We start from the raw sequence: 66,058 nt of genomic DNA on the forward strand, positions 1-66,058 counted from the left end.
AGTGCGGAAACCAAGGGGATTAACATCAAAAGGTATTTATTCTTGCAAACAGTGAGGAACACAGGCAGGATCACACATGTGGACTGAGGGGTTGACGATCTATACCAGACAAAGAACTAGAACAAAACACTCCTTAAAAATAGAACTCAATTAGGGGAAGACAAAACACACCTGGAAACAGAATGAAAACAATAATGGAGCAGGAACAGGAAAATAACCAAATAAGGGCAAGGAAGGCACATGGGAAGGAAAACACACATGATAGAAACAGAGTTTGACATAATGCACCCCTCCGGAAGGCATGTCCTCATGTCACATAACATGGCGTTGCAGGGAGCATGGGGATCCATGGTGGAGCAGGCAAATTAGGAAACCATGGCAGAGTAGGGAGCACGGCTAGCCATGGCAGAGCAGGCAGTTCAGGAGACCATGGCAGAGTAGGGAACTCAGGGTGCCATGGTGGAGCAGAGAGCACGGGGAACCATAGTGGAGGACTACAGATGGACCCATATTACCCCCCCCCCCCCCCCCAAAAAAAGGAGTCCCTTCGAAGGCCTAACTCAGGAACTGTGGCCCTCCCTGGGCTAGATTTGGGGACTGGTGCCCTCCTTGGGCTTGACATGTGAACTGGAGTTCTTTCATGCTACAGTCAGGGTTTGGCACATTCTCTGGGCTATACTCTGTCACTGGAACCTTCACTTGGCTAAACTCATGGACTAGAGCCTTCTCTGGGCTAAACTCAGGGACTGGAGCCTTCTCTGGGCTAAACTCAGGGACCGGAGCCCTCACTGGGCTAAACTCGGGGACCGGAGCCCTCACTGGGCTAAACTCGGGGACCGGAGCCCTCACTGGGCTAAACTCGGAGACAGGAGACCTCACTGCTTACACATAACACACTAATATGCTTTTAATATCTAAATCCCTTTTTTAGGATTTTTAGGCTCCATTAACTATGTAATCCGAAACCAGGAACACTTCCTATAACACTCGATGTACTTGCTACATCGTTAGAAGAATGGCATTTACGCTAATATTTGTCTGTTTCTCTCTTATTCCGAGGTCACCGTAGCCACCAGATCCAGTCTGTATCCAGATCAGAGGGTCACTGCAGTCACCCGGATCCAGTACTTATCCAGCCCAGATGGTGGATCAGCACCTAGAAAGGACCTCTACTGCCCTGAAAGTCAGCACAGACCAGCTCTGGCTCAGGCCCGGACACTCCCCAGATGCTAGGAGGTCAACGGAGAGATAGTAGTTGGCCCCAAACCAGAACAGAGAATTGATGGTGGCATCATCAAATGGCAACGTCTTGGTGAGCCCGCAAAATTCCCATACATACTCGTAGAAAGGGAGATCTTGGCTGGCTATCTCCATTGTTGTGTGGAAAAATGGGAAAACAAAAACTATTCAAAATGTGGAAAACAAATACACCGAAAAAGATGCCACTTTCTGTCTTAGACTGGTATTCTGTCACAGCTCACTCACTTTTGCGGAGACAAGGAGACGAAGGAGCACGGAAACCAAGGGGATTAACATCAAAGGTATTTACTTTTGCAAACAACGAGGAACACAGGCAGGATCACACACGTAGACTGAGGGGTTGATGGTCAATACCTGACAAAGAACTAGAACAAAACACTCCTGAAGAATAGAACTCAATCAGGGGACAAATTAACAAATTAAAAACAAACAGGGAGGAGGAACAGGAAGATAATGGAGATAAAACCAAATAATGGAAAAGGAAGGCACATGGGGAGCAAAACACACACACACACACACACACACACACACACACACGACAGTAAGCAGCATGACTCTGCACTAAAATGCTGTTTTTCTTTATTTCATTCATAGGACTGTGTAATTGTGTTAGAATATATAATGTATATGACATTTATAGAGTTTATGTTCAGTACCCTAATTCCAATCTCATTTATATGGAGTTTTGATGTTAAAAACACCAGTGATTTGGATTTGGAATTATTAAGACTTTTGTAATGTGTTTAATGAAGCCTCTTCTGCTACAAATAGATTTCAAGTCTACAAAAGCTGCATGTATTTGATACATCAAAAACGTAAAAGCTAATATTGAGTCATATGCACGTGCATGTACCCACAGCGATGTCTCTCTTCCGATTAGGTGAGCTCTCAGGAGAGTCATTGGGTACAAAGCGTTAACATCTGGCATCCATTACAGCCCCAGATCAGTTGTGATTTGTCCATATGATGACTCTGGCCTAGCCAGACGCGGGGGGCTCACATCCTCCGCTGCAGACAGACCAGCGCTGCTGTCACACCAGTGCACAGCACACACACTATAATTAGCTCTGCTGGCCTGAGCACACACACGCACACACACACACACACACACACACAATGGTTCACATTGTAGCTCCATGTCATTCCACTTAATGCTGTAATGTTAACTTTGTTATGTGTTCACACCAGTTTATTTGTAATTTGGAGTCTTTTGTTTTGTTCTTTGTTTGTTTTGATTTGATGAGTCTTTTTTTTTCTTGCACTTGTTAACAACAGTGATCCATTACCTAGATCTGAAAAAGAGATTTGATTAGTAGTGAATATTAATACCCTTAAAATGTCCCTAGCTGTTTATTTTTAGTAAAAAATGTAAAAACAGTAATTTACATATAATAGCACATTACTAAAAGTTATTCATTTCCTTTGTGTGTTTCACTGAATGATTCATATTATAATATCCTACTGTATATCATGTATAAACAGTGATTAGAAGTAAAATACATTTACGTATCTTTCTCAATTCATTGTGCATTTGCTTTGACTAGAAAACCATCTGTCGTTTACATTTAAATGGTATTCAAATTCACCTACTGTGACCAATGTCTTCTGGCACATGGCCAGCTTCATTGAGATCGCCAAGCCTCACATTACTCAGGCAGTCCTGAAATAAAGACAAACCTCTGATTCTGCAGTTCACTCTTTCTTTTAAATGTGCCATTAGGTATTTATCCAAAATAGTTGATACCACAATAAGAACATTTAAAGGAAAAAATATATATATATACAAAATGCAAACTGTAAAATATTTTATGAAGAAATATTCCATAATATTTTATCTTACAATTATATACTATCAATCAAAGTTTTTGAAAAATTTGGATTTTTAAATTACTTTACAAGAAAGGTCACTAAGGCTGCATTTATCTGATTAAAAACACAGTATGAATTGTAATATTGTTAAACATCATTTCAGTTTTCAAAATGGTTTATTGTAATATACTTTAATAATGTAGTTTATTCATGTGATGATCAAAGCTTAATTTTCAGCATCATTACTTCAGTGTTACATGATAAACACATCTATATAACTGAACGTACATCGTATTTAATTGTTAACGCACACACACACACACAAATTAACAAGAACTAATATTATGGAAAAGGTATTGCAAATGTTTGCTTCGTAGACGTGTTTGTGGTATTTTGAGTGCAGTGCTTCATTTTACATAAGATGTGAGGCATTTATCATTTTGTGTGTGCACTGTGCAATTCTTGGATTTGTGTGTAAAGTTTGGGGGGGGGGGTAAAGTTTTGAAAATGTATGTAAGCAGTAAAATCCATGGTTTAAAAAAAACACTATAATATTTGTGGTACAGAAATTAATTTTCTGTTGCCATGCTACAGTCCTCCTGCCATAATAGAGTTAAGTGGCAATAGTTCAATAATTCACCACCAGCAGCATCTGAATCATCAAGTTTTCAGGTTCCAGTCCAGATCATGTTATCCCTCTGCATACTATGCAACTGAGCGCACTATAATGAGCACTTACCTAATAATGTACCATCTGCATGCGTGCCACGCGCAGAGCGTTCGTTCAGCCAAACTGTCAGTGTTTCCACCATCCGCGTGCTAACTAGCTTCCCTCTCAGCAGCCGACCAGAGCTGACAGCCAGCCATTTACCAAAAGGCTGAATGATGTGCCCTAATTAGTGTACCCCACTCCCCATTGTGCATGTGATTAAGTAGTAACTGTATCAGTTTTGCTCAATCAGATTTGTTTGAGATAATGCGTCTCAGGAGAGGCGATCCATACGCTGGCCTAATCGCGAATCATCTCGTGTTATTCCACCGCTGGTAGAAACCTGTGCTCAATGCATTCATTTTCATCTCTAAATGTGTCATGACACGTGTTCAATTTTTAGTTGATTTATAAATTCAATCATATCTCATTTTGAGTAAACCTTTGACAGTTGAATATAAGCAGTCCACCATGTCACCATGCACATTTCACTGCTATTACATTTAAGCCAACACTCTCATTGCATGCCATCATTTTGTCGAACAATGTCCCCTACAGTGAGGGGCACTACCATACTTCCCTATGCCAAGACACGAGCTGGCACACACATTACAGCCTACATCTCGCTTTATCTGCATTTTCAGCTTTCTATCAGCTGTGCCACACAGAGTTATTGGTGTGTTCACATCATGTGGGAATTCACATAATTGTGGGTTGCCGGGTGTGCTTTTGGCTAAATTTGTAATTAAAAGTATACAATTCTTAAATAGAAGAAAAAGAAGAATGTTCTTAATGCTCGCACTTACAGTATATTTTAAAACTTCATTTTAATCTCATGTTACCAGATTCCTGGGATTTATGCTGGATTTATATGGCAAATAATGAACGTGACCAGCGGTCGTACAGTTTGTTCCCGGGGTTAGGGTTAGGCTAAAATATAGGGTTAACCCTGGGAACAATGTGAAAGCAGATGTATTGATTTAAATACCACAAGCAGGGTTGAGATGAGGGTTTACGGGTAAGGTTAGTATGGGTGCCTGCGAGTGGAAGCAAAGAAAGACAAAGATACAGACATAAACGTTAAATCCAGATGGCAAAAACAGTGGAGAGGATAGAATGGGTTAATGGTTTTATTACATTTTAAGAAATGTAGGGTTTGGTACAGAAACACAAATAAATAGAAGAGAAGAAACCAGTTTCTCATATACAGCTCTTAATAGTACAAATGAATAAATCCTGATTCACACTTCTTACCAGTTGGTGTTGGTAATGCACCTTATATGCTGTATGCCAACTAAAATTCAGAAGAAGAAGAAAGACCCTGGTAATTCCTGTGTGTATATATATATATATATTGAATTTTGAGTTTGAGTTGGACAGTTGCTCAGAGTTGCACCTTTTTAAAGTACCTACAGCACAACTGTCTGACAAGTTGTACCTGCACATTAAACTGGGATAAGGTAAAGCTCACTTGGGTTCACTCAGACTACTTCATTAAGCCGTTTACACAGTTCCTACTTCCTCTTGAACCTACTGACCCCGTGTGTCCCAGCATCTTACAGAGCATGTTCACTTCGTGCTACATCAGCACGGCAGCTTTCAAGCATGTGTCGCACCACAATTTAAATAAACACACGTCCTTTGATCACATCTGCTCCCAAAAACCCTCCTCTCTCTGACCAGAAGGCCGGGTGGCACGAGGACCTTGCTCGTTGGTGGTTGACAATCAAGGACATTTCGTTTTGGGCAATATCAGGGCAGTAACATTCTCCCTGGGAGTCCCTCATCCATAGGCTACTGGCAGACAGACAAACACTCAGTGACAGCCATTTATGGCCAACTAGTGAACGCCATCTGTCAGACACAGTAGGAGAACATTACGGAGCACAGAACGGAGAGCCTCGCTCTTTTATGTTGTCGTATTTAGAGTAAAAAGGGATGCCAAATGCTGACTTGGATGTTGTAGATTGACTAACACAAAAAGGATCTTCTTCTCTGTCATTCAGCTCCAGGGTTGGTGCTTTCCCGTTTAGTCTGTTTAGCTTGTAATTTGCTTGTGGGCAATGAAGTCCTTCCAGGATGAATGCTGATGAATTATCAATTTAAATGAGCACATTCTGCTTGAAGTTTCTGGTCTGTACATGGAGGAACAACGGCATTGTAAAGGCAGTGATTAAAAAGAGCGAAAGTTTCTCGAAACTAATGAAGCAAGTCAACGCAGACAACATTTCCGCACAGCATTTGAATCATTCCGAGGTATAGCATGAACAAAAGCAAACGTGGACATTACTGCTTTAACTGCACAATTAACATACAAATGAGCGTTGACACTAATGGCTGTTGCAAAATGCTCTTATGATGGAAATATGCTTTCTGTTTTGGCTGTATGGGATAAACATTTGTCTATGAAATCAGCTGATGACAGGCCTTAGGCGTTCCCCGGGGGCCGAGCAAAATGGCTCATGCACCTGCCACCTAATTCAGCCCAGGACATGGACTGAGTAACTGGCAGGCGTAATCAACTGCATTCATCCTGTCAGCAGAGTCAATAACTTATCCCCACAACTGCTTTTGTTCTAGCCCAAGCTCGCGGGTTCCTCCGATGTGCCCCATGCCCTTATTCAACTGAAATTTATTTTCAATTGCAGCCCCCGGTGTTGCCCGGCACAAGACTGGCTTTGACAGGACTCTCTTTAGCCCTGGGCCGGGAGCATTGTTAGCGTCCACGTCCATTGTTCGGGACCTTTAAGCACTTGGATGGTATTAAGGCCACTCTGGAAAGTGTAAAATCTCAAGTGTTTCCAGTAACAGGTGTGTCCACTGACGAGGACTACCCATTTGTCATGTGTGAATAGAGAGGGCTCCACTTAGCGAAGCTGTCTTTTTGACAGCGGCCGCGGGGAAATTACCCGGGAGCATGGGAGTCTCTTCCAACCCCGCTTGACCCCTCCGACTTTTATGGCTGGCAATCTGGTCCTTTTCTAAGCATGCTACATAAACTTAACCTGTATGGCTAAGTCTGGTGCTTTTACATGATGGACCCAGGTGCTCATGTCAAGTCACTTGCTGTGTAAAATAAAGAATAAAGAAAAACGAAATTACACCAGGATAGCCAGTTAAGCTAATGCATTAGATGAGTTTTCAACAAGTCAGGTCATGCAATAAACTTCTAAATGTGCTGCTGAGGTCGGTTTAGTTCACTTTGACAACTATCTCAACTTTGTAAAAGGAAACTGTAAACAAACATGTTATCATAACAATCAGAATGGTTAATGAAGCACCAGCAGGAAAGGAGTTTATTAACCACCAAACTGTAATTAAAGGAAACAAAGGGAGAGGCATGGAGCGAAAAAATACCATGAGGCGTTTAATTTACTTTCGAGCGAGCGTGTGAGAATTGCTTCACGCCGATCTCTCATTGGCTGCATTGCCAGCCGCGCAGATGCTTTTTTGGAAGACATGACACATAAACAGATTCAGACAGATTCTGACTCCAGAAGCGAGCGACAGTATGCCGCATGCTGCTTTCCATTTTGCTGTCCTGCAGCTTAGGCTCTGTTTGGAACACAAAACAATGTAGAAGCAAGAATAGACAGACCATAATATACTGTAGCCTAGTAGAGTATTAAACTTTGCCATGTAAATATTATCATGGGATGCTTGCGCTATGCGTTAATGATGGCTCAAATCATGTGACTCCAAATCAAACTCCTATAGCCACATCTGGAGACCAGAACAGCATAGAGATTTGAGGGTGGGCCAATTTCAACACCATAGCAACCACTGAGTAACACCCTGGCAACCACGTACAAAAACTTAATAATGAAACAGCAAATGTTTTGTGGTTGTGGAGCATCAATTACATTTTATGAACCACTTCATTTGAAGGCAGATTCACGTTAAACTTCTTTTTTGGATAATTTCAGCCTTACTGGGCGTACATGATGCATGTTTCAACTATTAGAAGGTTACAAGAAACCATACAAGATACGACCTAACGAGTTCAGATGGCAATTCATAGCTTTCAGTCATGTGACCAGCATGAAGGCCATTCTTTGTGTTCTTTTTGAAGAATTATTGGAGCTTGATGAAATCGGTAAAAATACATGTTTAATACTGCCAAATATGCTCGATGTTACAGTCACTGCCCTTGCCATCCAGAATAAAAGAGAACATCCCAATCGAGGGAAGGCATTTGTGGAAACTGTTGTTCCTAATGACTGTGATCCAACATTTGCCTCGCATTTCAGGAAGAAAAGACAAACATTTCAGATGAAGGATAATCCACTTCTAATAATCCAGAGGGCTATAGAAAATTTAATGAATTTAAAATTTTATGTTACGTTAATCAGTATTTAGCACACCTTCCTAGGATATGGACCGCAAGACATTGCAATTACTAAATTATATTTAGACAGAGATAAATGATCTATACTTAAGATCTTATTATTTCATTAATAATAATCATTTGCTTTTAATGTAAATAAACATCTGCAAACAATACATTTGCTCTTGTTAATTTATTTTGATGTTAATTACAAATTGTGCGAGCTGTTTCTTTAACACCGCGTGGTTTATAGACATGTAGCTGCTGATTGGGCTGACATGTTTGATACACTCACCAAACAAGAGAAAACGCATCTCAAACCATATATATATAAAACTTAGGCTACAAGTGCCTTAATATATTTAAAACAGTAAAAATAAAATATCAAATTCAGTAATGTCTATATTAATTGTGCATAATTTACATAGCATGCAGATGAGGCCGGTGCATGAACGCAATCCACTTAATGGTTCAGTATTCTCCTTTTAATGGTCCCATGATGGGAAACCATTAAAAGAAGCCTGTACAAAATATACATCATCAATAAGGTGTTTAATGAATGTCGCCTTTTAATATCAGCGTTTTACGAAATCACCACTCAAATATAGGCTATATAACAGGTGGTCATTGGAGAGAAGATTCGTCTTGCCCTCCAGGTGGGCGTTTCTATAAGGGTGTGGCGTCACGTGAAAACTGTAAATTGCGTAACGCTGATTGGTCAACTTCAGATGAAGCACCAAATAATGTACACTAATACATTTAACATTTTAAATGATAATGATAATAAGTTTTTAAATATGTATAGGCGTACTGAAAATTAAATTCCCGTCGACATTCACATTTCAAAATGGAAATGAGAGTGATGTCATTCAGCATCTTCTTTGTATTTGTATATCAAACTGTGATTGGTCTTTGTCATGCATACATAGCATCTATAAAGTAAGATTAGCGCGCTGAGAAAAATTTATAAAATTGACATAGAACCAATTAAAGCCCTCTACAACTAACTTTAACACTTTTAAACGTCTTGCATTGCTAGTTTCATCCTGGAGATGCAAATTTAACGCAAGTCACTGTAAACTGTGTTCATAATGCTTCGCTCTGCGATCGACACAACCCTGTTTGTCACCCAGTTCCTACGACAAATATGAATTCGCTGATTCTGAAAGTCAGTGGATAAAATAACGCTTTGCACAGTAGAACGGATCCAATTACGAAAAAGTCTATTGCCAGTGCGGCGTTTGTGCCGAAGTGAGCTCGCTGCTTTCCGTCCATCTGGCTCGAGCCCTGGCCTGTGTTCACACACTGTTTGTAGTCCCTGAAACAAAGTGTAAAACTAGGGCCCAGGCTCTTCTTGTTTCTTCTCTGAAAAGAGACTCAACGAGATAGTTACAAAGGGCTTTTTAATCCATCGCCTCGTTTACATCCCTCAAGAATAGAGTCGTGAATATCTAATCTTCCTGTAATCCGCGCGCGCTCTCTGATGTGTTCTTCTCTCAGTCCCCTATGAACAATTAACTTGTAATCTCTACAAACATACATTGAGCTGCTGTCTGAGTGATCAGCCTGATCTGTGGAAGGACTCGAGGGACTGTCTTTGTGTTTCTGATGTGTCCAGTGCAGTTTGATCATTTACTTCTCGCTGACACTTGTGGAAATATTATGTTATTTTAGGGATAGCGTTTTAAAGATATCATAATGAATGAGATGATATTTCCTTGAGCAGTTTTCACATAAAAAAGAACCTAATCATCACAGCATTGTATTAGAATAAAAACATAAAAACAGAACGTTTTTATAATTAGTATTATTATTATCGTTGTTGTTGTTGGTGTTATGCTTGTATTATGTTTATTGATTGATTGATGAAAATTTTTCAACATATTTCATGTTTTATTCGTCTTGTTGAATCGATGTTTAATTAGTATCCTAATGAATCTGACTGTCATTCATTTCATTTAGCTGTCTCACAGCTCCCACCATCCCAGAATGACATGTTGATGTGTATAATCACCCTCTAAAACATTTTTTCGTGTTTATTTTATTCTTTTTGACTCTCACATTCATTCGCTTTTATCGGCTCACAATGCAATGTTTTATAGCATGCACCAATTAAATGTTTTTTACGGACATTACAATAGTTTTTCTATTTTTATTGTTTCTTTCTTATTTTTTTATGCATTAATTTAATTATCTCCAAAGAGGATTTATTTTGCCCGGCCAAGGAAACTATTTCTGGCCGTCATGGATTTTGTTTTGGAACATTTTCTTAAGGGTGCAAGATATTTGTAACGAAACTGACTTCATTTTTTGTAACCTTTTTTATATGTATTATTATTATTATTATTAATTATTTTCAATCACAGTAATAACTGCATAAGGCACAATTGATTTAAAATGCACTGCGTGTTACAAAATATACAAAACACAGAGATATTTCGTTTTTTTACAGCAATGTTTTATTGAAATTTCATCCAGGAACACTGGGCAATAATAAATATCTCATTTGTCAACAAGAATGTACAAAAATAAAGACCACGGCAATCTCTCTGGAATAACAAAAAGTATCCGATTAAAACAGATCATGCTTTGTTTGAACAAGATGCCATGCCGAAGAATTTCAAATAAAGATACGACACAGAAATAACACGACTGAAGGTTCAGCTATTACTCAGGCGGACAATGGATGAATAACATAATCGAAGGAGATATAATAACACCACTTTAGTGCGAACTAAATCCAAAGTCGTACAGTTTTCATCCGAAATGCCATTTCACAATCCTTGTTACAAGGAACATGTTGGATTCGTCTTTTCATACCCTTTGCAAAAGATACATGCACACATCTCCCCCACATCACATGATCTTAAGACTCTTGATTCACCGCGAAAGCACCTACAGAAGAAACACGCAACAATGAATAAAGCGTCAGCATCTAAAGGAGATCGCGCTTTAATGAAGGCTCTTACTGTAGAAAACCGGGTTCACTTTTTGTTGATGGCCCGTTTAACACATCCTATCGACTGCAATTAATATTTCTCTAATTCTCAGAGTTTTAGACAGGGTTAGAATAAGTGGATACTTGCAAAGTTACTCTGGCCTATAGTCTGCTGGGACAGCCTCACAATAAAGAGTTAACAGATATTAATCAGGCAGTCGACTTGCACTCGTATGAGAGTTAGCTGACAAGTAAGTGCAAAGCTACTTATTTTCAACAGAATGCTCGAAAGGGACCATCAAAATAAAGTGTTACCAGAAACATTTTTATGGTTACCACGGTGAATTTCTGTAAGGGGAGTGAGTGCTCGCGCTTGGGGACAGTTTCAAACACAGACTCCAGCTCAAATAGAACGATTTACTCTCATTTACAGTCAATGTACAGCGCGTTATGCAGCACGTGCTCCATAACGGTGAAGTAGTTACCTTACAGAGCAATCGGAGTGATCCTTGTTACAAGGACGAAGTGAGAACTCGTAAGGGCTAAAACAAACGAACAGACAGACAGACAGACAGATCATGCAAAGTCCAGTCCGCTCGCTGGTCACTTCATCGCGTCCTTGTTCTCTGTGGAAAGCCTCGTCAGTCCTGTGGAGGTGATGGGCAGGTGGGGAGGCGGGGGCACCTGACAAATCGTGCAGGGGCACGGCAAGCCCGTCCAGTGCTGGAACGAGCCCCCGAGCTGCAGCGGAGGGGCAGGGGTGCTCTTCATCAAAGAGTGCGGCGCCCTGATGGAGGTAAGTCCCGGTAACGTGCTGGAAAACGTCGCGGAGGCCGACGAGGTCAGCGCGCTCCCGAGGAGAGGATGCACCTGGTGATGCACCTGATGCGCGGCCGCACTCGCGCCCCCGTGGCTCGCCGTCCCGCAGTGAAACGCCGAGTGGTGACCGCCGTAGATCTCACCCACCAGCCGCTTCATCTCGTCCAGCGAGCTCGTCAGCATCAGGATGTAGTTTCTGGCCAGCAGGAGCGTGGCGATCTTGGACAGCTTGCGCACCGACGGCCCGTGCGCGTACGGCATGACCTCTCGGAGCCCGTCCATCGCCAGGTTCAGGTCGTGCATGCGCTTGCGCTCTCGGCCGTTGATCTTCAGGCGCAGCTGCTGGACCTCCTGCTCGGTCACCTGCTTCTTCAGCTTGTACTTGCTGCCGGAGGGCGACTTGGCCGCGTGCTCGCCCGTCATCTTCTGGAGCAGCTCGCTCTGCGTGGAGGACACCGAGTTCAGACGTCCGTCCTGGGGATGGAGGTGGTGGTGGTGGTGGTGGTGGTACATCTCATCCATGTCTGGAGAGGAGGCTCTGCTGGAGGAGCTGGAGTCCGAATTCATTTTATGGCTGCGCTTGGGTAGGAGGTTGTCTCTTGCTCTTGGCTTGTTTTTATCTCAAGTCACTCCTGCTTGATCACCTGATTTATCCCACTGGAGCCCCCCTCTCCCTCTCTCTCTCTCTCTCTCTCTCTCTCCCTCTCCCTCTCTCTCTCTCTCTCTCTCTCTCTCTCTCTCTCTCTCTCTCAGAGGCTGTGTCTCCTGTCTGATTTCGCACCTCTTGCTCTGTGAGGAGCATCACAGGGCTCTGTATTTATAGTGCTGCTCGAGAGGGGCCAAACAAAAGGAGCCCCTCTATTCATAACGGTCTTGTTCGGATGACGCCCCCATTATCTCGAGCGCTGTGCTTTGACTGTCAGATTGACCAAAGGAGCATCTATTCATATTCATTGTACTGAGATCATGTGGAGACACTTCAGCCCAGGAGCCTCTGAAAGTTTGCAAACACTTCTCCACGATTAAGAAACGATGGCGGGTCGCTTCATTTCTGCTCACAGATCTGCACTCACAATATCTATACGCAGATTAACTGGGATGCATCACAGAATACTAATGGAGTATTATCACTTTCGTTACAAACAATATTAAAAAAACATTATTACAACTAAAGATTGTAAGCATTAGATATTAATAGAAATATCTGATCTTGGAAACCACAAATTCACATTAAAAGAAGTCTTGTGCAGAGCTGTTTAAGGCCTTTCAAAAATACAGCATAAGCCCCATTAAACTGAAACTGAAAAAAAAAATCTTTAAAGAACAAGGACTAAAGGTCAGTTTTAATTGATATATACAGAATCATGCTTTCATTCATGTCAGGTGATAGAGTAATTATTAATATCCTAATGTTTAGAATAGTTACTCATTTTATTCATTCTTTATCTTGACTTATCACTGCATATCTCTCATTGCATTAAGAACAATGAAAGTGGCATCTGTTACAGATACAGTTTCTTACTTAGAATTAAATTACTAGTTAATAAAACTGATCTCAGTCTAAAACAAGTCTAAAACAAAGATTGATGCATATGTTTTTAATGTTTGAACATTATTATTATTATTTGCAAATAATAAAAATACAAAAATTAGATTAAACTTGTGGATGAAATGTAATGCTGTCAAATGTAATATGTTTTGTTAATTTGTTATAAACAGTTCAGTCAATTTTAAGCATCTTTCAGGCAAAAAAAATTATGTTTATTTATTTTCCAATATGTTACAGAAACAGAGTCAAGGCAAAGAATGAATCAAATGAGTTACTATTCTAAACAGTATAATGCTAATAATGAACATATCTCCTGACATTAATGAAAACTGAATTCTGTATGTATCAATTTAAAATGTACCTCTAGTCAATTATGTGGCAAGATGCTGTAAATTTGTTATGATATAAAAAAGCTGACAAAATTGCTAAATATTTTAACAGCAGTAAAAAAGGATTATAATGATCATTATAAAAAAATATATATCTTTCATTATTACATGAAAAAATGCCTATACTGATTTATGCTTACGTTGAGAAATGTTTAATTCCAAGATCTTTTGATTTGAATTTATCACAAATATAGCAATCACAATTAATATATTGGTTATCTATGAAATATGTTTTTTTTTTTTTTACAAAATCTAAATTGTTATTTTATTGGCTGCTGATGTACAGTTGCCATTTCAGTTGCGATTTGTTAAATTGTTACAGTCTACAATTCTTAAAGGGGTTTGTTAATTTGAAACAAATAAACCAAGAAAAGAAAGATTGTTTGCAAATTTGTTTGCATAAAAAGATGCAGTTTTGCATGATATACTGTCTCGTGATTATGGAAATGATCTAGATTTCTGTGTACAACGTGAAATTTAAATCAGGGTAACATCAGAACATGTGATACAAATTACAGCAAGTATGATGTTAGATGAAAACTGTCCCACAGTATTCTGAAATAAGTAGAAATTCCCAATTTTGTGTATGCAGTGAAAAAAAAAAAGTCTTCCCTCTGGTAGTCTCACTTGTTTTCCACAGCAATACAATCCCCACATAAAAAGAGTGAAAACATGAATTCACCGCAGCACAGAGGAAGCTGAAAGGGAATCGTTTCTCATAAAGGTGCTGCAATGCAAAGAAAAGCTCGGGACTGCTTTACTCTCTCTTGGTGGCATTTGGAAGTGTAAAGCTTTGAATACCAATTGCTTGAACTGGACATATGTGAATCCTTTTTAATCCTACTAATCCTGTCCCCAAGTGTTTCTTTGTCTGCGGAGGCGACCACATAGATCTAAGTGAAAGTGTTCCTAATCCGGCCAATGTGGAAAAATGTCTCAGTGTGTGAGCGGAGGGGAGAGGGAAGAGTCCGGAGGAGAGAAAGGGCTGATGTGGCCGTTACGGGGATGTAGAGTGGTGGGAGGTCCCATTTACTCACTGCTGCTCCGAGAAGGAAACCCAAACAGCAAGACCCCCTTCAAACACAGCCCAACCGTCCCGCGCTCTGCTGACGATCCCAGGACCCGGGCGCTGGACGGAGCCGAGGGCGGTGGTACGTCTCTGTGGGCAGATCTGGAGTGTTCGACTCATTGTTAGGACTCTTGATAACAGCCGTACTGGTGCTGCCCCAAAATACACAGAGGGTTGCAGAAACAATAACAACGGCAAGTGTGCATTGCATGAGGTATGCATAGAAATGTAAAGGTATTTCAAATTCTACAGTGGCTCCAAAAACTATAGAACTACACACTTCCATTGCATTAGATAATGACATTTCCTCCCAAGTAGTATCTGCAAACAAATGAGGCTAGAGGTTTTCTAAGATCTTTTTCTGGGCCATTTTTGCAGACCAACATTGATTCAGACACCTTCAACATCTCTCACGTTATCACAGTTGTATCATAGTAATCAACAATTGATCATCAATACGATTTGAGCCAACAGTAAGTTCACAATTATTTTATTCTTTATTGATTAAAAATTTCAGTTTATTTGCTATAGTTTAGAAAATGGTATTTCAATGTGTTAAACTGCGTCAGAACAAATTCATATGGATAATGTAAAATTACATTGAAAGAAAGGTATGAAATGGATTAAGTTAAAGTACACAATTAGATAATACCAATTTAGCTCAACCAATTACCAAGCGATGCTTAATTTTGTTCAGTCTGTGGTGTAAAAAAGTTGCATTAGTAATGAAAGAAAAACATGTTCATGTCAAAGTCTCTGAATAATAACATGTTCCCTCGATTTACTAATTCATTCACTTGATTTATAAATTGTGCGCATGATTTAGTAAATCGAAGGAAGGCTATAGTAATCGTGTGCATGTTTTAGTACAGTGAGGGAACAAATTAGTAAATCATGGCCACAATTTATTTATTTTTTCTTGCAGCCGAAGAATAATTTTTGATCCCAAATTTTTATCAGTTTTAATTGCAGTCCACTGTATGAAGGAGTGTTGTGTATAATATGTCACACTTCACTTTAATTTCCTATCCTCACTTAAATAAATAAACTATAGAGTCCTGCACCCACTACTAAAAATATCAAAAATTATATCTGATATCTGCATTGAATAATTTTGGTTTGAATGTATAAAGTCAGTTCACCTCAAGGTCACAGAGATGTCCACAGGTGTAGAGAATCACATCAATCAGAAAGTGTCCAAAAACATTTTTGTGCACAATTTTCCCACCAAATCAGTGCAAACACGTCTGTAGTCATGTGAAGTGAAGTCAGCAGTTTAATAAGAGGTATCACAGAAGCCGTGCATGCTAACAGCAGAACTGGCACACGGACAGAACGGCATGGTTTGAGCAAGGGACATCCAGCCCCTGCGAGGGTCCAATGCTCTCAAACAATAGGAGACGTGCTAGGGGCCCGGATTACATCGGCCGCTGTCAGACACCATTTACTGCTCGTCTACGAGAGAATGCTCTGCGTTAACAGCCTGGTTAACCTACGCAAGAAATCACTGCAGATATAAACGTACAGTATGAATCAATTATTGCATCTAAAAAAAAAAAATTTGTTTACACAATATATGTGTGTATATACTGTGTATATTTATTATGACCCATATATAAAAAAAATATGTATTTACTTTTCAAATTCTACCAATGATATGCCATTACGTAGTTCTGTTTTGGTTTGGAACAATAGGTAAATGATGACATAATGTTCATTTTTGGGTGAACTGTCTATTTAGCAGCATTTTTATGAGTCAGGTGAAGTAGAACTATCCTTTTTACTCATCAGAACCAATTTAGACAAATCAAATCAAACTTGTTTTTCATTTTTTCAGAACTGGAAAAAAGTTTTGTTCTTTTTTTGTGACGATGCCATAGGGTTGCTGAAAGAAAGATATCAATGAATCTTTGAATCCCTTGATTCTATATTCTGTTATCTTACAAGTAAACAAACCTTGAAATTTGAGAAATCTAATTATCATTGCGATCAAACGATAAAAGCTCACTAATTAAAGAGATGGTAAGAAGCAGCACAATGAATGTGAGGTTTCTAATTAATATTTTCAGGGTTATTTTCCTCAAAGAGGTCTTTTGCATTCATTAAGCAAAATCAGAGGAATTAACATTTCAGTGCAAAAACAGAGCTTTATGTTTCTCTTTAAATTGAGAAGTGTGGATAACTACTTCTACAACAAGTAGTTTACTTTTTAAAGCTGCCATTCAGTGTCTCAGAAACTTCTTTGAAAGATTGGCCACACTGGTAAAAGATCCAGTAAATACCAAATAAATAACTCTTTGCAGTATGGTTTGGTCTAAAACACTTTATGTTTATTCAGTTAATGCCCTATCAAACAGGCTTGCATAGTGCATGAACAATAAGATAACCCAACAACACTTAAAGATGTGCTATGTTTAAATACACTGTATATGCGACAACCATGCATAAGACATTTGCTATCTTTATTCCCCATGAAAAGTGTCAAGAGTATGACGCTCTCAAACACTGGTCTGTTTGTCTGAACCCCGACCGGACAGACCCAGGAACACGGCCTTAACCAGCGACGCGAGTTTCACGCGGGACAATCAGTTTCTCCGACCAACGGCAGTTCAAGAAACTTGCATTTCCATTTGATCCCTTTAATTTTGAGACTATCAGACGGCTCAAAGGTTTCAAGGAAAGTTGTTTTGAACCACCAAATCAAACTACAAAAAATTGTTACACCTGTTGGTTCTACGATTTCACTTGAATATATCAGGACCTTAACAGTGCTCCACACGAGAGGCTAAAATGTGCCATATGGCCAAAAAGTCGAGCGCTTCAGAATACATCCAGCCCTCGAGCTGACACTGCAAGACTGGCTCACCATCGAGTCCACTGCTGTAACAGCCTCTCGCTGTCTCACTTTAACTGTTCCTTTCAGCGCAGACAATTGTTTGTCTCTTTTCAAGCTCAGTTTCAGCCTGGTAGCCTCCATTCTGCTTTGTGTGTCACTCTGTGTCTGGTTCGCCCCCTTCTAATGGGTGCACATGACCAGAAAATGAAGGCCTGCATGAGGGTGTCGTCAAGATGGGGAACCGCGAGAAGAGATTAATATGTAAGCTTTGCGGCTAAGCTGGATACAAGGGAGGGTGCTTTGTGCCCAGGGAGGGTTACATGTAAGGAGAGAGGGGCAGGCCTTTTCATTCACCAAAACTTGTCCCGAGGAGCGCCCGCTCGCCATTGTGCGAGTCGACATGGGGGCGGTTGTTTCATTAATTACACATTAGCCATTGGGCCGCAAGCTGGGAGGTATGACGGAGAAAATACAGATGTGCTGGCGGCCAGATCGAGGCAGGGCAGAGAACGAGAAAACACATTGATCCCATCCAAAGGATTTTCATCTAAAATGAGGCCATGTGGGCTCGGAAAAGGAGGCTCTTCTTGACTGTCCCGGGCCACCTTATCCCAGTAAACTGCTTGGTGGTCTCGCATTGTCTCCCTCTAAGTCTGTGCTAAGCACTTTTGTGGTTAGCCATTGTCACAGGCACTTCAGAAGAGAAATCACACCAGCTTGATGAGGCGGTGTGCTCCTTCTGCCCACCACCGCCAGGCTCGCACCCTGAGAGGGCTCATCAGGCTTCATCCCATTGTACTCGTTCTCCTCCGGCTCACCATCGCAGCAAACCTCTGCTGCTTTATGACCTATCCTGGATTACAGTCATTCAGCTGGGACGGCCCTCTCCAGCCCCCTGGTAACCCAGTAAAACCAGTGGGAGGGTCACAACTTTATGAGGGCTTGCCTAAATGCGCCCCTGGATTGTTTCCCATTAGAGTGTCCCTCCCACCCATCAACAATGCCCAACAAGATCCCAGAGCCAAAACACGCAAGGGAATGTTTCCTACACCTTGGAGATTTATTGCTGCTACTTACAGGGCCTTGTCCCAAATGGAGAAACTGAAGAGGATCTGCAGTCTTGTGGACTGTACAATCTCAGGAACAAAAAAAACAAAAACAACAAACAAACAAAAAAAGAAAAGATTCAAAAATTTTACTTTTAGGGGTACGACTGCTTTTCACTGAGACAGCACCCAAAAAGACACATCTCTGTACCTTATCTTTGCCTAAAACAGGGGTGTCCAAACCTCCAATAAAGTGTAGCTCCGAGTAAACCCATCTGATCCAGCTAATCAAGTTTTTCAGGATTACTAGAACCAGGTTGAAGCTAAACTCTGCAGGACACTGGCCCAGGAGCAGGATCGGTGACCCTGCACTAAAATATTCATACATGTTACTAAGGGACTATTATGCAAATTCTAGTTTTAGGTACAAAGATGACTCTTTTTTATGTGACCATGGACCACAAAACCAGTCATAAGGGTCAGTTTTGTTGAGGTTTGAAATCTGAAAGCTGAATTAATACGTTTTCCACCGATGTATGGTTTGTTAGAACAGGGCAGTATCTGCCGAGAATCTGGGTGCAAAAAAATCTAAATAGTAAGAAAATCACCTTTAAAATTGTCCCAATTAAGTTCTTAGCAGTGCATATTACTAATTATTTGGCTATTATGTTTTAGCTTGAACATTCATAACTGAAAACATTTGTGTTAAGTTATCATGTTTGTCACAATCTATGATGGCTTCCATTAATGCAGGTCGTTTTGGTATAATGTAAAGCATTAACACTACAGTTCGGTCAGACTGCACGAGTGGACCAACAGAACTCTCTATAGATTTCAGAACTCATTTCCCGTCTATATAAAGACTAGAATTAGAAATGCTGATGTTTGTGGCCAGTCTGATTGAATAGTGATGTAAATCTTTTCAGACTGTGTACACACCTCCCTGTTGAAGCAGAGTTTAAGACAAGCCTGGAGTAAACTCTGAGCGTTGGCAGCCAAGCTTCACCTTTTACCAATGAAAAACCTTGTTTTAATTACACTCATACATGAGACATTCATAGTCCAATGGACTCTTTGATGAAAGAATGCTTAGTACTGAATTGTGTTTTGTGTAAAACTAAAAATGGGCAAATTTTTGAATATTGTGATCATTTTAATGTGCCTCTTACTGGACCATTAAGTTTCCACAAATCATTATCTCTCTCTTTCATGATGCTTCTTTGTCAGGCAACCTGTACGTAGCTTTATTGCCACCTTAAGAGATTTTAGCACCTCATAAACAGTGTTTGATTCATTTCTGTTCATTATTGTAACCTTCTATCAAAGTGAAATAATTGAGTTGTGGATCATCATTCAAAAGTGCTCATGGAAGTTTCCACATTTTTATTACAATAAAATATTTTTATAAATACAGGTTATTGGTTATTGTTGATGTTTATGTCTTATTGGTGCCTATAAATCAAAATGATCCAATATCATTTTGCATTGTGTTCAATACAGGAAAAATGTGAAAAGTCCCTTGCTTTTGAACAAAACCTTTGCCATATCTTTGTAGCAAACATTTTTGATGGCAGAAACAAATACAGAATATTTCAGGTGAAATACATGAAAATAAAAACCTGAAACAATGTAATTTTGCAGACTATATCATAGATCATACATCTAGATGTAATGAATCCTCAAGTGATGTAAGGACCGTGTGTGTCTGCACCTGCAGGCTTGTGTGGCTGTTTTTGGGGCAGTTTTGTCTGTGTTTCTCTCTCTCTCTGTGAACACCTCATTAGTACTCACTAGTCAAGGGCTATTAGCTTTTCAGGTAGTGCAGTTGGGAGCTGAAGGCCAGTGTGAAGTTAAACTAACACTTATCTAATTACTCACGAATGCCAAACAAAAGTGGATTCATTCTGCTTGACTGCTCTAATCTGACAATGTACTTATACACTCACAGAGCACACACACATACGGCTAGATTAAAATCAGCTGAAATACTAATGCTACATAAAGGATACAACTCTTGTCAGCACTACTGTTATTTGTTTTGTCTATTTCACAGATTTTAAGCAAAAAAAAAAAAAAAACAAAAAACAATTTCTGACACTGAGTGGTTATTCATACTCCCTAGCTTCAAAAACGGGACCATAAAAGTATCTTAAAAATAGTCACTATGACTTAATCACGTGTTAGCTTTATGTGAATACATTTGGGTCATTATACACTGAAAATGTTCCTGTCTTCAAAAGCTGTCAAACGCAGTAACACTTCAGTATAGCGACCAATCCTCGTTGCTCGTTAGCATGCCTGTTATTAACATATTGGCTGTTTATTAGCACTTATAAAGCACCTATTCTGCATGACCATATTCCACATCCCTAATCCTACCCAATACCCTAAACTAAACAACTATCTTATTAACTATTAATAAGCAGCAAATTAGGAGTTCACTGAGGCAAAGGTCGAAGTAAATGGTGTGTTAATAACAAAAATAGGACCTAAAATAAAATGTGACCATATATATCTCACTCATATAAACCAATAGTCTTAGACATCAGTAGCATAAAACCTTGTGATAGTTTTATATATATATATATATATATATATTTATATATATATATATATATATATATATAAATAAATGATCAAATTAGGAGAAGGTTTTCAGGGAATAACTTACAATTCATAGGTATGTGGCTTCAAAAGACAATTTTCCCAAAAGATAATTTTTAATGGTTAATTTCTTCTTATTATTATTTATTTATTTATTTATTTTTTTGTAACTTTGCAGTATAACTCCCCCTCCACATTTGTGGTTTGGGAAACAGAAGCACGTTCATTCTGTCTTACGTCATTTTCCTGTGTCATGGAAGAAATAAAATAAAGTTTTAAGAGCTAAAATAATGACAACATATCAATTTAATGGCTGAATGATTAAACTAAAAGATTTAATATTGCATTTTTGGGGATATTGACAGATTTTTTTTTTTAGCAATTGACATATTATTTTGTTATGAAATCAAATTTAAAAATTTGAATCAAACTTGATGTTAAACCTATCAGCAAATTTTACATTACTCGAAATATTTGATGAAGATTTAACAAAAATCAACCGATTATCCACGTTATCAAAGGGTATAATTAGCACCAATGATTTTATTTCTTAGAAAAAAAGTCTTAAAGAAGCAGAGAGTAGTGTTGTAGAGCTTCTGAAAGGGCCATCAAAACCCTAGTGCAATAAATGACACAGTAAAGCAATTTAGAGTTGCAAAAACAGGGCTTTTCTAAGGAGAAACTCAGCAAAGCAGCAACAGGGTGATTTAAAGACCCTCTCCACCCCTCTCATGTGCAGGGGTGTGCACTTAGGGTGTCATTGCGTCCCAGGCCCGGGGTCTGAACGCATGCAGTGCTTTCCTGTGTTTGTCAGCCCATCAGCTAATGGAGGAAGTTAATTGTGTTGGTTGTGAGGCCACCTGTCACGCCAGCCTTATTTCCATAGTAATAGGACAAGGGTGGCATGGACAGCATACACACATACACACACACACACACAAACAAACACACACACACTCACACACACACACACACACACACACATTGTGCAATGAACGCAACATCTACAAATTCTGAGCTTGTCATCTAAAGCCAAAATAGCTGTAATTAAAGCAAACAACACAACAGTCAGAATCAACAAGGATAAACAGAGCACATCTTGCCAAGTAAGCAGAAAACGGAGAATTTAGTCTCTGTCAGATCTTGTTTCCTGTTTCACTAGGAATACAAATACTGACTAGTGACTTGAGCAAAAGTTTGGCCAACAACAGCAGGAGAAGAGAATGGCAGTTTAATACGGCCATCTGTATCGAATAGCAGCCGTTCTTCTCATGGATACAGGACGCCCTCGGACAAGCTGTCTAAACTCAGTCATACAGTTAACAGATATGTCTCTCTTATCCTGCTGTTAGCACAGGGTCACGTCACACACACACACACACACACACACACACACACACACACACTCAATTGTATAATATTCAGTGTCACATGATCTTCAGAAATCAATCTAAGATGATGATTTTCTGCTCAAGGTACATTTCTGATTATTATCAATGCTGAAAACAGTTGTGCTGCTTCATATTTTGCAGAAACCATACATGTAAAAAAGGTTTTGAACAGCACTTGTATTTGACTAAAATTAATCATATTGAGGTATGATGTAAACTCATTTTGAATCAATATATATAATCTCTAAGGTAGTTGACATTTGACTTTTTAAAACATTAATTTTATATGAAAGTGCTAAAACTATTGCAAGTCTAATGCTGGTCTAAATTAGGACAAATTGGGGCCAAAAAAGAAATAAAATAAAATCATTGTGATGTTCCTAATGTAGCTTAATTTTAAATCACCTAAATTAAATACATTTTAAATTTAAATTAATATTTAATGTTATGATTATTTCCTATATTGTATTTGAAAGGTATGATATGTAATCATAAAATATTTTTACCATTTGTAATTATTTATAAATGTTAGACCATCCTGCAGCTGAGATGTAATTTCTTATCTTAGCATTCACTCAAATATTGCATTGTATTTTACTTCTGAACAATCATCTGCAAATTCTCATTGATTCATGATAATGCACACACACACAAAAAAAAAAAAATCCTGGCCTTGGCAAAAAGTGGATGGAAACTGTTCCCACTCTTTTAAAATAACACATATTATTAATCATATAATATGTCCTGTTACAATTGCAAATGTCTAAGAATAACTTCTAATCACTGATGAATCAAGACGTCCAAACTTTCTCAGCTCTTTAATCTAAACACTATATTTATGGCATGTAGCTATGTATTTAATTCACCAACAGTCCAAATAGCTTTTTCCCCCATATTTTTATTTGTTCACATTTAAAATGCTAATGCCCACTTTATTACATGCTCCATCAGATGCAAATGTTTTGTTTTACTGCAGCAAAGTTGGGCTGACAAAGGCATTAGCATATCTTCTGCTCCTCTCCTTAGCATGCGCTGGCGCAGCGAGAGGCGGGAAAACGCTATAAATTACATTAACAGACGCATTAGATAAACAAGCCGAAATGATGTGGCCGTTAAGACCTGCAGTAAGGTTGTTTGGGCAAATGAAGGTGTCTGGCTTTGCTAGCATATGGCACACCAATTTCATCAAATCAACACCGTCTGAACATTAGCTGGAAGTGTCAGGCGAGCCTGGAACAGTCTAATAGTCATCATTTTAATTACAGTTTATGACAATGGATGATTTAGAAACTTCAAGAAGACACGGCTAAGCCTAAAAACTACTTTTAATTGCTAGTTTTGATAGCTGCACCTCTAGCACTGGAATGATATACCAGAATGATTTCTGACACTGAAGACTGAAGTAATGATGCTGATCACCGCAATCTATTACATACATAGAAAACATTTATTTGCCCTGTAGTTTAAGTTCAACATTAAAAAATCTTAATTATTGCAAAAATTACTGGGGAAAAAAAAATATTTTAGAAAAGGTTAAAACAGCTATAACAGAGGCGGTTGTAAGATGCAAGTTATTTAGGCTTGAATTACATGTTGAAATACATGTTACTTTATTAGTTTATTAGTAGTAGTAGTAATAGTATTAAAACGAAGCCCACTGGTACAAAGCAAAACAACACCAACACTGATCTTTAAATCTTTAAATTTTATTTATTCTTAGGTTAAAATTTGAAATAATCATTCGATTATTAGCATGTCAAATATTTAAGTTTAAAATATATCCCGATAGTAAACAGTTATTTTAAACTGTAATTTTATTTTACATTATTATCTGCTGTTTTACTGTATTTTTGATCAAATGAATGCAGCCTTGACGAGCAGAAGAGACTTCATTAAAAATAATATATTAAATACAAACAAATTAATTAAACACTCTTGAGTGATCCTGTGTTCAGTAAGAGATAATATTTTTTGTCTGTTTGTTTGTCTGTTTTTGCTCAACTTGATTTACCTAATAATAATAACATTTTAATATGTTATCATCAGTATCATTAACAGATTTAGCAAAGCGTTTTGATACAAAACAGCAATACAGTCTGACTAACAACACATATTTTGGTGCTTTTTACATTTTAAATAAATATGCAATTGCGAACATGTCAATATATAACTGAATATATTTATCATGTAATATAAAACCTGCTCACAAGCCGTAACGATGTCCCACTTGTGTTTTGAGTTTGGTCAGAGTGACTTCATTATTGAAACTGAATCAGACAATGAAAAGTCATGGAAAGTCACTGGTCAGAAAGAGGATGAGTCAGACGAAGACGCACATGACCCCCCGTACTGTTTAAGAGACATCCATGCATTCTTCACGGAGGCCTGAGCATCCCCAGTCCCACTTCACACCCATCGCGGGCTGTAAGACAGCCTCAGCCCCAAACAGATGGCCAGCAGTCTCTGAGGACACGAGGCTTCACGGACAGCTCTGGCTCTTCTGGAGGGAGGGAGGGAGGGCTGATGCAGAGGCATATGGCTGCAGTCCCGTCCCCTGCTGACTGCACACACACACACACACACGCACACACACGCACACGCCGCTGCTGTAGTGGCTGGCAGATTGCAGCGTAGGACCCCCCTGTACCTCCCCATCTGCACCTAAAGACCCCCATGCCCCGACAATGAGGTGGCCATGTCCCTGCCTGCACACGAGCAGAGGGGCCAAGAGCACAGAGGAGGGGGAAACACATTAACAAGCTATAATCTCAAACGCCTTATCCATAATGCATTGTCTGGGCCAATTTACATGGTGTGGAAACCTTCGGGGAGAAAGGGCCATCCATCACATTACTTTATTAGCTTTCCAGCCCGTCTCGCACAGTCCAGCCTTTCACTTCTCTGTTTTTTTAGGTGCCGTTTTGTCATGCTTGTTGTACCGAGCACAACTGGGCTCATAAAGAACTCTAAACAGCTTAATTGTGAGGTTGTAAAAAGATAAATAAATTGCATGAAGCGAGTGCAACACAAAATATATGTGAACGTAAATGCATCTTCTACTGTAGCTGTGCAAGCTCCATTCGGTTTGCATTTCAAAATGTGTCAAAATGAAGTCAGTGTTAATTTTGACAGCAAATTCGGATTTAGTCTTAGTCTTAGTCTTTTGAATAACACACCATTTAGTTTTAGTCACATTTTAGTCATCTGAAATGTTTTAGTCTTAGTCTAGTTTTAGTCGACTAAATATCATAAGAGTTTTAGTCTTAGTCTAGTCTTAAGTCTTTTAGTCTTAGTCTAGTTTTTTTTTTTTAGTAGAACAAAGTCAACTTAGTTGTAAATGTTTCCATCAGTCTGTTATGGAATGGTATTTATAAAATAAACATAAGGCCTGCTCTCAATGAAAAATATACATGCTCTCTGAAAAAGATATGCATTCGTCCTGAATGATATGCAATGCAAATGACATTCTTTCAAGATGAAGTACAGTATTATTGAAATAGACAACCACCTATATTATATTTGTATTGTATGTTCATTCTATTTCTTTATTTGTGATATTTACACAAAGTTTACATTTTTTAAGTTTGTTTTTGTTCATTTAAAATAGCACTGCATAGTCTCCACTGTAAAATAAAATACACAATCAAACCAAAATGTATTCAGACACCTTCAACGTTTCTTACAATATCACAGTTTATCTGCTGTAGTTTAGAAATTGGTAATAAAATATGACAATAACTCAGGGTTAAACTGTGTCAGAACAACAAATTCATCTTGATAATGTCTGATGCAATGCTTAATTTGGTTCAGTCTGTGGTGTGAAAAGGTTGCATTAGCAATTAAAGAAAGAAACATTTAAGCAAAACATGCTCAGGTCCCTAATCATTTTTTATTTTTATTTTTTTTTATTTTTTAGTCACTAGTAAAACAATATAATCTATTCTATCTGATTTTTGGATTGACTTTGGATAAATTCTTGTTAAAACTACAAAGTAATTTAATCAAGAGCAGTGAGTGATTTACTTTCATTTTCATACATTAAAGACTCTGACAGCAGAGCTAGTAAATTAGGCGCGGTCACTTTAAGAGACAAATGCATCCATTATAAAGATACGCATCCGATTTCTTTCCAACGCTTTACTTTCACTGAAGACATAACTACAGACTTTTTCGAACACACTTTCCAAGACGGGTATTTCGACATATTTAGTAAGTATTTGTTGTCGGTACAAAAGCAAGAAGACTTTGAGACGCGGCTCTGCTTGCTCCCTGAACACCAGAACACCGCGTTGCTGAATTGAGCTCTTTCACTTTTCGCTCTTTTTCTTATGTTTATTTAAAATGCGATTTGTATTTGTTCGTTCAGGTGCAGGAGGACGCAAACGTCCTGAAGGAGAGCTCGGTTCAGTGTTGCGCGAGTAACCATCTGCTCAGTTCAGCGTTCCCGCAGCGCGGGGCTGAAGCCAACTTGATGTGTTGAATGCTTGGAGCACGTTATAAAACGTATTCTTACACATTTCTGTTTTAATAAATGCTCATATTAAAACATAGCATTACACATAAGTAGGTACAAAAATAATCAGTGATACATTTACGACCCCATAAAAATTTGGGTCGCAATGGCATTTCAAAAGGTCGCAGTGTAGTTCCCTGTGTAAACAACTTAACTGTTATGAAAACGTCCTCGAAACTGTGCGAATTTCTGCAAACTCATCTTTGTTCTCTTTTCTGTGTAACTGCTGCTGCGTTTGTTTAGCTGTGGCGCTTGCATTTACCGCGGCTTTTTATAATGGCTCGGCTGCTTCTGCATAGATCAACCTACCCTCAAAGATTCGCTCTGATTGGATCTCTTCTCCATTCGTCCCGCCCATATATTTTCGTCTCATTTTTATTCGTTGACTAAAGTGTCAGTTATATTTCGTCACGTTTTTCGTCATCATATCTGACTTTTTATTTAGTTTTTATTTAGTTTTCGTCCGTGAAAAAGGTTAGTTGACGAATATTTTTCGTCATAGTCTTCGTCAACGAAATTAACACTGAATGAAGTACAGTAAGTTTTATTTTATGCTTGTTCGGCTCACTTTATTTTAAGGTCCTATTCTCACTATTAACTACACATTTTGCCTCCATTAAGTCCTAATTACTGCTTATTAATAGTTAGTAAGCTAATTGTTAAGTTTAGGATTGAGGGCTCTAAAATATTGACAAAATATGTGCTTTATAAGTATTAATAAACACTAGTATTATGCATGCTAATAAGCATAGACAACAGTGAGAATTGGTTCCTAAACTAAAGTGTTACAGTTTTTCTACTGCTAATGTCCTGGGATCGCGAAATTAAGGTTTTAAATCCAGATTTGTGATTATGGTCAACTTGAGCTTTGATTATGAGCGCGCCATATAAATGTACTAATCTGACTCCCTAAACAGTTTCCTTGTGTTAAACATCACATTAAGAACATCTATCATCAATTCATTTCTGTGCATATGCAAACAATAGTAATTGAGTGCTGTGAAACACCAGCTTTTGTGAAAGTTCAGTCTGTTTTCCAGGCTCTGTGTTCGTCGCCGGGCCCCATGAAGAATTCTAAGCAGATGAATTGTAAGGTTCGTTAAAACTAAACAAAAGGGGAGGTGTACAGTAAACCGAATGCTGAGGTTCAAGCCAAATCTTTCTCAACAAGTGCAGCCCAAATGAATTCCCCCATGAATCAATCAAATCAGCACCAATTATGAGTCGGGGTGTCTGGTGGGGTCAATGGAAGGCTTGTCACCGTGAACCCGCGATCATGCTTCGACTACTAAACAGTGCTGTTGTGAGGCTCTGTGACAGATGAGAGCGTCTAATTACCTTCAAGTTCTGTCGCTTCAGTTATTCTGAAAGAGCTACGCAACACTCCCAGAACAAACACTACACGGCAGGACTATTCTGACTGACAATAGATACATGCATTATATATATCTGTTATTTAAATGTGTGTGTGTGTGTGTGTGTGTGTGTGTGTGTGTGTGTGTGTGTGTGTGTGTGTGTGTGTGTGTGTGAGTGTGTGTGTGTGAGAGTGTGTGTGTGCGTGTGTGTGTGTGTGTGTGTGTGTGTGTGTGTGTGTGTGTGTGTGTGTGTGTGTGTGTGAAATTGTATATACTTTACTTCAAAGTGCTTGACTGAGTGGATAATTCAGAGTGAATGATTTGACATTGGCAAAGTTTAACACTATGTTCCAAATATGACATTTAATTGTAAATGTAGCCAATTAAATGCATGATATTAATTAAACCTAAAACTTATTTACATTCGTTCATTTTTTTTTTATTTTTTTTTTGCTATTAAAATATTTTAAGATTTTATTATATTTCAACATTTATAATAATTATGTTATTATGTATAATTACTGCAAATTATTATATTATTATTATAATTTTTATTATAATTATTATCTTAAGAACAAATTTATGCAACATAGTCTTAACCATGTAGACTGTAGTGAAAGATTGGAAACTGCATTTTTATGATTTTATTCCCCCATTAATATGACTTTTCACCCAGAATGCACATTCTGTCATCATTTCCGCACTCTTATGTTGTTCCTAACCTGTGAGACGTTTCTTCTTTGGAACAAAACCAGACGTTGTGCAGATGTCAGTTTCATTTCTCACTACAATGAAAGTAAAGGGGTGAGGTGTGCTTTACATTCTGAATGTTTTTTAAGAAACATTTATTAAAGTCTTTCCCAATGTAAATATTACAAAATATAACCTTTTTTGTAATTGTTTAAATTTTTTGTAAACTATACACTTTCTATAAATGAAAACACACAAAAAAACAATCTTTGTGAAATTGTAATTACGGTCACTTAAAATTTTTATAAATCGTTATTTTTTATATATTATCTAAATAAAGATACTATCTGATGATACTATAAAAATCTTAATGCAAGTACAATAAATGTATCTTTGTATGTATTATTGCATTTGCTTTTTTATTAATACAAGACTATAAATCAATGAATTATAATTCGCTAAATTCAATTCAATTAAATTTAACTTGGATTGAATTTAATTTAATAAATTCACTAAAAAAGTCTGACAACATTTAATCCACAATGAAATAAAAATGTCTTTACTCTGTCCTCATAGAAACTTTACTGACAACAGTTTAAATATGTCTGCATCTTTCACTGTTGATCGGACCATTATGTTTGTCATCTCTCTCTTTTTTTCTTGAATTATATTTCTCCACCTCAAAGGACTTCCGATTATGACAACAGTTTCTTTGAAAAAGTACCACCATTATATTCTGTATGAGACCACCATAATAATCATCATGATTTTTCACAGTGACGGCAAGCAAAAAACAAAGCTGACGTCTGGAGCCGGAGACAGCAGCCCACCATGGGCCTAAACCCACAAAAGTGCCAGTTTGTTTAATTATTGTGCGTGTTTCTCCACCGGCACGCCAAGCATCTCTAAACACCTCACTAACTCATTACCGCCCGCAACCCAGACTTTACCCACAATCCATCTCAGCGGTGAAGACAGCACACATCGTGCCGGCAGCCACTGAGAAAGAGGTTTATAATTGTAATCATATATGTAGAGACGCTGCATTTGTGCCATACTGTACGATTAGTAAGACAAATAAGTAATAATTTGCTAATGACAACATTATGTTGAGTCAGTTTAGGGGCAATTAAAGGGAGTTATATTTACATATGCCTAATGAATCACTGTGCAGTGGCAGCTTCAGGAAGCCTCATGAATATTCATCCATGCATGCGCCAGTTTATAAACTGAATTATGGTTGATTTGCCCTTTTAAAAAATGAACATGGGCGCATCTCCCACAAGGAGCGCGTGAACAATAAAGGCTGATTATAAAAATGTTTTAGTGGTGAACTGCCGGTGAGGAGACCAAAGGCTGATTTTTATAGACTTCCCAGGCTTTTGTGTAAGAAAAAACAGAAGAATAAATAAAAGCCATGCGTTGGAAGCACTGGAGCAATCTGTGGCTCCCCAGCCCCATTCAACTGGTTGGCACCCATTAGTGAGGTCATCTTTATCAGCGAGGGTTCACCAGCAATCAGCTCCAAACACAGCCTTAATCTGTCATTTTTCATCAAACGCCTAGTCTTTCAGCAGGTGCGCTGTTGTTTGAGATCCATACGCTGTTTTTGAGATGCAAAAACAGGCGCGATCACGGAGGGAGGCACCACATTCAGTTGACTGATTTTTAGCCGCAAGTTTTGCATTTGTTAATTGGTGGCTATTAATTGCAAGATGTGCGTTTTGAGCTGGGAAATGCAATTCCCTGGGTAGATTATTAATTGTAAATGCCAACATCTGCCGTCATGAGAGTGATTTGATCCTGCCAACTCTGAACTTTTGACCCTGATCCATATCACAAGTTTCTGTGTTCTTTATGATCAATAGGTATTTCGAAAACGTTTCATGGAATTTAGTGTTTTAGCAATCATATTTTATTTCAAACAAAAGATTATGTGGTGTCTACTAGATGAGAATATTTAATATTTTAAACAATGCTAGTCTTTACCTCTCATGGACAGTCACTGTGATCTTTTAAAGGATTTGGTGCTTTTCAGGGTTTAGACGCAGATAAATTCCCTAAAGTCAGACTTCTCAAGGTGATGGAAACCTGGAAATGGGAAAAGGAAATTTTTACATTGTGGTTCTGGGAAAATCATGGAAATACAATCTCAAATTCAAAATGTCAAGAAAACATTTGATCTAATTTAGATTTTCTTATTATTCAAAGATTTAAGTTGTACATTTGTTTAGTACCAGTCACACACCTTGAACTTATCAATTAAGCTATCTATTTTTCCAAATTGCTGGAAAACTGGGATAGTTACCCCTGTCTTCAAAGCAGGTGATCCACTAAACGTAGCAAATTCTAGGCCAATCTCAATTTTTTCTGCGGTATCTAAAATAACAGAAAAAGTAGTAACTGAGCAAACTGTAATTTTTTTAGACAAACAAAATAACTTATTGTGCCCAATGCAATTTGGGTTTTGTAAACAGCACTCCACAAAAACTACTGTATGTTATTTCATTTAGGAAGTGTGATTAAAATTACATAAGGGGGTTGTGGGTGCGGCGTTTCTCACATTTGACACGTTAAACCATGATATTTTATTGTCTAAATTAACAATTTTTATTTTTCTGTGCAAACAATTAAATGGATTGAGTCTTATCTTACATCAAGGAAACAATGCACCTGGATTAAAACATGTATATCTTCAACAAGACACTGTGCAACAGGGGTACCTCAGGGGTCCATACTAGGACCTCTACCTTTTAGTTTGTACCTGAATGATCTTCCAGATATTTGTTCTGATGCATTTATTCAAATGTAAGCAGACAATACTGTGATTTATATACATGCTAAAACAAATGAAAAGGTATCACAAAAACTATCTGCTGTCATGACCAAAATCTCAGACTGGTTAAATCAGTGTTGTTTATCGTTAAACGTCCATAAAACTGATTGTATGTATTTTAAGATTAGAAAGATGGATGAGACTATACCAGATATATTAGTAAATCATGAAAGATTATAAACTGTATCGGACTTTAAATACCTTGTTGTTATTTTAGACACTCACTTAACATTTGCAAAGCATGTTAAAAAAAGTGTTTGTACAGTTACACCCCAACTTAGAAATGTCAACTTTTAGCAGCAGCTGCAAGAATCTTTCTGCACTCTTTAATCTTTTCTCATTTCTCTTACTGCATTACTTCATGATCCCAAGCAGGAAAATCTACTCTTAGATTTATACCTTTACATAGTTTATACAAATGTGCTATAAAAGTGTTTGATAAGAAACCTGACACACATCATCATTGTCTAATAATTCGAGAACAGAATCTCTTTACTTTTAGAAACTTTGTAATATTTCACAACTGTAGTTTAATGTATAACATTGTGAATGATCTTGCACCTTCACTTTTAAAGATGTTTGTTTCATTGCGCAATGACTGCATAAGACAGACAAGAGCCTCATTAAGAGGCGACTGTGAAGCGCATTTTAGTAAACAGATTTTTGACAATCAGCTTTTTCTGTAAATGCTGTTAATAATTGGAATAGTTTACCAACTGATATTAGACAGTGTACTACCTTTGTGCAGTTTAAATTACATTTAAAAAGATTTTTAAAGACAAGTCAGGTTTGTGATCATTGATTATACAAGGTAATGATTTTTGAATATTTTTTAATCCAGCTTCATGGTACAGGCCCATGGGCTGCTTTTCTGAAAAGCATCATAAGCTTAAGTTCACCATAGACGCATTAAAAACCAGTGGAACTGTGATCAACTTAGGCTTACAATGCTTTTTGGAAACACAGCCAAGGTTATTATGATCAGGTATCATAAACAACACTTACAATGAACTCACATCTGACAAACCAGCATCTTCTCAGCTTTGAGTTTCCAGCTGAGAGCAGTCAGAAAGAGAAATCAGCACATCACATAGAGCATTACTGACACCTGCTGGCTTGAAGCACTGAGCTCGTCCATGTGTTGAGAAGATGTGCAGCCAGGTCTGTCCAAGATAGCCTACAGTATTTGTCCCAAGTGTGTGAAGAAGTCTTCATTACCTGATGGGATAGATACACTTACAATGCCTTACAAATGCATTTACAGGGTTCACTTTTGATTTTCATGTTTTAAGAGCTTTATTTTTATTTCAATACTTTGCATTTTAAAATAAACTTCAAAATAACATTTAAATGTAGTCCATCATTTTAGATTACAAAATGTAGTAGTTGTGGTGCTTCTAATAAACTTATAAAAAAGCAGCTGTTTAAAATAAAATGTGCAAAACGTTATGCTTTACTACCAAACTAAGTAGTGTTATAATATTTAACTTACACTGGAAAGGTTATCGCAAAATCTTGTGAGATCTTGACAAAAAGTCACATGATTTATTTCCTCAACATGATGCATGCTGGAAAACGCTTAGACTTGAATAGCACTCAGCCACTGGGTTTTGGCATTTGTAAGACCTGGGCCATTCTTGCACACTTCCTTCCTTTTGCATATTGCACACAGTCTCAAGTGGTCAAGACTGTAAGTGTGGGAAACTGGACCCAGACATACTTCTGAAGTATCCTCTGTCCTCTGACCTGTGACATACTAACACTCCCAGAAAAGGTAGGCACTGAACTGACACATAATTTGCCCACAGTGAATAACACCCTTGATATATCTTTAAAAGAGCCACACAATGAAGTCAAATTCTATTGCATTGCAGTATCTCTGTGGACCCCAAAGCTTTTTAACATGTTGAAATAAAGTTTACTAAGCAGCATTTTTGAAATTTTACAAAATCTCATTATACATAATACACGTTCTCTCTTTTCTTTTGGCTGCTCCTGTTATGATTCACCACTGGATGGTCCATATGCTGAACATCACTATCTCTGTTTATTTATACTATTATGAGCAGCTAATAAATTGTGTTATCACATGCATGGTATGTTTTGGACAACATTGGAAAAACTCTATCTACATTTTTGCATAACTACAAATCAGACTGCATGAAATGCACTGCAGTTTCCATGTGAAATGAACACTAGAGGCAGTGGAACACCAACAACTTGTTCACACAAATGATCTATTACATATGTTCAGTAGCTCACCTTGTGCAACAATGCACTTGTGATGCAGAACGCTCAGATACGAGTAGAGACAAGCTTAAACAGCAAAGTGTTCTTATCTCACATTTGCTTTTGCTGTTTTGAACGGGCATTACCAATGACGGGGATCAGATTCTGCAGGGTGGTGGAAAGTTTAACAACAACATCACACAATTCTTTGCCATTTTTTATTATATATAAATATATTTTAAAATCCCTTATTTATTGCAAATACAAAACATCTTAACAGAATTGAATCCCTAGTAAAACAGCAGCACGTGTGCAAAGCCCACATTACCAACCGCAGAGAATGAACCTGTTCTTGTTTAGTTTTATGATAGTGTTTGATCCGTAACAATTTTTTTTTTATGTTTGCAATGTATGCAATACGTATAATTGTATACATTAAGTATATCCATTATTAATTATGCACAACAGCTATTTGTGTTATAGTGACTACAATGAAGCTTTTAAATTCCTGAAAATTCCTCTCAGTACAGAAAAGTGACAAATATCCTGGACATTTCCGAAAGCCCGTTGCGAGACATAAAAATGTTTGGGAAGGACATCATTCCGCTGCGGTCCACTTTGGTCTGGACTGTGTATGACTTCGGCTCTGTTTTCCCAGTCAGCACAGAGGTGTGAATGACAGCGATCCGCGCCTCCTCGTGGTACAGGGCGTCCCTGTCCTTGCCGATGATAATGTCATAGCTCTGTCCAGGCTTCCAGAAGGGATAGGTGACCGTCAGGGTCTCCAAGCGCTGCACTGTGAAGTACTCAAACGGGACGGGCTGCTCGGTGGCGGGCTTGCACTGGATCAGCGACAGGTGCCGCACCTCAGAGTTGTTCAGCAGGAGGGCCACGTTAAGAGGCGAGCTGTACCACACCGTCAGACGCTTTTTGTGAACCGGGCTGGGACTCTCGCCCCTGTGCAGGACAGATGATTGATCCTTGCAGTTGCTGAAATCGCTGGAGTTCATGTTCTCACAGAAGGCCAGATCCTGGTCATATGTGCACATGTACAAGCTGCGCTCGGTCACGTAGGCCACCTTGAATTCAGAGCGCAGGAAGGCAGGCGCAGCGAGCCACAGTATGCAGCACAGCACTGCAGAGCTCATCGGACTGAACAGGATCATCTGGATTCCTTTGAGACTTGCGTCTGCAAGAAAGAAGAATAAATTATTGTTCAGCTTCGACCGTGGCTCCATTCCAATACCTGGTCATCTTTCTTGTTTCTGCATAAAGCATCCTAACTGAAGTGACAGGTCTAAGTGATGATGTGCATCGCTCTTCTTGCAGCCCGCACTGCTTACAGCCCAACACACATGAGAGATCTGACTCAATATTTATATCAGGTCTTTGAAAAGCTGAAGTAATTTTGAAAGGGTAGTATATAGCATGCTTCAGGGATGACATTGCTGAAGACCAAAACACAGAAACGAGGTTGCAATTGAGCATTTTCAGTTCCATCGTCTCGTCAGTGGGCGTTTTTGAATGGATTTTGGTTAAATAAGGTCTGTGGTTAATTAACACTTAAAAAAAATCTTACTTTTTTACTATAGTTTTCACTATAAATACCAAAGCAGACATTACAAACCATCAACTATTAACCATTAAAACCATTCAAATGGTTTCCTCAAGATTTAGTGGTCTGAACAAGCCACCAATAGATGACAAATTAGCAGTCCAGACCAGACCATCCGAGACCTTTACAGTTAACAAGTCCGATGTTAAAAGTTTGTAAAAATATCAAACAAAACGTCATAGGAATCAGAAACTTTTTTGGTCACAGAGTTTAATAATCCAAAAGCTCATGGAAAAATCGAACTGGATTTTTGTCAAAGGAGTTATAGCGACACTAATTGTTAACAAAAATACGTCATCAGTACAGTGTCCTATTTGGTGCCTGACAAAACCACTGCAAAATCGAATAATGAAATCTAAAATATTGGGTAAAATAGTTCATTCTGATTAGACTTATTGATTTACTGAATTATTTTCTTAAAGAGTATTAAATTAATTCTATTTACGACCGATAGTTCTTTGTCCCTCCGTAATATTGGGTGATTATCCACTGTTAAAAAAAGTTCAGTTAAAAAACGGATAAAGTGATGGTAATTAATTACCAGCACTTATTCCATTATTGTACGGGCACTTCTGTAAACCTTAAAACTGATAATTCCGTAGATTTACCTCAGGGATCCCTGAGCTTGCTGCTGTTCATTTCTATAAAGAATAATTTGTCTTTAAGAAGGATTTGTTTTAATATGCCTTGCAGAAGGATTCTTAGGAACCAGCATATTTGTTCTGTCTCGTGGAACAGCCCAGAGAGTGCCTTTAAATCCTGTCTATGCTGCCACTGGCCAGATTTCAGAACAGATCCAGTTTTCTTGCGCGTGAAAGAGCTGCGACCCACCAGTATGATTCAGTGATGCGTGGACAGGAGCGCCACTGTGATGGTTAGTCAGCCAACGTGAGATGTAGAGAGGACAATAAACCAGGCTCGGTCCTCTGCCAGTCTGTGCTGCGATCCACTTCGAGGAGTGCCATGGTTTTAAGGGATAGTTTGAGCCGTGGTCTCAGCTGGCTGAAAGAACAACATTGTCCAGAGAAACATGGTGAACATTTCAAAGCTTATGCACCATGGGAAAAGTGAAGATTTTGAAAATAAAGAAAAAAATATACTGCTCAATAAGCAACCATTGAAATTTGACATTGACTGTATTTCCATGTGAACCTAGGGAATGCAGCAGAAATGCTTTGCAATAGATAATAATATAACAATGACAATTGAAGGCTTTCAAGAGTTTCGCAACTAAAGGACGAGACTGCACATTTTTTACTTTACACAGACAACTGCATCATCAGCATATTTAAAACACTGTTTTCCAGTCAAGTATTTGCACTTATCTACATAATCAATAATGAAGCCTTACCTTTTTATAGACTTTCTTAAGCAACTTCAAACCCAAAGGTTTGGATTTTATGAGCTAGACACTCACAAAAATTCCTAAGCAGCAGTTCAGCTGCAGGACCGTTGCTTGAATTGGCAGTCTACCTCCTCCACAGTCTTAAACTATGTTTGGGTTACTTATTATACAACAGCCGGAGGTGACGTGCCGTTTGCAACCAATGTTTCTCCTGCTGGTCCAGAACGCATGCAGCTGTCCTCCATTTTCTGCCCTGAATAACAGCAGGGTGTGTCCACACTTCAGCATGTCAGAGCTCGCTCCAGATTTACTCTCCATCTCAACTCTCGCACAGAGCAAACAGTGCTTTAAGAGCTCTTTCTGAACTGTTGGTTCTCAACTAACATTATTTTCGATCGTTAAATCCTCTTCTTAGCTTTGAATAAAGTGTCTAAAGTACATAATGGACCAATTCATAAAGCTTCTCCTTCATGAAGAATTCCTGGCAGCTTTGTCTGTGCTGATTCACAGTTTCCCGTAACTAATCTAAAAAAAAATCTGTGGGCTGTCTGAGCTGTCAAAAGATATTACCCTGAGCAAAGATGTTTATGATTTGTTAAACTGGTTAGACTGTCTCTAGACAAACTCTGTCCACATATGGCTCCATTTACAGTAAGTCACATTTAAACAGCAAGAAAAGAAAAGAAAAAAGAAAAGAAGCAAAAAAAGAAAAGTTAAAAAGTCACACAGTACCTGTTTGTCGGCAGTCAAACACATTTCCATCTCTCGGTCTGAGCGTCTGAGGACCTCATTCATGGGTTGCGGGGCTGGACTTACCGGATCCAGAGGCTGCCAAAGACACAAGACCGTGTCCTCAGCATCTTGCTATGCATGACCGGCTAAGCCAAGAAGGAAAATGTGAACTACATCTGGGAGCAACATGAGTTTTATGAGTCAATAAAAAAATATGATGTAAGCACAGATGAAGCTTATAAAAGCATGTGCTTAAAAAAGGGCAGGGGGACGTCTACTGGAAGGTCTGGAAATCTTGATTATGTTAAGAGAAGAGTATATAAATATAAATATATATATTGTTGTGTTTTCAAACAGTTTTCACCCAAAGATAAACTGCAGTGCTTTACAAATATAGGACAGGAAAAGCTAAATAAACTTATCACTGTATCTAAACAAACAACATTTTTATTAGATCCTGTACCCACTAAATTACTGAAAGAGCTGTTACCTGTAGCCGAAGAACCGCTTCTCAATATCATTAACTCATCGTTATCTTTAGGACATGTCCCAAAACCATTCAAGCTGGCGGTTATCAAGCCTCTTATTAAGAAACCAAAACTAGATCCTTGTGTACTGGCAAATTATAGGCCTATTTCAAATCTTCTATTTATGTCAAAAAATTTTGAAAAAGTTTTATCTGCTCAATTGAGCACCTTCCTGCACAAAAATGATCTGTATGAAGAATTTCAGTCAGGTTTTAGGCCCCGCCATAGCACAGAAACTGCACTTGTTAAAATTACAAATGACCTGCTCCTTGCGTCAGATCAAGGCTGCATCTCATTTCTAGTCTTACTTGATCTTAGTGCTGCGTTCGACACCATAGATCATGACACACTCATAGATCGATTACAAAACTATACAGGTATTCAAGGGCAGGTTCTAAGATGGTTTAGATCCTACCTGTCCGATCGCTACCATTTTGTTTACTTAAATGGGGAGTCATCTCATTTATCATCAGTAAAATATGAATTGCCACAAGGATCCGTCCTAGGTCCCCTTCTATTTTCAATATACATGTTGCCCCTGGGTAATATTATTAGAAAATACGGAATTAGCTTCCACTGTTATGCTGATGATACTCAGCTATATAATATATTGGATAATAGTATTGTATGATATGGAAACTTATTGGTAACAATACACAAGGTTCAATTTGTCAGCAGTTAACTATTGTGATTGGGTGAAGCACACGACACAAGGTGAGTTCCCCGAAGGGTGGATTTTATTAAACAACATGAGGGGTTTCCAGTGCTTGGCCTTCTCTCTCCTTTCCAGTTGCGCAGTGCGTCGGTGAGGGCCAGGTGACACTTACAGGGGTTGGCGGTCAGACTAGCCCGGCGGAGTTCCAACAGCACCTTCTGCAGCCGCTCCAGGTGATCCTCCCAAGTCTGTAAATGGATGACAATGTCGTCTAGGTAGGCAGCCGCATAGGCTTGGTGGGGCCGCAGGAGGACGTCCATCCGGGGAAGTCGTGGCCTAATGGTTAGAGAGTCAGACTCACAATCGAAGGGTTGTGAGTTCGAGTCTTGGGTTAGCAGGGATTGTGGGTGGGGGGAGTGCATGTACACTGCTCTCTCCACCCTCAATACCATGACTGAGGTGCCCTTGAGCAAGGCATTAAACCTCCAACTGCTCCCCAGGTGCCGCAGCATAAGTGGCTGCCCACTGCTCCGGGTGTTTGTTCACAGTGTGTGTTCACAGTGTGTGTGTGTGTGTGTTCACTGCTCTGTATGTGTGCACTTCGGATGGGTTAAATGCAGAGCACGAATTCTGAGTATTGGTCACCGTACTTGGCTGAATGTCAAGTCACTTTCTTTTTTTCACTTTCATCAGACGTTGGAAGGTGGCAGTAGGGGTCGAGAACGTGGTCTTCGGCTTGGCCTGATCGGTTAAGGGGACCTGCCAGGAGCCCTTGGTGAGGTTGAGGGTCGAGATGAACCAGGCCTTTCCCAGGTGGTCCAACAAATCGTCAACCCGCAGCATCGAGTAGCTGTCAAACTCCGAGACTTCGTTCAAGTGACGAAAGTCATTGCAGAAGCGGTAGGTGTCGTCGGGCTTCGGAACCATGATGATGGGGCTGGACCAGTGGCTGCGTGATGGCTCAATGGTCCCTAACCTCAGCATCTCCTGTACCTCTTCCTCGATTGCGTGTCGCAGAGCCTAATAGTAATAAAAGGCGGTATCTGTACTTTACTAGAGTATTATTTTTTTCCCTACTTCCACTTTTACTTCAGTACATATTTTCGATGAGTTTAATACTTTTACTCCGATATTTTTTTTATGTGCTGCATCGTTACTCGTTACAATTATAAAAATGTTACGAATCATTCCATTACAAACCCACATTACCACTGCCAGAACTGTAGATGGCAGGTTTGATGAAGCTGGCACATCATTGAGCGAATCAAGCGCGTGCTGACTGAACTGCTGTGAAGAGAGAGAGAGATGAACACCGAGCTGAGCCAGATAATGACTCGTTCACGAGTCAAGAACCGGGTGCATCGGTTTCCGGATCACCAGTAGTTCTTTCTGACAGTTCGATTCAATAAACCGATTGAAGAAAACAGTTCACCGGTTCTTTTGAGCTCGACGTAATGACGTCATTGGCGATGATTGCAAGCCTTCGGTTTACATCACTCATTAGCACAGAATCAGTTCAGAATCAGTCACCAAAAGAATCAGTTCGGTTCAGACGCTCTGGGTGTCGGTTTGCTTCACGCTGAATCACACATGCACCGTATCATCAGCTCCTCGGTTCTCGAATCGTACACGAATTCGTAAACGGTTCTTGACTCGAAAAACGAGTCAGTCTGTTGTTCGTTATCTGGCTCGGCTCGGTGTTCATCTTCAGTTCTCTCTTCACAGCAGTTCAGTCAGTGTACTGTTTGAGTAAATGAATTACTCCGGGATATTGGTTTGTTTTAACTCAGAGGGAGTATCAGCCACATTGAACAACAGCTTAAGTCATTTGTGGATTAATGCGTATTGGAGACGCGAACCGTTTAAAACGATTCAGTTCGATTTGGTGAACTGTTTCAAAAAGATCCGGTTACATCTAATGATTCGTTCACGAACCGGATATCACAAACTGCTTTGTTTTGAACTGTTTTACAACAGACACGGAAGAGAAGACAATGCTAAATAAAGTCGTAGTTTTTGCTATTTTTTATATTTAACTGACCCTCTGATGTCACATGGACTACTTTGATGATGTTTTTCTTACCTTTCTGGACATGGACAGTAGACCGTACACACAGCTTCAATGGAGGGACTGAGAGCTCTCGGACTAAATCTAAAATATCTTAAACTGTGTTCCAAAAATAAACGGAGGTCTAACATGTTTGAAACAACATGAGGGTAAGTTATTAATGACATAATTTTGCAAATTGGGCAAAATCTGTTTTTTGTTTAAAAAAAAAAAGTTAGTCAAAGGAATTGTGATGGTCCTTTAGGTTAATCATTTGAAATAGTAAAAACAATGTTCAAACTTTTGACTACTTTCTTTAATAACTACAGAACACAGTACTTGTACTTTTACTTTCAGTACTTGAGTAGTAAATTTTAAAATAGACTACTTGCAATACTGAAGTACAACAAATGTTGAATACTTTAGTACTTCTACTTAAGTGTGGTGCTTAAAGAGCACTTCAACTTCTACTCAAGTCACTTTTTTGATAGAACACTTGTACTTTTACTCAAGTCTGGGTCTCGAGTACTTTATACATCTCTGTGTGGATATCATGCGCGAGTACGTGAGACCGCCCAGGCTGTGGAGAGAACACATCGGTGAACTGACTGACCAGGTGTTGCAGCTCCGACTTTTGGGCGGCCGAAAGGTGGGGGTCCATGTCAACAGCCACGGCAGGTAGATGAGCGGGGCCCGGTCCCGACCCAATGCTTCAGGAGATTCACATGGTATATTTGATCTTCCCTCCATCTTCCGGGCTGCCGGACTCGGTAGGTGACAGGGCCATGCGGAGGGCGGCGAGCTCGCGTTTCATCTTGTCGGGAGGCCATGTATTCAATGATCGGTTGCTGGTGGATGCTCACTTCTGGGAGGTGCTTAAGATCTTCCATCTTCGGGGAGGAGAGCCACCTGGGAAAACAGACATGGGACATGAGCCAAACAACCAGAATTTTTTTTTTTTTTTTAAATAAGTCTGTAACAAGCCAAGTGGGGTGATAATGAATGTGGTGGCATCCTTGGTCGGTAACTTCTTCACTGCAATGCCCGCATTCTCCACCAGTGTGACGGGGTGAAGAAGCACACAACATGAGGATCAAGGTGAGTTCCCCGAAGGGTGGATTTTATTAACCAACGTGAGGGGAAAATAGCCAACCTGAGGGGTTTCCATCTCTCTCTCTCTCTCTCTCTTGTTTTGTATGTATTGTGAATGTAGAACATAATAATGTTTAGATAATGAATTATAAATGATAAAATGTAGGGATGCACGATAATATCGGCACAACATCGGTATCGGCCGATAAAAGCTTAAAATGACCATCATCGGTATCGGCTGATATGAATATTTCTGCCGATGAGCCAAACCGATATTCTCCAAGTGAAATAATTGACCTGTTTTTCAGATGTTAATGTCTGTCTACATTTGTAAAATAATAAATTTATGGTAGAATCAGTACAGAAGAGATACATGGATTTCTCTTCAGTAAAATTAAAGTTTAAATATATCAGGCTAAAAATTTTTATATATATCGATATCGGTATCGGCATCGGCCAAAATTATTTTGAAAATATCGGCATATCGAATATCGGCCAAAATCCAATATCGTGCATCCCTAATAAAATGTATGATTGTACAATTACAGTTTAGAGAGAGTAAAGCTTAGGGAATTTAAAACATGTAACTGTCACAGCTATGGTGATCAAAATGAACGAAGAAGACAATGAACGATGCAAATAGTCTTTAATAATCCACAATAGAGCTAACACAGGTCAGACAGGCAGGGTGTTTGAACACAGGACTGAACACAACTATATATACTGAAGAAAATTAACCTAATTAATGTCACACGCCTAAACTAAATTACACAATCAAACATGAGGGAAAACTGTGCCACACCGAGCACATAAGAGATGAGACACAACAAAACAGGTCCATTCTGATAGTAACAAGGTCATTATTCAAAAAGTGAAAAAAATAACTCTTTCAATTACAGGACTCTTTCAATATAACATTTATGTAGATTTAAAACTAAAATCTTGACTTTCAACAAGTTTAAGTTTCATTTTGACAGAACTACCACTCATCTATGAATCATGCTATGAATCACAAAATTTCCCCCTTTTTTTTTTTGAGTGTAATACATAAAATGACCAGAGGAGGAACCATAAAGTACCTTTGTCAATAATTAAGCAGAAGAATCATCAAGGAGAAGGGGACAGCTTTGTATGCTGAAAATCAAAGGAATTACATGTTTCTACCATTACTGTTCAGGAGCAATCATTAAACACGTGTGCGTTGTGACGAGGGTATATTGTCAGAGTGGAACGTGAAAAAAATGTGCAGAAATATCAAACCATTTAAAAAGTACTATACATTTAAGATTTCAAACATGTGAGAACTTACTGTAATACAAACTTTTAACAGTTTCTCAATTTTTATTTATTTTATTTATTTTCCAGTTTTGTTTTGGACAGAATAAAAAGTCTTTTTTTTCCCTCTCAACACATTTACAGGTTGAGGGTGAATCAAAATGTCAGCAAATTTAACATTTTTGGGGTGATCTAACCTTTAAGATACCATCTGAAAAAAGATTTCACTAGCTCAACTGATGTGGTTAAACAGCTAGCCATGCTGCACTGGAAAACAGTAGTAAAATGCTAAATTCTGTGGTTGTGGATGCACGGGTGTAACAAACTCTAGAACTGAATGTTCTGCATGTTTTCTGAAGCTGGAGAGGAAATCAACTTGTACACTTCAAAAGGAACAGTAAAGGTCTCTGTTCGTCATGGAGCATTTTCTCATTGTTGCTTGCAGTTTTCATCTATGTTTTCCAAATTTCCAGTCTAGATTGTTTCTTCTCCTGCAATATTTAAGCTATTTATAGAAATTATGAATTGAATCATACAGCTGAATCAAAATAGCTAAAAAAGCTACCAAAGCATTATAAAGAAAACTTATGTAAAATATCGATGCTGTTGGTATGTCAACATCAGTGTCATGTAAGGTACAGCAATATTTTAAAAACTACTGACATCCGATCCATTGTAGCCCTGAACAAACCACTCAAACTACTCTTGTTTGCATATCTCCATTCCTGACAATTATGGTATTAACTGAGAATAACTTTCTCAGATAACAAGAGCTAGTTGCACTACTTTAGTATCTTAAATTAGGACATTTTGTAAGTCAAGTCAAGTCTGCTTTATTGTAAATTTGGTGGGTCAGACATCAGTGGTGACAGGGGCAGAAGAGGGGAGATGGGGTGAGGTCGGGAGGGAGTTCAGCTTCCGGATAGACTGATGAATGAAGCTGTTCTTCAGTCTGCTGGTCCTCCCTGATGGTAGCAGACTAAAGAAGCTGTATGTCACGTCACTTTCACTAATTAACATTACTCTAGGGTTATGTAACTCATAATCATATAAATTGAAAAACAGTCAATCCACAGACAAATGCACACTGCCTGCATAAAGTGCAGTAGCTGTGCCTTTTCACGAGGTGATGTGACTTCCTTCAATAGGTGATGTCAGAACTACACAGTCACCGCCTCTCAGCCACCCCGAGCACTGCCCATCGTCCCATCCCCCTTTTGCCCAAACCCCAGATAATATTCGCTGAGCAACAATGACACAGAAACATGTCAAGAAAACACTGTTCAGTCGATGGGTGTCAGGAAACTACATGATTCATTTGCACAGGCTTCTGAATTAAGGTTGGGCTGACAGATGATGACATCACTGATGGCGGATAGACTTCACGATGTCACCCATAACCCCTCCTCCCTCTCAAACCCCCCATAATCCAGTACACTGTTCGGAAAGAAAATGGTGTATTACTGAACCCCTAAAGTTAATAAATGCAAGATGAGTTATATGGTATGGAATCAGTTATATGGGTGGTGTTAGCGCAGTGGATAAGACACATGGCTGTGGTGTGAGAGACCAGGGTTCGAATCCACTGTGAGACACCAATGTGTCCCTGAGCAAGACACTTAACCCCTAGTTGCTCCAGAGGCGTGCGACCTCTGACATATATATAGCAATTGTAAGTCGCTTTGGATAAAAGGGTCAACTAAATGAACAAATGTAAGTTATATCATTGGGTAATTTACTGTTTAAAATCTGGGGCATCAGGCAAGGAGCCGTTACTATTCCTGGCATAGAAACTGCTTTTGAATGCATGATTTTAGTTTCACTTTTAGTTTCGGGATTAGAGATGGCATACTTTGTTTATACAGAGTGCCAGCACTTACCACCAATTTCACAAGATAAGATGTTTGTCAGTGGTTCTCAGGATCTGCAAATCATCACCGTCCTCAGTCATCTCTCCTTACTCTGTTTTATTAAGCAATAGTTACGCAGATTACTGCATTCGGTAAAAAAAAAAAAAAAAGGGTATATATATATATACTTTCCATTCTGAAACATCCTGTAAAGTGGTTTAAAAAAACAACAGGCCAATCAGAAGAGAGGCTCATTAATATTAATTAGACAGGACAAAATCGACCTGTTCTAAGCAGAGCATCCGAGAAATGAGCTGTAAATATATATATATATATGTATATATATATATATATATATATATATATATATATATATATATATATATATATATATAAAACCCCTCAATAAGTGATGAATGAAGCTGTTCTTCATTCATCACTTCAAAGGTCATAAGTGACCTTTAAATGTATACAGTAATTACACTGTAACAAGGACCCCTTGTAGTATTAACCATAGCAGGTAATACTATGACAAATAGCCATACTGTATGTGACAACACTGACCACACTGAGAAATTATCACTACAGTCAAAGTTTGACAGTCCTGTCAAATGTGTACCAATAATTCAGGTAAGTTGACTTTCATGAAACGTTTTGCTTAGGGCTGATAAGCTTCTTTGAAATTGATCAGCAAGGTGGAAAGCACCGGATCTTTGAGATGGTCCTCCCTACAGAACACCAGATCCTACTCCTTCCACTAAACCCACCAATCTCCACCCTCTAGATGTGGAGCCAACCACGCCCCCTGGATCTCATGCTCTGTCTTCAGTGAGGGACAACTGGGATCTTTTGTTTTCACCAAGTTGCCAGATTTTTTAAATTCGCAAGACAAAACACAACGTTTCACCATGTTAGCAGAATTCAAATATAAAAAAAAAAATCTTTTTTTTACAATCAAATAAACAAACGACATATACAGTTTTAATGCAGTAAAGCATTATAAACGAATCCGTCGCATTATTGGTTTTCTGAGGGTTCATATCTGGCAACCCTAGTTCGCGAGAGACGATCACACACACACAGAGCTCGTTCAGGAACAGCTTTAAGACACATCTTAGTGCGCCCTGCGACGGGTTTCAAAACACATTTCTGACAATGTCGAAGCATGCTGTGGTTCAGTTCGGTGTCGTTTACGCGTTACTGTTTCCAGGGGTCTTTGGGTTTGGTGAGTAACGTCATTAATATGCTAAAGCCTCTCGTGCTAACGGTAGCACATCTTTATAGTCGTATGTTTTTAACGTGATCTGTCACATTTTGAGCGTCTATGAGATACGCAGCATGCGTTCACTTTTATATTAAAATAAATTAACGTACATTATTTACAGTAACATATATTGGACATACTATGAATCCGCTGTGTTTGTGTTATTTAAATGCGTGGATCCATGAGCAGGCCAGGCACGATCAGAGAAATCCTGGGGATATAAACACGCTTTACTTACAATTATAATCTCACTGGCGCAAAATGACTCCAATCTTTAAGGTTTATCTATGGAGAATATGCTATTATATGCATTATTATTTTATCTTCTGATCTGTTTTTGAGTTCATTCTATAAAAAAAAAAAAAAAAAAAACCTTTAGCGTATTAAATCCCTTGAAATTCAAACGTTCACAGTTGGTTGTTTTATTTATTTATTTATTTAAAAAAACAACAACACTTATTTAGTGTTTGTTTGTCTGTATTCGTAACGTCAGGCCTGTGTGCTCACATGCTAAAGGTCCTCTTCTCTTTTGTTTTGTTGTTTTCATATATCTTGAGCTAATAGCATAGATCCAAGGAAATTATTTGTATAATAACAAAATGTTCATTCTATACTTTTACATGAATTAAAAACAAAGACTGTATTATTTATGTGTCAATGCACTTTATGTTCACAGTTAAAGAGGAAGTTTTGCACAAACAAGGGTTTTCGTTACTGTAACTATCTAACGTTACCACAAATTACAGTACTAGTGTTTTCGGCTCACGTGCTCTTAGTTTTACATCAATAAACATGGTTCTGATTCAATACCAGTGAATATGAAAATAATTTAATCAGTGCCACAGCGTTTTTGTAAAAGTAAGTGCATTACAAGAGACATATTTCTGCTTACTTAAAGTCACGTGTAATGTGAGCAAGACATAAAATCGGCTAAAATAATTAAAACAAGACAATAAAGAGAGAATGAGAGAATTATGTTGAGAGAGATTTAATTAGTTTGAGCCAGTCAAATCAATAATTAAACATAATTTCATTACAACACAATCCAAATCTCTCCATTGCAGACACCCCATCCAGCAAAAACCAAATTAATAGTACATTTTTGAGCACATTTGAATACATACATTCACTACTTTAGTATTATGTTTCTGTCTCAAATGGCTAAAATCAATGGTAATGCATCTCTTTTTTATGCAGTTCATTCACTAACTGTCCTTGTTCTGTTGAAGCGTCTTAGCAGTCTGAGTCAATGACTTTATCATTTTTTCATTAAATAATAGATATCTGTTTGGTCTACTTGGCACATACGAGAGCAGTCATCAGAGGATGCTCGTTCTTACTATCACGAGCGACGCCGTAGCCAGGGTTTGGGAATTAGTGAGGTGAGATGGAGACGATGTTCGTGAAAGATGTTTTCTGGGTTTGAAAGGATGAACACTGTAAAATTATCATTTGTCTATTTATAGCATTGTTAATATTTACTATAGATAAGGGTTGGATAATTATGTCAGTTGTTTATTGTTCATGCAACAATCTGTTATAGTTGTCACTATAATAACTTTGTCTAGTTCTCTTAGGGAGGTTTTTAGCGTGACTTTGTGAAAATGTAATGCTTACTGAATAAAATAGCGTAGACTTCTTCAATGTTGTTTTGTTTCATTCTGTTTGATCTGAGTACTAGTGTTTAATGCTACTGTTCTTGACAACATTGATAATGTTTCTAATAGATAATATCATGATGTATTTGCGTTTGCCTTACCGAATGTGCCTAAATGGGAACACAAACTACAGCAGGGTTAAGGTCAGTGAAGGCCGTCTGCATCGTGAAACACTGGGAGGGATGTTACAGAGATCAGCTCTGTGAGAAAACCACTGCTCAAAATGACTTCCAATACACTTAAATTACTCTCTCTTCTTATATATTGTTCCTGTTTTTCTTCTTATTATTTATATAATTTGCATGCGTCATCAGTAGTGGATTCAGAGTTGATTGTCATGTTACTATGTGTAGTAAAGCATATTTTTATGAAGGTTTACATGTTGTACAAGTGGTTTTATGGAATAAATAAAGACAGGTAGTTTATTATGTCTTTAACAGAGATGTACACCATTTAGGCTAGATTCAAATATGCATATGATGCAAACCTTAGTATTTCTGTTTCTGAATGTAGAATGATCTGTTAGATATCATATATCTTAACAATGAGATTTTGACTGCAGGGTCTTCATTTCTCTTCTCTAATGGCAGATCATCACATGGCTTCCAGCTAGAGTCCCACTCAATACGGTTGACTTTAGCAGATGTCGTATCTCTATTAAAGTCATTAATGTGTTTGCCTTGTCTCTATAATCAACGGATGTTTGGGTCTAGAATTCTGAAGCTTGTTGTAATAGTTAGATTTTTTTTCTTCTGTGTTTGCGTGTTAAACCTTTTGTCATTTCTCTTTTGCACTTTCACTTCCTTCCTGTTCCTCTTTATATTCCTTCATGTCTGTCTCTTATGTTTTCTTTCTCTATCCTTGCTGTGTTCAGCCAGCAAATGCATTGAAATGCTCCGGCCCAGTTTTAAATGATTTAAAAGTACGTTATTGTTTCTAGAACGTGGTATGTAGCCTTTGGGATTATTTTCACACTTGTATCACAGTAAAACCACAGTTCGGTCTGATCTGAGTGGGTGTGAAAACGTCACTCGTGATCACACGTGGTTACAGCTGCAAATCAGTGTGGCCTTAAACCTTGTTTGACAGAGTACATTACATGGAGGTGTTACTCTGTCACTCTCGGCTGAAATCTTAATGGGGATCGAGCAAAATAAACATCAAGCAAAGCAACCGCATCCAGTGGATTATTGCTATTATACAATCTCTGCCCCCTGAGAGGCGTGACAGAGCCCTGATCACAAGAAATCAGTCTAGAGTAACAGCAGAAGATGGGGAAAATGAGCAAAGTTGGCATGTGATACGGGTTGGCAATAAGACCTCAAATCAAAACCTTGATTAATTGAACAAATACAATTATTGAACGATTATTTTATTAATTAATTTATTGATTGATTTAGTTTTGCCCTCATAGTTCTTTAAAGGTTTGTATTGTAAATATACTCTGCTATTAAAAGGTGGGATTTTTTTTGTTGTTATAATTCATATTTGTGATTTTTAAATAATTGCAGGAAACAAGCTATTTGTGGTTATTTGTTGAATATTTAAAACAATTAAAATCAGAGCTTGCTTAAAACGAAGATCGATGTCTTGTGAAAAAAAAAACTGTGAACTGTTGGCCTTCTGGAAAGTATGTTAATTTACTGTACATGTACTCAATACTTGGTAGGGGCTCCTTGTGCTTTAATTACTGCCTCAGTTAGGCGTGACATGGAGGTGATAAGTTTGTGGCACTACTGAGGTGGTCTGGAGCCCAGGTTTCTTTAACAGTGGTCTTCAGCTCATCTGCATTGTTTGGTCGATTTTCACATCTTCCTCTTGACAATAGCCCATAGATTCTCTCTGAGGTTCAGGTCTTGTGAGTTTGCTGGCCAGTCAAGCACATCAACACCATGGTCATTTAACTTCAACTTTTGGTGCTTTTGGCAGAGTGGGCAGGTGCCGAATCCTGTTGGAAAATTTAATCAGCATCTTCAGAAAGTTGGTCAGCAGAAGGAAGCATGTAGTGCTCCAAGATTTCTTGGTAAACGTCTGCACTGACTTTGGTTTAAAAAAAAAAAAACACAATGGACCAACGCCAGCAGATGACATTGATCCCAAATCATCCCACATTGTGGAAACGTAACACTGGACTTCAAGAAACTTTGGCTATGATCTTCTCCACCTTTCCTCCAGACTCTAGGACCTTGGTTTTCAAATGAAATACAAAACTTGCTCTCATCTGAAAAGAGGACTTTGGACCACTGGGTAACAGTCCAGTTCTTCTTCTCCTTAGCCCAGGCTCTTGATGCCTTGACCCCAGCCTCAGTCCATTCCTTGTGAAGTTCTTGAATCGATTTTGCTTGACAATCCTCATAAGGCTGTGGTTCTCTCGGTTGGTCGTGCATCTTTTTCTTCCTCACTTTTTCGTTCCACTCAACTTTCTGCTAACATGCTTGGATACAGCACTCTGTGAACAGCCAGGTTATTGGCAATTCATTTTTGTGACTTACACTCCTTGTGAAGGGTGTCAGTGATTGTCAGACACCATTTTGAAGGCTCAGGAAACCACTGCAGGTGTTTTGAGTTGATTAGCTGATTAGCATGTCATCATGCTAATTTGTTGAGATGGTAAATTGGTGGGTTTTTGTTAAATGTGAGCCAAAATCATCACAATTAAAAGAACCAAAGACTTAAACTACTTCAGTCTGTGTGCATTGAATTTAATAAGTGAGTTTCACAATTTGAGTTGAATTACTGAAATTAACTTTTCAAACCTAACTTTTTAGGATGATTCGAAAAGGTACGATTTTTTTCAGAAAAGCCAAAATTGTCTAATTTATTTATATATATATATATATATATATATATATATATATATATATATATATATATATACAACAATAAAACAAGGAATTTAAAAACTGTGAAAATGATTAAAAAATGTATTTACAAGACTTAAAGAAGAATATACATAAAATATAGTGCAATCAGTTCAGTCATTGCACAGTGCTCACTGCTCATTCAATAAATGCACAGCTAAACGGATGAGTTGAGTAGCAATGAATAGCAATATATAAAATGCTACAGGGACTTCCATGAATACACCAAGAGTCTGAATTATTTAAGTCTGTATATTAACACAGAGCTGCATTTCCTGTGATCATGGCACATGCTATCAGACAACTTCCTCAATTCAGAATTAACTGAAATAGCAGGCTGTTATGATGGTCGGTCATTCACCAAACACATGTACTCATCTAAGGCCTTTTTTTTAAGTACCTTGACTCATCAACACAATCTCAGAACACCTGAAAATCAAAGAATAGTCCAACAACACTGTCAAAATAAAATAATAATAATTCCAATCTTTCCAATCATTTCTGCTAAATAATGAAGTTTATTATCACAAGCAGCTCCGAGTTAACTGTCGTACAGTGAGTGGCTACTGTTCAGCTTCCACGCTGTGCACAAACACTTCAATAGTGCAGATTGTTTTTGATCATTATTAGAGCATCCAGCCATTTAATGTTGCTGCTTCTTAACTTTCAGATGATAAAACACATTTGAGGTTGATGATTGCATTGAACGTTTGGATTTTAAGCAGCTAATTAAATTTGATTGACTGATGGTTATTAGACTATTAAGGGGGCAACCCTGATATTTAGATCATAAGATCCAAAATTCAGTGATTTTGTGTTTGAGCAAACCTCTAGTCCCAAGATTTTCATGCCTCTGAAGATGACATCCGCTTTAAAAGTCAGCATTTCAGTAGCTGTTGAGCAATACTGGAAGGATTTGCTGTTCTCGTGAGCTTTGAGTTTATGAAATAGACTAAATAAGATAATAAACTGAATCTGAATCTAACTTTGTTTTTTTTCTACAGTTCCCTCTCCAACAAACGTCAGTGTTGTTTGTCACAATTTTGTGAATGTCCTCTACTGGAACTACAGTAACCCAACTGAACAGATGAAATTTGCCATAAAAGTTGAACCTTATGAAAGGTATGTGTGTGTCAAAGCAGCAGATCACGAAATAAATGACATTCCTTAATCTCTCTGTCCCATTTATCTCCAGTCCTTCCCAAACAGTGGACACCTCTCAGACGTACCTTGATATCAGCAGCTACAGCACAGATGTGGAAGATGATTACTTGGTGTTGCTGACAGCACATGATGGGCAAGAGAAATCAGAAAACGTCTCCATTAGATTCACCTACAGCAAAGACTATTTTGATGAGAACAAACATAAATATAAATGTAAGTTTTCTGAGTATAACAGTGTTTGCAAGGCACTGTTGATGACACTATTGATATTTCTCAGAAATTTTACGTCTCATTTTCTAAGTATAAAACATCTGCAGGTCATTCAGCCCAAACCGTTGGTAGAGTTGGCATCATTAAAGGGATATTTCGTCCAAAAGTCTGACTAAAGTAGTAATACTTTGTCCCCCACTAGAATGAGATTTTTGGCGGGGGATTCCCATCAAAACATGATTGGGCTAGTTTTGAGTAATTAGGCGGGTTTTATTGTGCAACCCTGTAGTCCGGTGTAAAATGTTAGCGTAAATGTATAGGACTTTTCCTTTTTTTTTTTTGAGACCCATTGCTAGTGTGGAGAGACTGTTTATGAATTATTGGGATTATAAAACAATGAGTGGGTGTATTTTTACCATTATAGACAGGTGGTTTTCACACACTGTCGCCACACAACGGTGTTCAAACCTTATAAAAGTGATTTTTGCATTCTGTGGCATTTTTAAGATCTTTTTGATGGAATTCGAGAACTCTCTGACCCTTCAATATTTGCTTAATTGGTGCTTTCTGTACTGCATCTAACTCCTTACATGGCAGCATTTCATTTACACAGAACCAAAGCCTAAAAGAGAATAGCTTCACTAGATCATTTACTCTCATTCTGTTGCCTTCATGCTCTTCTTTTCTTTCACCTCTGCTTTTTCGTTCAGGAAATGCAAATCTATTTGGATATTTGAATTTTAGTGTTGGAATTAATTTGCTTTAGTCTATTGCCAAATGACGTTTCCATTTCAGATTTCTTAATGCTATATTGCCCTCTGCTTGCAGGCTCTTTGGACTTTCCAGCTGTGAATACATCTGTCCACAAAGATGTGATCGAAGTGTCCTTTCAGCACCCTTTCAAGCTTTATAAGCAAGAGATTATGAATGATGAATTTACGTACACAATCACACATGATGAGGTTGGAAGAGCAGTCACACAGACTCCTCCGTGTCCTTATTAAAATGTTAGTCATGTTGGGACGTTGAATCGTTACAATCACTCTGTTCTTTTCTCCTTCCTCAGCAAATGGTAGAATACTCATGTTTTGAGGATGAGGATCTGTGCAATGCAGAAGTCCACTTTAACCAAAGCGTTGCTGGACAGTGTGTGGAGCTGAAGCTTGAAGGGGTGATTGCTGGGATTCCTTCATATACCTACAGCAACGTTTGTGTCCCTCAGCCGACGCCTGAGACCGGTAAAACCATTAGCAGTTTAATTTTTTATTTTTCGGTAATGCAGTGCAACTAACTTATCGTGCTAAGAAGTGCAGGCGCTGACACGAGCTGTGTTTGAAATCATCCAATCGTCCACTACATGAGAAAGGGGAAGCCAAACATCATAGGAAGATGATGATGTTATTGATTTTTGGCAATTTTTAAATCAGATCTGGGTTAGGCTTTGTTCAACTTAATGTACAAAGTTTACTTCCTAAAATGGATACGTTTCATAAATGTGTTATTATTTTTCATAGAAGATTCTGCGATTTCGAGCCATATAAAAGGTAAAAAAAAAAAAAATTCCCTGCTCAGTTAAACTTAATCTTTAAGACCGTTGTGCCATTGTGTATGAAAAGTGTTTATTGTGGCATACGTTTAAGATCTGCTCACAGTGCATACTATTTCATTATGCAGGTTTTTTCCCCAACGTTAGCATAATAACAGATCACACACGGTGTTGAGCACAGATTAGTCACCAGTGAGGATAAATCTGCAGAACGCTACAGTTGTGTTCTCGAATACTGTCATCACAAACAGTAGAAACCATGTAAATGAGGAATTAGTCATGTTCTAGTACCAGTCATTAAACCATAGACATTGCTCTTCCCTGCTCATACAGTATTCATTTTATTTGTGCAGGAATTAAAAAGCATTACATTTGATTAAAAAAATACTGCAGATACCCTGAACATTGTATAATTTATGTAATCTATGTTGGTTATTTTAGGCAATGTTATATGTAATCCAGACAGGTGGTTTGATTTCAGCAAGCGTGTATGTTAACATGTCATTTACTACAGTTGTAAAGTGCTGGAAAATCTTAAAATTGTACCTCGAAAGTGCTTGAATTTTACTTTTGAAAATGTGTAGGAATCTTGCTTTTATCTTTAATAGATTCTCTATCCAAGTTGAATTTTAAGGAAATATTATTAATTGGAGATCTTTACTGGAACTGGTTACAACCTTTGCGTGCTGGAGTTAAACTCTTTTGTGATACTTTTAATATTCAGCTATTAATATATGCATCTTGGCCAGGTCACTTAGGAAAGTTTAACCTGGTTAAATAAAAGTCAAATAAAAATAAATGGGTCAGTATTGTCATTTTTGAGCTTCTAGCACCAAACAGCACTACATTACTCTGAAAGTATATTCTTAAATTATTCATTATTATTTGTGATTACTAGAGTTGATGCTTCATTGAATTGTTCTTGACTTTTCTGTAGACAAAACGGGATTAATCGCAGCTCTGATAGGCGTAGGAACCATTGTGCTCTTCATTACCATGGGCTTTGTGTGGCTGCTCTGCAGGAAGTGGTCCAAAATACCCAAAATTCCTGCATTTTTGGTATGTGGCTTTTGGTCATTTCATTGTGTATTTTTATATTATAATAAAAAAAAAAAAAAAAAAAAAAACTCGTTACTCCAAATGTTTTTATCACCTGTGGGAATATCCCTATGATAGTGATATCTTATGACGTCTACTTTCATTTTATGAACAGCCAACAGCCATGCACGTGTTTGAAGCACTATGAAGATCAGTACATTGACAGAATTTAACTTTATCAGGTGTTTCTTTAGGAATTGTTATTTGTTCAGCAGTGCTATGTATTTGTGATGTGTCTGCTGATCTGCTGTGCACTCCCCGTCAGACGAACCAAGACTAATGTTTTGCTTCTTTCCATATGCAGCGGAACGTCATACCCGGCCAGTCTCCTACAACCCAACCCGAGCCGACCCCCATTTCTAAAATGACACCTCAGGGACACACACCCCTACTGACAGACTCCTTTAGTTATGATTCCTTCCCCAGTTCCCCAACTGAGAAAGACTGCAAAGAAAACACTATCCTCGATGACACCGTAGTGGATCTCCCTGTGGTCTCTGAAGAGGACATGGAGGGTGAAGACTTTGAAGGCTTTGGCAGTTCGTCTGACTATGACAGACCTAAATTCCTGCAGGAGATGAGTCCAGGGGACTTTACTGAGGGATACGGCCCTCGACCTCCAGTGATCTAGGTCTGAACGTGTGTAAGAATGATACTAGCAAGTGTTTGCATTTCTTGTGGAAAGACAGCTTGTTCACACCAAGTCCTTGTAATAATTTTTTGTTCCATTAACTATTTCACACACTGATCAGAAGACTTGTGTTGTGTGCACAGAAACAAAGCTACATTATAATCAAAGCTGTGTACAATGCAGGCAGTGACATCTGGTTTCCACCGTGCAGAGGGTTCGGTTGTGGTGAGAGCGATCCCGTATGGTTGTGATGAGCTGCACTGACAGGGTTAACTACAGCCTTGGCGAGTTTCAAAAAAGTGTTGAAACATACGCTGTGAAGATGTTTTTCATGACATTTGCAGACATTTTCAGTAATGCAGTGTTAAAGTGTCCTTGTTACACATTATACGTGTACTTGCTCTTATAATAACGATAAATTATGCATAATTGCATGCAAGTGACCCTAATCCTAACCATATACTAAGTACATGTAGTTAATTTATATTACTCTTATAATACTTAATATAATATAATATAATAAACAGTGTTGGGGGTAACGCATTACAAGTAACGCGAGTTCTGTAATCCGATTACTTTTATTAAAGTAACGCATTACTTTTTAATTTACAAGAAAATATCTGAGATACTTTTTCGAAAAAGTGACGCTAGTTACTTTGTTTTCCCATTTATTGATTGACAGGTCTCCTGTCCCCATATTGGGAGAAATCAGAAGTACAGAGACGCTGTGTGAACATGTAGTTCTAGATTAAATATGAATGTGCATTAATTCATCCCCCAAAAAAATTATTTAGTATTCATCAAAAGAAATTAATGCAAAATTGACACAAACCTGCAATAATTAAATTTAAATAGCACAAATGTTTCTAATCCCATTTTATTAACTAATGTCTTTGCTGCTGACCTTTGATGATCCAGTTCAACCATACTAATTGGCAAAACAGACTTTATAGAAACTAACAATTGTGCCTTTTTTTGTTTTTGTTTTCTTTTTTGCTGAAGAGTGTTGAACCTTCTTCTCCTGTGTTCTGCTGTACAGACGTGAATTTACTTTTCCTTCAGCCTGATGTTTATTCATTACACTTTTTGGTGTGAAAAGGCTTTTACATTTGCTATAAATAGAATTTCTTATATTAAAAACAACCAAGCCCTGCTCTTATAGTGAAAAAGTAACACAAAAGTAATGTAACGTATTACTTTCCATAAAAAGTAACTAAGCGCTTCTCTAATTAAAATGATTTAATAAATACCTGTTTATTTTTAGCACTTATTCGGACATACAGCGCAGAGCCATGACCACTATATGGAAGAGCAAGCCTGTAAGCCCATAAAATAATGCCAAAAACCGCCTCTATGAAAACGAGAATTAAGTTGTAAAACCTGCAATCCATTGCTTAACGGCTACGATGAATGGAGACTATCTTGTGTTTTTCCATGGGTGCTCAATCATTTCATAGGCTCCTATGCTTAAATGTATAACTACAATGTAACAAGGACACCTTAAAATAACGTGTAACCACATTTTCTACAATCCTAAAATACAGTTTTAAATTTAGGTACACCTAAAGTATACCTGTAAACACTGTAAAAATCAACACAGAAAATGAACATGGTACATTGCGCTACATTTCCACTCGATTTAAAACTGCATTAGCTTTTCAACAGTAAAACACATCTTGCACATACCTGTCAGTTAAATGCTTTGGTGAGGCCTCTCTAGCATGTGAGGAACATAAACTGCTTGTGTATGTGCATTTGAGCCATGACTCTACTGTTTTTCATAAGGGTATATTGCAGGTTGTTACTATTATTCTTGATTTCATGAAAACACGTGTCATAGCATGCATTTACATCATAGGTGAATGACCTGCTGGATTCAGTGCTGCTGTACTTTAAAATTGGAAAATTTGCCAAGGTGAATATATTACATGATTGTCACTATATGCACACTTACAGTATTGTTCAAAATAATAGCAGTACAATGTGACTAACCAGAATAATCAAGGTTTTTAGTATATTTTTTATTGCTAAGTGGCAAACAAGTTACCAGTAGGTTCAGTAGATTGTCAGAAAACAAATGAGACCCAGCATTCATGATATGCACGCTCTTAAGGCTGTGCAATTGGGCAATTAGTTGAAAGGGGTGTGTTCAAAAAAATAGCAGTGTCTACCTTTGACTGTACAAACTCAAAACTATTTTGTACAAACATTTTTTTTTTTCTGGGATTTAGCAATCCTGTGAATCACTAAACTAATATTTAGTTGTATGACCACAGTTTTTTAAAATCTGTGTGGCATGGAGTCAACCAACTTGTGGCACCTCTCAGCTGTTATTCCACTCCATGATTCTTTAACAACATTCATTCACATTTCTTGGTTTTGCTTCAGAAACAGCATTTTTGATATCACCCCACAAGTTCTCAATTGGATTAAGGTCTGTAGATTGGGCTGGCCACTCCATAACATTAATTTTGTTGGTTTGGAACCAAGACTTTGCCCGTTTACTAGTGTTTTTTGGGTCATTGTCTTGTTGAAACAACCATTTCAAGGGCATGTCCTCTTCAGCATAGGGCAACATGACCTCTTCAAGTATTTTAACATATGCAAACTGATCCATGATCCCTGGTATGCGATAAATAGGCCCAACACCATAGTAGGAGAAACATGCCCATATCATGATGCTTGCACCTCCATGCTTCACTGTCTTCACTGTGTACTGTGGCTTGAATTCAGAGTTTGGGGGTCGTCTCACAAACTGCCTGTGGCCCTTGGACCCAAAAAGAACAATTTTACTCTCATCAGTCCACAAAATGTTCCTCCATTTCTCTTTAGGCCAGTTGATGTGTTCTTTGGCAAATTGTAACCTCTTCTGCACATGCCTTTTTTTTAACAGAGGGACTTTGCGGGGGATTCTTGAAATAGATTAGCTTCACACAGACGTCTTCTAACTGTCACAGTACTTACAGGTAACTCCAGACTGTCTTTGATCATCCTGGAGGTGATCATTGGCTGAGCCTTTGCCATTCTGGTTATTCTTCTATCCATTTTGATGGTTGTCTTCCGTTTTCTTCCACGTCTCTCTGGTTTTGCTCTCCATTTTAAGGCATTGGAGATCATTTTAGCTGAACAGCCTATCATTTTTTGCACCTCTTTATAGGTTTTCCCCTCTCTAATCAACTTTTTATTCAAAGTACGCTGTTCTTCTGAACAATGTCTTGAACGACCCATTTTCCTCAGCTTTCAAATGCATGTTCAACAAGTGTTGGCTTCATCCTTAAATAGGGGCCACCTGATTCACACCTGTTTCTTCACAAAATTGATGACCTCAGTGACTGAATGCCACACTGCTATTTTTTTGAACACACCCCTTTCAACTAATTCAACTAATTGCCCAATTGCACAGCCTTAAGAGCGTGCATATCATGAATGCTGGGTCTCATTTGTTTTCTGAGAATCTACTGAACCTACTGGTAACTTGTTTGCCACGTAACAATAAAAAAATATACGAAAAACCTTGATTATTCTGGTTAGTCACATTGTACTGCTATTATTTTGAACAATACTGTATAGTCAGTGGTTTATTGTAACATCTGTGAAGTGTTTGCTGTGATAACCCCATATGTTTAAGCAGGCTACAGTTAAAATCTACCAGGCGCTTAAATATAATCTTACAGCTCTCTTGCTAAAAATATTACACATTGTAGATAGTATAAATAGAACAGCATTACTCTGAATGACTCATGAGGAAACCTTTCATGATAAAGGGAAAAGGGAAAAGTGTTGTTACTTTTTAGTATATAGGAAAATGTCAACATGCAAGTTCAGGGGCAATAAAAAAAAAAAAAAAATAATAATAATTTAGTTTTTTTTGTTTGTTTTTGAAGCAAATTTGCACTTAATCAAAATTGATTGCACTCCTGGCCTTAATAATTTTTCATGTGTATGTGTCAAGTTTCTTTACTGCATTCTTTTCTAATGTAATTTTCTTTTTTAACTTTAACTTGACAATTGTATATCATGTATGTTAGATGTTCATGTGCTTTTACACATTTCATTCACAATAAAGTAATTGGCTGGCTGCATCATTACTTGAGCTGTTACTTCAATCTCTCGCACTGAATGCATACAGTTTGTAGGAGAACTGTGTCCTTACTCCACTCACCTAATCACTTGATTGGTTCATTTAAAAACACCTTATGGCTTAATATTATATGTCCCTACTTCCACAATTTTGGTGGAATTTTTTTTTTACAGACAAGCTATTATCATGTATATGAATATGCATTTAGTATGTCCTATTTTATTATCTGTATACAAACTATAAGTAAATTAATCAATGTAATTAAATGCAAAGAGCACATTGCTTGTTTGATGAAAAAAAAAAAACTCTGCAATATATGACTAGTAAAAATGATAGCTGATTGAAGTAATTCCTCCCTTATTATCTGATTATCTAATATGGTCAAATTTACATAAAAAAACAACATATTTTTAGACATTTTAATATAAGTCTCAGGTGTCCCCATAATGTGTGAATGGCTCTTTAAATGCAAATGAGCTGCTGCTCCCCGCCCCCTTTTTTCAGGACAGGGCTGTGCCTGAACAGCTGGTCCCTCAGATACACTGAAACATCTTTTTGGTTTTGATGTCTATCATTCTGAAAATTATGTTTTATTAACAAAGTTGAGGAGGTGCACCTCAGGTACTTAGCCTAATTAACACAAGTGGAGCACATTCAAGTTAATCAACACCAAAAGGTATAAATACAGTTGATGTTATCCACTGACAGTTTATTAGCATATTGGTTCGCTTGTCTACTAAAATGTGGCAGAATGACAGCGACAGAACAAAAAACACATAATAAAATAATACATAAAAAATACAAAAAAGTAGGTAAAGAATGACTATACACATGACAAATGTATGGCAGGCATATTACAATAAGCAGTTATGTAAAATTGCAACCATTCAGCCGTCAGCTACAGTTTCACATCAGACAGTGCACTATAGACCCCCTGAGGAACAGTTCCACTCATTCTCTACTATAGGAGAGGAAGAATTGTATAAACTTGTTAAATCATCTAAACTTACAACATGTATGTTAGACCCTATACCATCTAAGCTCTTAAAAGAGGTGCTTCCAGAAGTCATAGGTCCTCTTCTGACTATTATTAATTCCTCATTGTCATTAGGATATGTCCCCAAAACCTTCAAACTGGCTGTTATTAAGCCTCTCATAAAAAAGCCACAACTTGACCCCAGAGAACTAGTTAATTATAGACCAATCTCGAATCTCCCTTTTCTGTCCAAGATACTAGAAAAGGTGGTATCCTCACAATTATATTCCTTCTTAGAGAAAAATGGTATATGTGAGGATTTCCAGTCAGGATTTAGACCATATCATAGTACTGAAACTGCTCTCCTTAGAGTTACAAATGATCTGCTCTTATCATCTGATCGTGGGTGTATCTCTCTATTAGTTTTATTGGATCTTAGTGCTGCGTTTGACACAATTGACCACAACATTCTTTTGCATAGACTTGAACACTTTGTTGGCATCAGTGGAAGTGCATTAGCATGGTTTAAATCGTACTTATATGACCGCCATCAGTTCGTAGCAGTGAATGAAGATGTATCATATCGATCACAAGTGCAGTATGGAGTACCTCAAGGCTCAGTTCTAGGGCCGCTACTCTTCACGCTTTATATGTTACCCTTGGGAGATATCATCAGGAAACATGGTGTTAGCTTTCACTGTTATGCTGATGATACGCAGCTCTATATTTCCTCGCAGCCCGGTGAAACACACCAATTTGAAAAACTAATGGAATGCATAGTCGATATAAAAAATTGGATGACGAGTAATTTCTTACTGCTAAATTCAGAAAAAACAGAGGTGTTAATCATAGGGCCTAAAAACTCTACTTGTAATAACCTAGAACACTGTCTAAGACTTGATGGTTGCTCTGTCAATTCTTCGTCATCAGTTAGGAACCTAGGTGTGATACTTGATCGCAATCTTTCCTTAGAAAGCCACGTTTCTAGCATTTGTAAAACTGCATTTTTCCATCTCAAAAATATATCTAAATTACGGCCTATGCTCTCAATGTCAAATGCAGAAATGTTAATCCATGCATTTATGACTTCAAGGTTAGACTATTGTAATGCTTTATTGGGTGGTTGTTCTGCACGCTTGGTAAACAAACTACAGCTAGTCCAAAATGCAGCAGCAAGAGTTCTTACTAGAACCAGGAAGTATGACCATATTAGCCCGGTCCTGTCCACACTGCACTGGCTCCCTATCAAACATCGTATAGATTTTAAAATATTGCTTATTACTTATAAAGCCCTGAATGGTTTAGCACCTCAGTATTTGAATGAGCTCCTTTTACATTATACTCCTCTACGTCCGCTACGTTCTCAAAACTCAGGCAATTTGATAATACCTAGAATATCAAAATCAACTGCGGGCGGCAGATCCTTTTCCTATTTGGCGCCTAAACTCTGGAATAACCTACCTAACATTGTTCGGGAGGCAGACACACTCTTGCAGTTTAAATCTAGATTAAAGACCCATCTCTTTAACCTGGCATACACATAACATACTAATATGCTTTTAATATCCAAATCCGTTAAAGGATTTTTAGGCTGCATTAATTAGGTAAACTGGAACCGGAACACTTCACATAACACCGTACTTTCTACATCATTAGAAGAATGGCATCTACGCTAATATTTGTCTGTTTCTCTCTTGTTCCGAGGTCACCGTGGCCACCAGATCCAGTCTGTATCCAGATCAGAGGGTCACTGCAGTCACCCGGATCCAGTACGTATCCAGACCAGATGGTGGATCAGCACCTAGAAAGGACCTCTACATCCCTGAAAGACAGCGGAGACCAGGACAACTAGAGCCCAGATACAGATCCCCTGTAAAGACCTTGTCTCAGAGGAGCACCAGGACAAGACCACAGGAAACAGATGATTCTTCTGCACAATCTGACTTTGCTGCAGTCTGGAATTGAACTACTGGTTTCGTCTGGTCAGAGGAGAACTGGCCCCCCAACTGAGCCTGGTTTCTCCCAAGGTTTTTTTCTCCATTCTATCACCGATGGAGTTTCGGTTCCTTGCCGCTGTCGCCTCTGGCTTGCTTAGTTGGGGTCACTTCATCTACAGCGATATCATTGACTTGATTGCAAATTAAAACAGACACTATTTCAACTGAACAGAGATGACATAACTAAATTCAATGATGAACTGCCTTTAACTATCATTTTGCATTATTGAGACACTGTTTTCCAAATGAATGTTGTTCAGTGCTTTGGCGCAATGTATTTTGTTTAAAGCACTATATAAATAAAGGTGATTGATTGATTGATTTGCAGGTATATTATGTGCAACAATTTAAGTGTACACTTAGTATGTGTGTTCGATAAATAAGTGTATGTGTATATAAATATAAATAGTGTAGTGTGTTTCATTAGATGGATTGCCTGAGGGCATTTACCTTACTAAACCCAAATCTCCTTTCATCACAACTACTACTTTCTTTTTTCTGAGTTCACTATTGCATTCAATTGGTTCACAGAGATAATTAGTTCAGCCTTACCCCATAGGCAACACAAATTCAGTGACTGCTTATCAATCTAAGCCAAGCTCGTGTTGTCTTCTGGAAGGGGGGATTTTTATACTTAACCACAAATTTTCCTGCAAAATGTGTGGTATGAGTTACCCACTTGGGCTCATCTAGTTGTTCTGGTCTCCACTGTCTTTCAACGTCCTTGGAATCAATGTCCTTACTGGGGCGCACTCGATCTGGATCATCACAGCCGGGTGTTTTTCGGCTGCAGGACTATTTCATGTGGCTTTTGCAGGTCAGTCGCTCACTCCACCATGACTTGCCCCCAAATCAATCCCTTCATACCCCTATGCCCAGATACTTCCTCCGTGAAATCTTCAAGCTATGTCCAAAGATCCGTATGTACCACAATCATGGTTCCGAGCAAACAGCCCCATCAGCAGCATATAACAGGCAGCCATGCATCTCGTTCAACAGTGGGAAATGCTTCAGGCAGAGATGCCGCTACATTCACATTTGCAGATTCTCCAGTGGAGCTCACACTCGCATCGTTCGTCCAGTGTACAAAGCTGTGAATAAAAAATCTAAAAGCTAACTATCGACTCCCATGAAAATTTCTCGCCAGACCATCGTACTTGCCCACCACCTAAGCAAAGAATTAGCTAATTATCCTTTGCTTGTGTACTTAAACTTTGCAATTTCAACATTTGCGCAACTTGCATTTTCTCTCACTCGCTTCTTCAGTTCATGCACTCAAAGACCTTATTTCTTTATACCACACGTGCTGCAACAAACTTAGGTTGTGGATGATGTTCTTTACACAGTGGAATGGCCTTTCCCATTTCCCATCCAACTATATAGAGACGCAGCTCCCTCAGTTGGCTTGGGAGGTTTTTTACCAAGGACATCTCCATGCCTCCCCCCAATCAGCAGGGCTCACCTCAGTCCTCAGCTTTTTTTTTTTTTTTTTACCCCCTCGTGGTAACAGCCTTCCTGTGGAGGAATTAATGGGTTTCTAAAAGTATTCAGTGTGAATCTACAATTTTCATAGTCATGAAAATAAAGAAAACTCTTTGAATGAGAAGGTGTGTCCAAACTTTTGGTCTGTACTGTACATAACCTGAGACAGCTCCCTTTTCGAGGGATCTTCGAACTGTGTCCTCTAGGGGGCGCTTTGAGGAACAGTATACCCACGACGCCATGCTGAGGGGAGTGCAGGCCAGAATGATGGTGATCACTAAGTACCAACTTTACCATTTCCATGGGAGTTGACCCTGGGACGTTTAGACGGCTGTCTGTGACAGTACCCCTTACGGCCAAAAGGCCTAAGCTACATACCCAACTTAATTGTTAGGGCCTCAGCCCAGGGTCGAGCTGAAGGCTTCACATGCACACTTTCCATAGCATGAATTTTCAAATACTGTTCTAAGGAGGGGCTCTCGTGACACTCTGATAGAGCAGCTCATAGATGAAATGTTGCATCTCAAAACAGTATGATTGAGAGTCATCAACTCGAACTATGACAATACTGGAGCGCTCTGGGAAAAAACAGAGATCTCCGTCTCATATGAGAGGAGACCCCTCGGAGTGACCTGGCCGGACATCCATGAAATTCCCTGCAGTGCTGTGCCAGGCCTGATGATCAAGGAGGCTCCCGCAGAAGCCTGTGATCTCACCCGCCTAATACCAGAACATTTAGCCAGATCGCTGGTGCTGGCGAGTGTTTAGTAAATAATGTAACTGAGCACTGCAAAGGAAACTCACAGAGTTTATTAGTAGACACGTAACCACCAGCAATTAAATACACATAAGTATATACATAGAGGGTTACATTTACTCACCCACCCTCCTGCGCTGGAGCCCCGCTCAAGGGGTGCCTCTTTTTAGTCTGGACCATCAGTCAGGTGGTTGCTATGAACATAGAACCATAAAAACATTATAGGTCCAGCATAGGAGTCTGTTATGCGAGAGGTTTCCACCTAACCTTGATCAGGTGGAGAGCTGGTGGTTACAGGGGAAATAGGAAGGGGAGGATAAAAGCAGAAGTTAACCCTCTGAAGTCAATTAACGCATATACGCATTATGAGGCTATTTTCTCTTGATAACCTCTTAGACTCCAGAGGGTTAAAAATCCCCAAAGGGAACGAGTAGATACCTCGGTATCACTCAGATTCGGACAAGAACGCTGCCTCGTCTAGATCATACCCCTTAGGTTCTGCTTACCTCCTCGTGACCCACGATTCCGCTAACCCCTGCCCGCAGGTGGGGGAGGAGAGTGAGTTGCAACACTAGCCTTCTGTGCCCATCTTTGATCCTCAGATCGAGACAGGCCAGGTCTCCTATGTTGTTCAGGCTCAGACCAGGACCTTCGTGGAACGAAGGATCTCAAAGCAGCAGAGTGCGCCTTTGCCTCCCTAAACTTCTCAAATCACAGTCTCAATGGAAATACCGAAAAGTTCAGAAGGCGAAACCTTAGCATCGAGCAGAAATCATTTTCTTTCCTCTCAATGTCTGCCAGGTTCATCCACAGATGTCTCTCCGCT

The 66,058-nt window shown here is 38.5% G+C and overlaps 3 protein-coding genes across 6 annotated transcripts; 1 reads left to right on the forward strand and 2 right to left on the reverse strand.

Annotated features, from left to right (window-relative positions):
• Positions 1-10,562: 10,562 nt before the first annotated feature.
• Positions 10,563-12,734, reverse strand: olig3 (oligodendrocyte transcription factor 3). Its single transcript, XM_052571710.1, has one exon. The coding sequence runs from the start codon at positions 12,427-12,429 to the stop codon at positions 11,647-11,649; it is 783 nt and encodes a 260-aa protein (XP_052427670.1). The 5' UTR covers positions 12,430-12,734; the 3' UTR covers positions 10,563-11,646.
• A 21,839-nt stretch (positions 12,735-34,573) lies between these two features.
• si:ch73-52p7.1 (uncharacterized protein LOC100321084 homolog) lies at positions 34,574-38,230 on the reverse strand. 2 transcript variants are annotated; one of them, XM_052571718.1, is made up of 3 exons: positions 38,062-38,230; positions 36,816-36,986; positions 34,574-35,558 (listed from the first exon to the last, which is right to left on the reverse strand). In XM_052571718.1, the coding sequence occupies exon 3, from the start codon at positions 35,533-35,535 to the stop codon at positions 34,891-34,893; it is 645 nt and encodes a 214-aa protein (XP_052427678.1). In that variant the 5' UTR covers positions 35,536-35,558; positions 36,816-36,986; positions 38,062-38,230; the 3' UTR covers positions 34,574-34,890. The 2 variants fall into 2 exon arrangements, with proteins under 2 accessions (XP_052427678.1, XP_052427679.1); XM_052571719.1 differs by lacking the exon at positions 38,062-38,230 and adding an exon at positions 37,336-38,006.
• Positions 38,231-46,547: 8,317 nt separating this feature from the next.
• On the forward strand, positions 46,548-60,027 carry LOC127969651 (interferon gamma receptor 1-like). Of its 3 annotated transcripts, none has more exons than XM_052571703.1 (8): positions 46,548-46,732; positions 52,295-52,412; positions 52,486-52,667; positions 53,493-53,626; positions 53,731-53,902; positions 54,179-54,208; positions 55,148-55,269; positions 55,613-60,027. In XM_052571703.1, the coding sequence occupies exons 1-8, from the start codon at positions 46,663-46,665 to the stop codon at positions 55,937-55,939; spliced, it is 1,155 nt and encodes a 384-aa protein (XP_052427663.1). In that variant the 5' UTR covers positions 46,548-46,662; the 3' UTR covers positions 55,940-60,027. The 3 variants fall into 3 exon arrangements, with proteins under 3 accessions (XP_052427663.1, XP_052427664.1, XP_052427665.1); XM_052571704.1 differs by having other exon boundaries at positions 54,182-54,208; XM_052571705.1 differs by lacking the exon at positions 54,179-54,208 and having other exon boundaries at positions 46,549-46,732.
• Positions 60,028-66,058: the final 6,031 nt, after the last annotated feature.

This window comes from Carassius gibelio, chromosome B13 (genome assembly GCF_023724105.1).
Source record: "Carassius gibelio isolate Cgi1373 ecotype wild population from Czech Republic chromosome B13, carGib1.2-hapl.c, whole genome shotgun sequence".
Classification (NCBI taxonomy): domain Eukaryota; kingdom Metazoa; phylum Chordata; class Actinopteri; order Cypriniformes; family Cyprinidae; genus Carassius; species Carassius gibelio.

Excerpts from the sequence above, each read along its gene's own strand:
- si:ch73-52p7.1 (XM_052571718.1), bottom strand. The coding sequence starts at position 35,535 with ATGATCCTGTTCAGTCCGATGAGCTCTGCAGTGCTGTGCTGCATACTG.
- LOC127969651 (XM_052571703.1), top strand. The coding sequence starts at position 46,663 with ATGTCGAAGCATGCTGTGGTTCAGTTCGGTGTCGTTTACGCGTTACTG. Across the intron at positions 53,627-53,730 it reads ACACAATCACACATGATGAG|CAAATGGTAGAATACTCATG; the intron begins GTTGGAAGAGCA and ends CTCCTTCCTCAG. Across the intron at positions 55,270-55,612 it reads CCAAAATTCCTGCATTTTTG|CGGAACGTCATACCCGGCCA; the intron begins GTATGTGGCTTT and ends TTCCATATGCAG.
- olig3 (XM_052571710.1), bottom strand. The coding sequence starts at position 12,429 with ATGAATTCGGACTCCAGCTCCTCCAGCAGAGCCTCCTCTCCAGACATG.